At 36.9% G+C, this 72089-nt stretch overlaps 1 protein-coding gene across 5 annotated transcripts; it reads right to left on the bottom strand.

Moving 5' to 3' along the window:
- Nucleotides 1–23686: 23686 nt before the first annotated feature.
- On the bottom strand, nucleotides 23687–56681 carry LOC103973845 (uncharacterized protein C630.12). Of its 5 annotated transcripts, none has more exons than XM_065079343.1 (13): nucleotides 56432–56680; nucleotides 55365–55409; nucleotides 54229–54407; nucleotides 52091–52226; nucleotides 42647–42743; nucleotides 25653–25712; nucleotides 25473–25573; nucleotides 25303–25337; nucleotides 25076–25133; nucleotides 24919–24993; nucleotides 24707–24852; nucleotides 24342–24593; nucleotides 23687–24171 (listed from the first exon to the last, which is right to left on the bottom strand). In XM_065079343.1, the coding sequence occupies exons 1-13, from the start codon at nucleotides 56567–56569 to the stop codon at nucleotides 23931–23933; spliced, it is 1563 nt and encodes a 520-aa protein (XP_064935415.1). In that variant the 5' UTR covers nucleotides 56570–56680; the 3' UTR covers nucleotides 23687–23930. The 5 variants fall into 5 exon arrangements, with proteins under 5 accessions (XP_064935415.1, XP_064935417.1, XP_064935418.1 ...); XM_065079345.1 differs by having other exon boundaries at nucleotides 54229–54396; nucleotides 56432–56648; XM_065079346.1 differs by lacking the exon at nucleotides 56432–56680 and adding an exon at nucleotides 56144–56357 and having other exon boundaries at nucleotides 54229–54396.
- Nucleotides 56682–72089: the final 15408 nt, after the last annotated feature.

Consider the following 72089-nt stretch of genomic DNA (forward strand, 5'->3'; position numbering starts at 1 on the left):
ATTCTATGCAACATGATAAACAATGTAGATCTATTTTTGAGGCACCCAAAAGCAAATGGGTACCTAAAGATCATCCTTTCTTGTAAAGACATAAAACATCTTAAGCTGGGAGCAAGAAATAATATCCTGCTCTTTGGATTCTCGATATTCATGACCTGAGATCCAAAAAGAACTCGCGATGCTCTCTAGCCTAAATAACAGAAGAGGATTAGAAAATTAAAATTACAAATGCGATATAGATACAATCCTATTTGATATCTCAGAATTGGAAACCCATGATTCTCACTTCACATATCCTCTAGATTTTCGAACCCATTGATTTCATCCGTTCGTTACTTTTGAATCCAACTATATCATGAACTTACTAAGTTTGTCATGAACTTGCAAGGCTTACCAACCTGAACAATCTGTCATAAACATGTGCACGGCATTTAGAGTATGCACGTCACAAGATCTATCTTGATCATGCAAAATTTCTTATCTTATAGTGAAAATTCTTACGTAATTACGTAAGTAAAGTTGATTGCTCTGAATGAAAATTCTTCTCAAGTCAAAAACATTCAAATCAGATCACACTACAGTCAGAACAAGTGCTCACCGCCTGCAGGCGGTGGCACCACCCCAGCTGGAGGTAGCACCTCCGGCTGTCACGTGTTGCAAGCGGTTGCACCGCCCCAGCCAGCGGTGCAACCACCCGTAATTCTGCCTCTTTTTAACCCGAGCTAGGGCCGGCGGTGGAACTGACCCCAACTCACTCCCTTCCCCTCTTTACTCTTCCAAAGCTTCACCACCTCCATTTCACCCCTCATAGCATCCCAAATACTCCTCATTTTAAAGCAAAAGATCAACAATCTCTCCTTCTATTGAAGATCTCACTAAGGTATTAAAGATCTCACTAAGGTATTTTAAAGCAAAATATCAACAATCTTTTTTCGATCTTCTATTGAGGAATTCAAGATTATATCCTCAATATAAATGATAAAATTGTAAGCTCAAGACTCATAATATTTGAAGTATTACTCCAAGAGTATGCAATACTAAAATAAGGATGAAACGTAACTCACTTGAATTTATAATTACTATATAAACTCATAAAAGAATATATTCACAATAAAATGTTACTTTGTAGGAAAGAAAATTTGATTTGAAATGAAAAGGTATAAATATAACCTTTATATGGTTGAAATCAAATATTACAGAAATTATATTTATAATACTTGATGGATTAATTTGATGCTTCAACATATGTTATCAATAATAGATATTCATTAAAAATAAATGAATGGGGGATAAAACCAAAAGAGAATGAGATATTCATCATTATAAGGAATCATCTTAATGTGAAAGCGATATTAGTTTGTATTTATTGTCTACATCTAAAGATGATTCATTTGATAGATCTTGAGGATCCATATTGTGTTCTTATAATTATGGGAATTTGGGTTCTTTACCTAGAATTGTTAGAATATTATTTCCCTTTTTTGTGGTTGTAAACTTACTATGATTCAATAAAATTAATCTTTGAATTCTGTATAATAGTCTATACATAATTAATATAAATCTTAAGTTTACAATGGTCCTATAAATAAATATTGAAATGAAATATAGTTTTATAAGCTCCTTGAGATTATACTTATATTTGTAGGTCACTCTATACTTTTATCTCATTAAAGAGAAATATTTTATCACCATATAAATAACTTGTTGAGATATGATTATATATATCTAATTCATGAAAAGTCTATGACTGTTCACACTCTTGAAGTGTACATAAATGAAGTCGATCGACAATTTGATAGAAAAAAAAAATCAAGATCATTATATTTGACAAGGGTAATGAATTTTATGATAATTATGATAAACCCAATTATAATTAAAATTCGTTTGCTAGATTCTTGTAAAAATAAGATATATGTGTTTAATATGATTTACTAGATGTTTTACAGCAGAATATGATTACTGAAAGATATAATCGTACTTTTATAGATATGGTTAGGAGCATGATAGGTTATTCTTTTGTACCCAAATCAATGTGAGAAGAAGCTCCAAGGATAACTATGTATATCTTGAATGGTGTTCGTAGTAAGTAAATTACATAACTTCTTTTACATTATGAAATGATAGGAAACCTAAATTAAGATATTTATATATTTGAGATTGTCTTATAAAGATAAATATATGTTGAATCTCGTATTTTGATGATTAAACCAATTGATAAGTGTTTATGATTTAATCTGTATTTTGAGTGATGCAAAATGTTTCGATCAGGATGAGACAATTAAAGTAGAAAGAATCATGTTGGACTGGAGGAGAACATGTTAGAAGATTGGATGTCGGGCTAGAGGATCGGTCGACGTATTGACAGAAGGCTTCGGGCCTTGGATTCGGGCATCGGGCCAAGAAGAGCAGATATTATGCTAAAGATATCGGAGTTGCGGAGTCAACTGGCTGATTAGGCAATAGGCCGCAAGAGAGGATGATGCGCCGAAGAATCAGATGAAGTATCGAGGGACCAATGACATGCCAGACAACATGATTAATAATTAGTATTAATTATCTAGATCGAAGTATGTTTAACAAGTACATGATTAATTACGATAGCAAGGCATGAAGCAAAATGAAGTCCCGGAGTCATGGACACGATTTCGTCGGGAGTTCGAGAGTTCGTCGGAAGTCCAAACGTTCATCGGAAGTTCTGTCTGAACTAGCCGAGAAGTCTCGGAGCTTGCCAGAGAAGCTCATCGGAACTCACCAAGAAGATCGTCTTGAAGTCTAGGAGCTTGCCGGGAGTCTGTTAGAACCTGTCGAGAGATCGTCAGAAGTTCGCTGGAAGATCGTCGGAAGCTCAATAGAAGAAACCAAGACTTACGGACTTATTTAGCTTAAGTATGTCTTAGATTTTATAATTAGCACGTAATTCGGTTTGGAATTGGGCTAACCCAATTATGGGCCAGTTATGCCTATGTAAGAACTATGTTGGGCCCAATGAAAAGGCCTAAATAGTGCCCCAAGAGGTGACACTGTCATGGCATAGTCTTCGAGACTATGTCAGGTAGGTGGTACCGCCGGTCTGGGTGGTGGTACTGCCTAGTGCAGTGTCAGTGTCAGACTGACACTGGTGGTGGTATCGCTCGGACCTAGGAAACCCGAGATGAGATATTTTTAGGCTCCAAGTTTGAATCAACTTGAAGCCTATAAATACCCCTCTCATCCCTGGATAATAAACACTAGCACAAAGAATTTTAAAAGGGAAAAACGCTGTAGAAATCTCTTATGAGAATCCTTCTCTAGTCTAAGTGTTAGAATAGTTTGAGAGAGGAGTAAGTACTTGTAAGAGTTGTCTCCTAAACCCAGTAAAAGGAGAAGAGGGGGTAAGAAGGAGGTTGTTCTTCACCTATTAAATGAAGATCGATAGTAGATGCCGGTGGCCTCGACGCAAGAGGAATCAGTGGAGTGGATGTAGGCCATGATGACCGAATCACTATAAAATTAATGTGTTCTCTGGTTTGCATCTACTTCCTGCAATTTACATTAACTACAAACTACCTTCAATACACTCTTACTTCGCTTTCAAAGTTAAGCATTTCTAAGTTCGGTTTTATCGTACGAAAGAATTTTTTGAAATCGATGTTTTTATCCACTACACTAATTCACCTCTCCTCTTAATTCCGACCCCTGTTCTTAACAATTGGTATCAGAGCCTCGTTTTTCTCATTTGGTTTAATACCTAAAGAGAAATGACTCTTTTCAGCTTTCAAGATGGTCACTCTCTCATTCGTCCACCTTTTTTTAATGGGACGGACTACACTTATTGGAAAACTCGAATGAGAGTTTTCTTGCTTTCTATTGATTTAAATTTATGGAATATGGTCGAAAACAGATTTCAAAGGTCTTCTCTTCCAATAAACCATTGGAATGATTTATAGAAGAAGACTTTTCTTTAAATACTAGAGCTATGAATGCTCTATTTTACACCGTAGATAAAACTGGGTTTAATCGAGTTTCTTTATGCAAAACGATTTTCAATATTTTGCACATTCTTGAAACTACACACGAAGGCACAAGTAGTGTTAAGGATTCTAAAGTTAATTTTTTGATGCACGATTTTGAACTATTTCATATGAAACCAAGCGAAACCATTAAAGACATATACACCCATTTTACGGATATCGTCAATGGTTTAAAAGCACTTGGTAGAAGTTTTTTGGATTTAGAACTTGTGAACAAAATTTTACGTTCTCTTAATAAGAATTAGGATTCAAAAGTAATGGAAATTCAAGAATAAAAAAATTTGAATACCTTTCCGATTGAAGAACTAATAGGATATTTAATGACCTATGAAATGACGTGCAATGCATGTAAAGAACTTGAGAACCACCTTCCAAAGGACAGGAAGGATTTTGGACTAAGAATAATTGAAGACCACTCGAGCATAAGCTCAAGTGATGGTGAACTTGAATTCCTCACTATGAAATTTAAAAAGTTCATTAAACAAAAATTAAAGAACAAAAAGAATGCAACTATTTACTATGAATGCAAGAAGAAGAATATAAATTAGGATGAATCGAGCTCATCTGAAGACGACGAGAAAATCAACAAAGGCGAGGTGGTAAACTATGCCTTAACGACTTTCGACGATGAGGTAATCAAAATACCTTTAATTTATTTCGAAATTACATGATGCTTTTCATGAGTTATTTTTAATTTAGATTAGAATAATTATTTTTCATGAAAATTATATGTTTAATAATGAAATGAAAATATAAAAAATTAGGAATCATCCTTATCATGCTAGTAATTTTAAAAATGATAATGACAAATGCATGTTTCATGATAAACAAACAAAATGATTTTGAATGCCTTATGAAATCATGCTTGAAGTTTTAATGATGAAAATACAACTAAATGTTAGATTTAAATATAATGATTAATCATATGTTTAATGTGTTATTTTTTTTGTCATGATGATTTTGATTAAAGATGATTTGAAATCATGTTTAATGAGTTTATCTTTCTAAATTATGCATGATTATTCTAGCAATTTATGGATTATTGATTTTTACCCTAATGAAAGTAACTTTTTCAGTTTTAAAAATAATGTATGTTTTTGATTTGACATAAATGAAAAAAGCATGGTAATATGAAATCAATCACTTAAAATGAAACACATAAAAAAAGAAAATATATTATCATTGGAATTAAAATAATGAATCAATTTATGAATTTTGTGAACTATGAAATTGATTTTGATGAATCTATTTGTATCATTTTTATGAATCTCTTAAAAGTGACTGTTGATTTAACAAGTTGAATGATTTAAAGATAAATGATGATTTTTCTCTTGATTATAACTTGTGATTTTTTTTATGAATCATAATCTTAATTTTGAACTCCTATCTTTCTTCTTACCATTTATCTAAAAAGGAGAGATTGATGAATCTATCTTTTTTTTTTGAATCTCTTGAAAATAATTTTTATTTGATGATTTGAATATGAATGAGTTTTATCTTGATTTTTTGATATTTACAACTTGAGATTTCTTATGGTTAAATCAAGATTTTATATGCATTAATTGAAATCTTTTTTTCCTAAGTTTCTTTTACGATTTACTAAAGATAATATCTTTTTCGAAATTCATGACTTAAAATTTCTTTTGAATTTCTTTTATTTTATGATCTCCTAAGAATTCTTTTCGTCATTTTATTTAAGAGGTGATTTGTTAAAATGAATCATAGTTTCTTTTGATTTCTTGGAATTATAACTTAAAATTTTTTTTATAAATCAAAATTGTTTACTATGATTCGTTCTTTTTGCTATTTGAGTTATCTAAAAAGAATCATAATATATCTCTTGTTATTCACAATTTGTCTTCATGATTTGTATATCTTATCACCAATTTTTATTGTTAATTTTCATGTGATAATATGAAATCATGCAATACTCATGATATTATACAGATGAGAAGTTATGATCATGCATGATATGATATAATGACATTTAGATATCACCATGATTTGAAATACTATGGTTTGTTGCTAAAATGATGTATTATGAATGTCTTAGTATCATGTATGATATGCTCAAAATAATGATGAATATTTTGAAAATAAATATTTGTATCATGTTTGTTGATTTTATATTTTAATAATTTGCATGATGAGTTGTAATAATGATTGATTTATTTTTGGTATCATGCATGAAAAATAAAATGTAAGATTTTAAAATTATGCATATTTCAAGTTGAAACCATAATGATACACAAACATATTGAAATAAGGTTGATACTTTACCTTTGTCATGCTTTGAAAATTGAAGAGATACAAAATTGTATTCTTCCCTTCTTTTTTACAATGACAAATGGGGAGATAGCTAGCTTGCTAGCTAGTTTGCACAAGTTAAGAAAAAGCAAGAAATGCTATCTTGTAATCTCAAAAGAAGCAAAAGTGCTATCTTGCCTATCGTAAGAAACAAAAACACAAACTTATAAAATTTACAATCTTGCACATCTTCAAAATTAAATGATGATTTGGTGATTATGCATATTGTAAGGAGATGAACAAATATGCTAGCTGTATGTTGCAAAACTTATATATCGTAAAAATTGCTAGCTTGTAATATAAAGAGAAGCAAAAAGTTACTATCTCAAGAAAAGCAAACATGCTAAACTTGCACATCTTTAATTATTGTTACCTTGCATAATGATAAAACTAGAAATTATGTTAATTATGTAATAATTTAAACTTCTATGTCCAAACACATGAAAGGTGTACTTCTCATTTTTATTGATGACAAAGGGGGAGAAGTATGATCATGTTATGCATGATGACGTACTGTAAATATTCATTATGAAATTTGTAATGACTTGAATTCAGCTTGAATTCAAGGTTCTATCAATATGGCATATTGATAGGGGGAGTTAAGGTTAACTCCGTCATCAGTTGGTTGTCATCATCAAAAAGGGGGAGATTATTGAATATCGTATTTTGATAATAAAACCAATTGATAAGTGTTTATAATTTGATCTATGTTTTGAGTGATGCAGGATGCTTCGATCAGGATGAGACAATTAAAGTAGAAAGAATCATGTTGGGCCGGAGGAGAACATGTCAGAAGATTGGACGTCGGGTTGGAGGATCGGTCGACGTATCGATAGAAGGCTTTGGGCCATGAATTTGGACATCGGGCCAAGAAGAGCGAATATTGCCAAGGAAATCGGAGTTGTAGAGTCAACTGGCCGATTGGGCAATAGGCCATAAGAGAGGACGATGCATCGAAGAATCAGACGAAGCGTCGAGGGACCAATGACATGCTAGACAACATGATTAATGCTTAGTATTAATTGTCTAGATGAAGTATGTTTTACATGGGTATGATTAACTACGATAGCAAGGCATGAAGCAAAATGAAGTCTCAGAGTCAAGGATGCGATTTCATTGGGAGTTCGAGAGTTCATCAGAAGTTCTGTCGGAACCAGCCGAGAAGTCTTGGATCTTGCCAGAGAAGCTCATCGGAACTCGCCAAGAAGATCATCGTGAAGTCCAAGAGCTTGCCGGAAGTCTATTAGAACATTTTCGAGAGATCGTCGGAAGTTCGCCGGAAGATTATCGGAAGCTTGCCGAAAGAAACCAAGACTTATGGACTTGTTTAGCTTAAGTATATCTTAGATTTCGTAGTTAGCACGTAATTGGGTTTGAAATTAGGCCAACCCAATTATGGGCCAATTAGGCCCATGTAAAAAATGTGTTGGGCCCAATGAAAATGCCCTAACAGTGCCCCAAGAGGTGACACCGTTGTGGCACAATCTCCGAGACTATGTCAAGCAATGGTACTATCGGTCTGGGCGGTCGTACCACCCAGACACAACCTCCGAGAGGTTGCAGGCGGTGGTACCGCTAGTCTGGGTGGTGGTACTGCCCAGTGTCAAGTGGTGGTATCGCCAGACTGGGCAGTGGTACTGCCTAGCACAGTGTCAGTGTCAGACTAACACTAGTAGTGGTACCACCCGAACCTAGGAAACTCAGGATAAGATATTTTTAGGTTCTAAGTTTGAATCAACTTGAAGCCTATAAATACCCTTCTTATCCCTGGTTAACTAACATAAGTACAGAGAATTTAAAAAGGGAAAAACGCTATAGAAATCTCTTGTGAGAATCCTCCTCTAGTCTAAGTGTTAGAATAGTTTGAGAGAGAGGAGTGAGTGCTTGTAAGGGTTGTCTCCTAAACCCATTAAAAGGAGAAGAGGGGTGTAAAAAGGAGGTTGATCTTCGTCTATTAAAGGAAGATCGATAGTGGATGCCGGTGGCCTCGACGGAAGAAAAATCGACGAAGTAGATGTAGGTCACAACGACCGAACCACTATAAAATTGGCATGTTCTCTGGTTTACATTTACTTCCTATAATTTATATTAACTGCAAACTGCCTTCAATATGCTCTTACTTCACTTTCAAAGTTATGCATTTCCAAGTTCGATTTTATTATATGAAAGAATTTTTTGAAACCGATATTTTTATCTACTACACTAATTCACCCCCCTCTTAGTGTCAACCCCTGTTCTTAACAAGATCTTCAACTCACATAAAATAAAATTAGATTTAATAACTATTCTGAATATTTTATTATCTATTCAGAAAAGTTTAAAGGGAGACATATCTTATTGCTCTAATCATAATATAAGAATAATTAAATATGATAATATAAGATTCCTATAAAATAGCAAATTAGTGGGAGTGAAAATCTCAAATTCAATTTTGATATAAAGGAGATATAAGTTGATACTCCAAGCGATTGTTGTTACTTAAATCATTAAATGATTTGATAAAAGTGAATAATAAAATAATGTTACTAAACTCCCACATTATATTGATATCACTATTAATGGTCTTGTAGAACAATCATAATTGACAACATTGAGAATATTTCAAAGGGAAAGTAATCATGTCATTTATGGTTATTATATGACATATCTAGAAGAATTATATTATGATGTAAGAATCAGAATGGATCCCTTATTGTTTTTAAAAAGTAATGATTCTGAAAAGTAATATGATGTAATAAAAGAAGAGTTAAAATCAATAACCAGAATGGTGTTTGATAAATTTATCGAATTGTCTAATAATTGTAAAAGAGTCTATTATATAAATGAGACTCAAAGGATAATGTCAAACAATATAATGGTCAAACTTGTGGTTAAAAGTTTTACTCATAATGAATGTATCGAGTATAATGAGACATTAAGTTTTTTAATGAACTCGTTAAGAATTATTACGATATTAGTGACTCATTATGAGTTTGAGTTATATCATAATGATATGAAAATAATTTTTTTTAAAGATCTAGCTTTATATGGGTTACTTTAAATGATTTACAAAGAAAATAAAAGAAATATAAAGTTTGGTATGTAAATTCAGGAATCCATTTATGACCTTAAACAAGCTTCAAGATAATGATATATAAAGATTCTTGATATCATTATTTTCAGATTTGAGGAAAATACTATTGATCAGTATTTATATCATGAGAGCAAGTTTATTATATTAGTCTTGTATATGGATAATATTTTATCTTACCAATAGTGATCTTGGTTTATTATACTAAATCAAGAAATTTATCACAAATAGTTTTAAGATGGTTGATATGAATAAGATATCTTATATTATTAACATTGAGTAATTCAAGGATAGACCTCAATGATTATGAAGATTGTCTTAGAAATGATATATCAACCAAGTCTTGAAAAGATTTAATATATAGCTTTATTTAGTAAATCATAAACATAAAATTTTAGTCAATAGTAAATACTTTAAATTGACTTAAAAAGAATCAGATAAATAAGATATTTTTTATATATGCATAATTGGAAGTCTATGCTCAAGCTTGTGTTGGAAAATATATCAGTTTTACAGTAAAAATGCTAGGTATATATTGGAGTTACCTAGAAGTAAAAATACTAAAGGACTACAAAGAAAATAATAAGATATCCCGAAGGAACAAATAATTATATGCTCACATATATAAAATTATATCAGCATGAAATGATGCTATTTTTTGGATACTGATTATATAAATTACCTTGATAATAGGAAGTCCACCTTATGATTAATATCTATATCAATTAGAGGGGTAATTTATTATTATTAATAATATAAGTTGATTTTGTGGCATGCTTTGAGGCCACTGATCAAACTTTTAGATTATGAAATTTTATCTCAAGACTTGGTGTAGTCAGACTCAATTGTCAAGTCGTTGAAGATATTTTGTGACATAGCAGTAATTTTCTTCTCTAAGAATGACAAGTACTATTGCATCTCTATGCATTATGGTATAAAGTACTTGATAGTTAGAGAATAAGAGTTCAGAAACATCAAATGTCAATTAATTACATGAGTTTTACTATATTGATTGCTGATTCATTCACTTAGGACTTACAGCCTAAAGTATTTTGAAAGAACATGTTTTTATTATTGGGTTTGTGAGCAACCCATAAAGGATATGGTGATACATGTTTGAATGCATACTATAATTGACATTCTTGCTTACGTACTTAAAGTTATTTATTTCTGCTATCTTGTTCACAATTATGTATGTAGATATCATGGTTGAATGTGATGACAGGATTATCTTGATAAGATAAATTATAGAGGTTATTTTGGACTGTATTAGGAAAGACTAATAGTATTATGGTATATAGAATGAAGTGTGATACTAATGACATACAACCGCTATGACTCATATTATTAGTCAGACTCAATATAATATTATTATATTTATTAGATTTATTGGCTTATTTTTAAAATTCACGTGCTTATATATAGTTTTTTTAAAATTTCAGAGTCTAATTGGGTCAAATTATTATTTAAATAAATTTTATTTATTTATTTTTGATTTTAAGTCTTTTTGTATCTTACCAATTATTCAGCCAAGTGAGAGAATGTTAGATTATGTGACCCTATTTAATTAGGTAAAATATATTATAGATATGATTGGATTCTAATTATGACTATTGGCCAATAGAAAAGAAGTTAAAGTAGGATTCCTTAGGAGATAACCTTAATGAGAGGGAAAAGAAGTTCATGTTAAAGTATGATTCCTTAGGAGATAACCTTGATGGGGCTAAAGAAGAGGCATCTCGAAAAACACATCTTAATGTAGTTGAGAGATTATAATTTTTCTCTCAATTTTTCTAATCCATCAATCTAGGTGGTCTGTGTTTGTACATCAGATAAGATTTATTCTTCTGAACAATAATGAAAATATACAGATCGTAATATTATTAGATCTAATTTTATTTAATTTTAATTTTGACATAAAAATTTTTCTACATTACAGATAGCATGATTATAAATTTTATAGTGTAACAAACTTATGAGTAAAAAAGCATGTTCCTCCAGATGTATCAACTCGAACTAAGAATTCTTTTCGATACTACAAAGAAACTCGCAGCAACTATGAGGCAGCACCATATAAAAACAATTAGTCCTTTCAAATAATTTACAGTTCCTTCCCGGGATAAGTCAGACAATAGGTAACAGAAGTTATAAGTGATAATATGAAATCATCAAAGCAATCTTTTGAATTTTCAACGGTTTACAGAATTTACACAGCCATTCGTTGGGATCTACTGGATTCCGTTATGAAATCATCAGAAGCAATCTTTTAAATTTTCAACAATTTATTAACTTCACACCGAGGCAATCATTGAGGTCTCGGGATTCCCTTCTCTAGATTTCAGTATCTATTCATGACTCTTGAGTTATTGGACATTTTTAACACTATTTTTCACCCCCAAGATAAAATCGGAGGACGCCTAGTCTTGAATTCTATTATGATACAAATATATAATTATCTCTCATATTTTGTATTTATTCGACCTCCAAATGAAAGGATAACATCTAATGTGGTTCACGTGGAACTATTCTTATTAATCTTTTATTCAAATAAATTTAATTAGTTTAGAAGTTATTTTGCATATCATAAGTTTTCACATGGTAATATAGTGAATAATTCTAATCTAATTTCCTAGTTTACTAAAAAAAATAAGAAAATAATTTGAGAAAAATTAAATTATGATTATAGTTGAAGATTTCAAATCTTGATAGAAGATTTTGTGAAGATTGATCTCTATGAGGATGAAAGATTAAATCATATATTTGATTTGAGTCAATTATAATTTTTTTTCTTTTATAATTTTTTTGTACTTAGCCTATAAAAAAGGGGTAAGAACATTGTAATATAAATCAATCAGAAATGGATTAATAAAATGAGTTCTTTTCCCATCTTGCATACGAGTGGTGTGAGGTCTTTGTTATCAATCCATACACTAATAAGAAATAATCAAATAAGTACCTCTAGACCATTGTAATTAATTCATATAGATTTGTTTGGACCAATTGATACATCAAGCCTACGAGGTAGCAAATACGCCTTTGTTATTATGGACGATTATAGTAGATACACTTAGACATACTTCTTGGCACAGAAAATTGATTGCTTTAGGTATTTTTCTAAGTTTTGTAAACTTGTTCAAAATTAAAAAGGCTTTATGATTTCATTAATTTGAAGTGATTACGGTGGCGAATTTCAAAACCGTAATTTTTAAAATTTTTATAAATCTAATGGATACAACCATAATTTTTCTACTCTGAAAAATCCTCAACAAAATAGAGTAGTAGAAAAAAAAATAAAAATTTATAAGAAATGACAAGAACCATGTTGAACGAACATAGCCTACCAAAATATTTTTAGGCCGAAGTTGTTAATACGACATGCTATGTCATGAATAGGGTTCTAGTAAGATCATTACTTTCTAAAACTCCATATGAATTGTGAAATAATAAAAAACCTAACATTTCATATTTTAAAGTTTTTGGTTATAAATGTTTTATCTTAAATGAAAAAGATACCATAGGAAACTTTGATACAAAATCTGATAAAGAGATTTTTCTTAGCTATTCTTCTATTTCTAAAGCCTTTCGTATCTTTAACAAAAGAACTTTATGTTGAATCTTAGATTTTTATGATGAAATCAATTGGTAAATTGTTTGACCTAATCTATGTGTTGAGATATGTGTGTAGGATTAACTACGATAGCGGTAAGGCATAAAGCAGATGAAAGGGTCGGAGTCGAAGATTCGAACGATGTACCAGAAGTGTGTTAGGAGCTCGCTGAGAGTTCGTCGAGAGTTCGTCAGAAGCTCGTCAGAAGATCATCGAGAGCTCATCGAAAGATCGCCGAGAGTTCATAGGAAGATCACCGAGAGTTCATCGGGAGTTCGCCGAAAGCTCGCTGGAAGACTCGCTGAGAAGTTCGTCAGAGGTTTGCCAAAAGAAAAATCGATATACAGGACTAATTGCTTGCCTTAATCGTAGTTAGAACATTAGTTGAGTTAGGATCAAGAGGTAATCCCACAAACTCAATCAAGGGCCAACTAGGCCCTTAACAGGGCTAGTCTCTCAAGTGGTCTGGGTGGTGATACTGCCAGCAGTTAATGCTGCTAGTAGTGGTACCGCCCTTGTCAAGTGGTGGTACCGTCAGAGCTCAGTCTCCAAGCTCTGTTAGGCGATGGTATTGCCTGGTGTCATACTACAAGCGGTAGTACCACCCAATAATGGCGATGGTATCGCTAGTACCCCGAAATTCGAGGATGTTACACTTTTTTGCTCTAATTCTGAAGCCATTGGAGCCTATAAATATCTCACCCTTTTCTTCATGAAAGGGCACGAAAGTGTTAACATAAATCTTGAATTCTTGGGGTATTAAAGTGTTGTATAAGTGAGAAGAGTCCTCCCCTATCTCTCTTAGCTTTGTAACCATCCAAGAAAGAGGAGTGAGGCTTGTAAGGGTTATCTTCTAAACCCGGTAAAATGAGAAAGATCTATAAAAGGTGCTTGGTCTTCGCCTATTGAAGGAGAACTATTAGTGGACACTGGTAACCTTGACGGAGGAGGAATCGAAAGTGGACGTAGGTCACAACGATCAAACCACTATAAATTTCGATGTGTTCTTTTCTTACTGCAAATTCTGTTTATTGTATTCAACTTTATTACATTGCAAACTACCTAACCTTTTCTTCTCTACTTATTCAAAGTGAAACAAATGATTTGAGTCGAAATCGATTTTTATAGTATGAAGTTTTTTGAATTGACGTAATTTTTTCACTACAATAATTCACCCCCCCCCCCCCTCTTAGTGCTGCTCTTGATCCTAACAATTGGTATTAGAGCGAGGTCACTCTCATTTGGTTTGAAACCCAAGAGAGATGACATTTGCTGGCAACCAAGAGGATTATTCAATCACACGTCCACTCATATTCAATGAGACGAATTACACATATTGGAAGACTAGAATGAGGATTTTTCTAATTTTAATGGATTTTGAGTTATGGATCTTGTAGAAAATGACTTTCAAAGGTCTTCTCTTCCAATGAGCGATTGAAATGAGTTGGAGAAGAAGACTTTCGCTTTAAATGTCAAGGCTATGAATGCCTTATTTTGCGCTTTAGATAAAAACGAGTTCAATCGAGTGTCCATTTGTGAAACGACTTTTGATATTTGACACACACTCGAAATCACTCATGAAGGCACTAGTAAAGTAAAGGAGTCGAAGATAAATCTTTTAGTTTATACTTATGAATTGTTTTGGATTAAGCCAAGCGAGACTATTGTCGACATATACACTTGATTTACGGATGTCATTAATAGTTTAAATGCTCTTGGCAAATGTTTTTTAAGCTTTGAACTTGTTAATAAAATCTTGAGATCCCTTCCAAAGAGTTGAGACCCTAAAGTAACGGTCATTCAAGAGGTCAATGATTTAAACAACTTTAATCTCGAAGAACTTATCGGTTCACTAATGACCTATGAGATGACTTGCAATGCTCATGAAGAGCTTGAGAATAACCTTCCAAAGAATAGGAAGGATATGACACTAAGAACTCAAGAAGACCTCTTGAAAGAAAATTCATGTGATGAGGACTATGTTGATGACTTGTCACTCTTGACAAGAAAGTTCAAAAAATTCATATAAAGGAACAATCCCAAACCTTCCTTAGGTGATCACATTAAACCACTATGGTAATCCCTAAACCAAATTATTTCCTTCTTTGCATTAACTATTCTTGCCTCTTATTTATTCTTCATAAATGTAGTCTCCATGACTTTTAGAAGATCCTTAAGAGACAAAGGGAAGAGGAGAATAGATGAAAACTATGATTCCCTACTTTTTGTTTTTTCTCAACATGCCCTTAGATTTCCTACTATAGAGTCTAGAAATGTTCATAAGGGTAAATATATAGACTTAGAGGAATTGAGTGATTTGGAACCTATTCAATGGTTTGCTAACCTAGATATCCTCACAATCCTTCAAATATGTGAACCTATTTATCCTAGACTTGTTAGGCTATTTTACAACAATTTATATGTGGCTGAAAATAATAGAGTGTCAACTTATCTCTTAGAGCATCACATACCCATTACGGATAGCGTAATTTACAACCTCATAGGAATTGCTGAGAAAAATAGAAGTTGTTATTTTAGAGGACAATGGGATGAAGAATCAGTTGGGACCACTTACTCTAAAGCCTTAGGAACTATTTTTGGTAATCCAAACTTGTCTATCCTTCCAAAAAGCTGTGAACATCTACTATCCTTCGATACTAAATTGCTTCATCACATCTTGATAAGCATTATAATTCCAAAACAATATTATCATGATGAAGTTAGCCAAATGAAATTAGATACAATGTATTGGATTATGAAAGGATATAACAATTGCTTTGGCTACCTAATATAACAAAACATGATTAAACTATCAAAAAAGAATATGATACTTCCATATGGTGGGCTTGATCACAAGACTAATTCATGCATATGACATAGTCATTCCATCTGACGAAGAAGTCATGAAACTAGATAGATTTAATGTCATAAATAAAAACCTACTAAGAAGATTACGTTGTACATTCAGAAATGAGACATGGATTAGATTACCTAGAAGGACTGACCCCCTCCCACCTGATCTAGAACCTGAAACATCAATATTTAGAGGCAATCAAACTCCTTTTACTGGTCCCTTTGAGGCAACATCTCCAGCAGAGCAAGCACCCCCTTCATCTATCGACGACATATGGACTCGAATAGATCAATTTGAACATCAAGATTAAATTTTAACTGAGTTGCAGTAGATTGATCGACAAGTTAATACTTTATTTAGATATTTTGACTTACCTCCACCTGAATAACTAATATATGTCTTTTTGCTTATGACAAAGGGGGAGAAGTTGATGTGAATGTTGTAATGTTCACTTTGATAGTGTGTTCACTTTGATATTGTGATATTGTGTTCATTTGGATGATGTTGTGATCTCTTTAAATGATTATGATCCCTTAAATATTAAGAACTTTTGATGCTATAAAATTTTAATGTTACTATACAATATCATATTCTTAATATTGTAAACTTTTGAATGTTACCATCCAATATAATGATGATATTTCATGCATTGTAAGGCTACTTTATCATGCATGAAGTGATAAAATCGTTTATTTAATATCTTAATGTATCATGGCATGATTACTTGTAAATGTTTTATCATACTTGATTTCGTATCAAAATGTTATGATGAGGTATCATGAGCTTAACTTGCTATTTATAATTGATACCATGATAAATTATCATTCGTATCATCTTTCAAAATTTGAAAATGGATACGTGGTATCATATTTTGAATTGATGAATCATGATAAGTATCATGTTGTGCATGATTGAATATAACTTATCAGTTTGATGTTTGAATTCAAAAGCCTTGAATTCAAGAATGTTTTTTCTCAAAGTATGACATATAGATAGGGGGAGTTAAGATTAACTCATTCACTAATTGGTTATCATCATAAAAAAGGGAGAGATTGTTGAATCTCAGATTTTGATGATGAAATCAATTGGTAAATTATTTGACTTAATCTATGTGTTGAGATAAGTGTGCAGGATTAACTACGATAGCGGTAAGGCATAAAGCAGATTATGGTCCGAAGTCGAAGATTCGGATGATGTACCAAAAGTGTGTTAGGAGCTCGTCGAGAGTTCGTCGGAAGCTCGTTGGAAGATCGTCAAGAGCTCGTTGGAAGATTGCCGAGAGCTCATTGGAAGATCGCGAGAGTTTGCGGGAGTTCGCCGGAAGCACGTTGGAAGACTCGTTGAGAGTTTGCGAGAGTTCGTCGAAAGCTCGTTGGAAGACTCGCCGAGAAGTTCGCCGAAAGAAAAATTGACATACCGGACTAATTGCTTGCCTTAATCATAGTTAGAATATTAGTTGAGCTAGGATCGGGAGATAATCCCACTAACTCAGTCAGGGGCCAATTGGGCCCTTAACAGGGCTGAATTGGGTCAGATTGAATAGCTCATTCAGCACCTGAAACCATAGCCAGCGGTGGCACCACCAGGTGACCCAGTCTCCCAAGTGGTTTGGGTGGTGGTATCGCCTAGACTGGGTGGTGGTACTACCGATAGTTAATACTGCCAGCGGTGGTACTGCCCTTGTTACGTGGTGGTACCGCCAGAGCTCGATCTCGGAACTCTGTCAGGTAGTGGGACTGCCCAGAGTGGGTAGTGGTATCGCCCAGACTACAGGCAGTAGTACCACCCAATAATGGCAATGGTATTGCTAGTTCCTCGAAATCCGAGGATTTGATATTTTTTGACTCCAATTCTAAAGCCATTGGGGCCTATAAATACCCTATCCTTTTCTGCATGAAAGGGCACGAAAGTGTTAACATAAATCTTAAATTCTTGGGGTGTTAAAGTATTATATAAGTGAGAAGAGTCCTCCCCTCCCTCTCTTAGCTTTGTAACCATCCAAGAAAGAGGAGTGAGGCTTGTAAGGGTTATCTCCTAAACCTGGTAAAAGGAGAAAGAGCTGTAAAAGGTGGTTGGTCTTCGCCTATTGAAGGAGGACCATTAGTGGACACCGATAACCTCGACGGAGGAAGAATCAAAAGTGGATATAGGTTATGTTGAATCTCAGATTTTGATGATGAAGTTAATTATCATTTGTTTATCTAATCTATATGTTGAGAAAGGTGTACCGGATTAACTACAATGGCAGTAAGCATGTAGCAGGTGTTATGCCGGAGTCAAGATTAAGATCACGTTGGGAGTTCGAGAGTTCATCGGAAGTTCGGACATTCATCGAAAATTCTGTGTGGACCAGCCGAGAAGTCCAGGAGCTTGTCATAAAAGCTCATCGGAACTCGCCAAGAAGATCATCGCAAAATCCAAGAGCTTGCCAGGAGTCCGTCGGAGCATCGTCGAGAGTTCGTCGGATGTTCGTTGGAAGTTCACCGGAAGCTCGTCGGAAGAAGCGATTGACGCATCAGAACAAGAATTACAGTAATAATGTCTTAATTGTCACAGTTAGAGTGTAGATTAAGTTAGGATTGAGAGATGATCCCACTAACTTAATTAGGGGCCAATTAGGCCCTTAACAAACACAAATTGGGCCGAATGGAACAGTCAATTCAGCCCCTAAATTCCTGGCCGACGGTGGCATCGCTTGGGAGACTCTGTCTCCCAGGATTTTTGGGCTGTGGTACCGCTGATAGTTATTACTGTCAACGGTGGTACCGCCGGAGCTCGGTCTTTGAGTGTTGTCAAGCGGTAGTATCGCCCAGCCTGAGCGATAGTACCGCCCAATGCCCGATGACAGGCGATAGTATCGCCCAGTAATGGCAGTGGTACTGCCAGGACCTCGAAAATCCAGGATTGAACACTTTTAGGCTCCATTTTTTAATGTCCTATTGAGTCTTGAGGCATTCTATAAAGAAAGAGATATTTTGAACATTGGTCACCAAACCAGGATCATTCGCAAACTAAAATAAAATGTTTTAGATGAAAATGGTAAAAGACAAATTTGCATAAGAGAAAATGAAGAGACCATATTTGAACATAAGATGAGTAACAAGAGTCTATGACAATACTAGTGTGGTTGAAAGCTTCCTTGACCAATAGTTTAATCTAAATGATGTGAAAGGTTCTGACATGATAATTAGAAAAAAGGTAAGGGGCTATATGGCAACCTTATCTTAGATCCTCCCCCGTTTGAAGAACCTCACACTTTCTCTATTTAGATTGAAGTAAAAGTTAGATTTATAATGCAATCCCGAATCCACTCTGTAAACTATGCGAGGAAGTTTTGAAACTCTAAAAGATGTAGTAGAAAATCCCAATGTATTAAGTCATAGGCCCTATCGAGTCCAATCATTAAATTTATTCTTAGAGGGCCTTTGTTAAGATGATAATTGTGCATGATCTCATGATATGATGTAATATTTTCATGAATTAATCATACTTTCAAGAAAGTATATAGGTTTGCATCAATAAATAATCTCATGAATCACTACCAGCGTATTGGTGATAATATTGGATACAAAAGATTAATGATTTTTATTTTCTTAGGGATAGGAATAAGAGAGTGATGCTTACCTCTCCAAGTAGCTTCCCTCATGAGAAAAAATTGATAATCATAGCAATAACATCACGCCCTATAACGTGTCAATAAGAGATATTACTGTGAGAATTAAAGCCATCAACTCCTAGGACCTTTTCTAGATTATATTTTAGAACGATCTCCTTAATCTCCATAACAAAAATGGGTTGCATAAGGGTTAATTTAGAGTCATTATAGAATGATCCCTTGTAAAATATTACTATTGGAATTCACTAAGAAAAAAATAGAGTTGCAATCCTACGAGCACAAAGAGATCAAAAGAAAGGGAATTGCATCACCTAATTTCAGCCAAAGATTCTTATAATTTTGTTGGAGAATAGATTCTTCAACTTCAAGGAGTGAGTTTATGTAGCTTCGAGTCAAGGGGCTCCTCGTCTACAAAGACTTTCATCCATAAAGGAAGAATATATATCATTTTCGATTTGGTGCAATTGATCTAGAATGGATTGCAAAGAGTTCATGTATTATTAGTAGAAGAATTTTAACCCTTCTTCACAGCCTTGAAAATCCCAAATGACAAGTCCAATAATTGAAGAACCACAAGCTCCAACTTTTTTTTATTTTTATTTGCAACTATGAACAACAGGCCATATGCCACCATGATTAAAAAATTGGGAGGAAGAAACCATGCTTCTTTCAATGTCAACAAAACTAGAAATTCAATCTTAATTAACTGAACATAATTAATTTGTTGTGCACTAACTATTTTGTTTGACCATATAAGTTATTGTCCTTTCATTTTCAGGTTGAATAAGCCTACTCATTTTATCTCGAGGATAGAAAACCATGCAAGTCATCATCCATTATAACTAGTGGGTCCTGAATAGTTCCAGAAGATTACAGTAGAGTCCTAAAGTCCTCTATGATCAGCTTCAATATAGAGACCTTACACTATAGAAAAAAGTGAGATTTCTAAGAGTGGATCGAAAACCTATCATGACTTGAGTGGAAGAATTCAGCATATCAATATATATATATAAATGGTAGGTTCCAGATGCACCAGAATGATAATTTGTATAACATCTCCAATCTTGAAACAAGTTTTTAAGAATAGAATTTATTATACTTTCCTAAACTTAAGGCTTCAAAGTGAAAAATTATTCAATATGGTTCTTAACAATAGCATCCCTAACAATGTTTTATTTATGAGGGGCATTAAGATCCCTAATATTTCTATATTCAAAAATTTATCAGAATAAAAAATTAAATTTAGAAGATATAGTAACCCTCCGCCCTTTTACACATATAATAACATTAAAAAATATCATCCTCGTTCTCATCTTCCATCCATCGTAGATAAGGGAGAAAACATATTAGTAGTCTTCCTTACACTAATCATCTCTTATCACTTCAGGGACTCTAACAAGGGAGTGTTTTTAGAAATTGAGCTGAAGGAAAATATATTAGATATTCCCAATAATTTTCTCATGCTTTTTCTATAAATGTTCTTTCTAGTATTAAGATTTATCGACAGAATAAATCTTTCTTGCTCAGCCGAAGATCCCTCACGGCTTTAGTGCTAGGCAATTTTACAAGTATTAAGAAGGGACAAAGCTTCCAGGATGGAGTACCTTCAGATATGCTCTGATGCTAAGCAAGTCATTAACGTCCTCAACAGCAAGACTCTGTGCAATAGGCAATGACATCACACACTTAGGTCACAGTCTCAATGTAACCAGTTTTGAGCATATTGATAAAACTGTAAATGAGCTTGCACATAGTCTTGCTAATTTTGGTCACTCCCAAATATGAAATATGTGTGCTCTTAGGGAAGCTGCGTTTTCATATGTTTGGGTTGATTTTACTTTGTTTAACCATAGTTAACCAATATATTACAGTTCTCGTTTTTTTTTTTTTTTAAATGTTGTTTCTATCATATTTATAACCATGGTTTTAAAAAACTGTATTTAAAAATTTAATCTAAAAGGGGGACTTATCAAACCTGTAATAACACACTATTGTTGTATATAGTTATATAAAACTGCAGCGGACAATCTACAACGTAAACTATGTTTTGTTATAGTGGACAACTTGCAAATGAGGGCTACTAAGTCCCCTAATATTTGTAACTTTATATAATTAAACATAATATATTTTTTGATATTATTATTTATAATTAAGTATAAATTTATAATCTTTATTAAAAATATATAATTAAGTATAAATATATAATTTTTATGTAAACTTTTTTATATTTTTATGTATAAATTTACGATCGAGTGATCGAATCTACTTAGAAATTCCACGCCAAACTTATAGCAGTTAGCTCTCAAAATTATGAGCATGATAATTCTCAAAATTAGAGTGTTTTTGAGAATATAAGTGTATAAGTACATGTTAGTTTCAACCAGTCTATTTTTAAAATATAAATATAATTAATTACTTATTTAATTCGTATAACACAATAAATTCATATAAAGAAAAGAAACTGGTTGAAACATCAATGACTTGATAATCTTATCTACATAATAGCGTTGATCTTATTTTATTAGATGATATTTATGATTTAATTGAATGACTAGTGAGAGAAATATATGCTAATTTATAAAATATAAAAAATAATTTTATTTGTTATGATGATAATTTGACATGGAAAGGTTTAGTGATAGCTTAACAAGTTAGAGAAATGAGAATATACACAAGATTACTTGTGAGAACAAAACTGAATTAGAAAGCCTCAAATTCATCGATTGCAATTACGAAAGAGGAAGAAACTTATTCCCATAAAGTTAAACAAGAAATTAAAGAAAAAAAGAGTAATGTTCAAGTGGATTTTGATTATCACTAATGTTAATCTTATATTGTTTTATCATTTTTGTTATTATAGTTTGACAATGTCATTTGGCATTTTAAACCAATGCAATTTGATGTCAATTTTATTTTATTGGCCATATATATACATGTATATGTATATATATATATATATATATATATATATATATATATACATGTATACATATATTTATATGTATACATTTATACATATATATGTATACATATAAATATTTATATATATATACATAAATATGTATATATATATTTGTGTACATGTATACATTTACATATGTACATGTATACATGTATATGTATATATATATATATATATACATATATATATATGTATATATATATATGTATATACATATATATATATATGTATATATATATATATATATATGTATATACATATATATATATACATATATATATACATATATATATATACATATATATATACATATATATATATATATATATATATATATATATATATATTCATTCATTCTTAAAAACTAAGTGGAGGAAGGAAAGAGGAGAAAAGTATATTGACGTTCAAGAATCTTGACTTGACTGAATTTGTTGATCCGATTTGATTCGAGGAATCAAACAAATTAATTAGAATAAGAGTGTATAACTAAAGTTTTCCCTAATTATTTCTCGATAGAGGGATGCCATTCAATAAAACAAATTAGTAGGGTCTTTAATGGATAAATTTCATAAAAAAAGATTAAAAAGCCAATGCACGGGTAATAAATAATAGGTCATTGCCATATACAACAAGTATCACAAGCAACACAAAGCGCAAAGAATCTCATAGATTGGTTGGATGATCGCACATTAAAGAAAAAGGTCCCCACAAGCAGGTGAAAACATAATAATCACCAAACACTTTGGTCTAACACAAAACGGACTCACTAAAAACTTTACACCAAACATCAAACCTTTAAGCGAGCCACATCAATGCCCAATAAGGCTTTTAGGGTGCTAGGATGGTTCTTGTTTCATACCACAAGGTCGACAACCAAAGCAGGACTATGACACGAAAAAGGAACTATTATGATCATTTTCCCTCTATGCAACTGCCATCTGAAAATGAAGTTTGAAAATAAAATTTCACAAAAAAAAACAAGACCATTTTTTATAAAGTCTTAAATGGATATGATTCAATGAGTTTGGAATTTAAGGAAAAGGACAAAACTGATAAAATAGTTATTACAGATACACTTGATATTTAAAAAAAATAAATTTTTTTATAAGAAAAAAACAATTATTAGGATGCTACAGAAAAAATAAATAAATAAATAAATAACTTTCTATAGAGGTCACCCAAACAAAAATTACTGCTTAAACAAGAAATAGTGCTCTTATTCAGCCCGAGTCATGTTCTGTTATTCAGAATAGATTTAACTTCCTATACTGAATCCTGGGATGTAACTTTGTGGATTTCATGTCATATCACCATCAAGCTTCTTCGCGTGTCACAGAAGAAAGAAAATCAACCTCGTGGCAAAACTACATGCAAATGATTAGAAACAAGACAGAATGAGAAAGGCTTTCTATTACATCCTGTTCTACACATAAGCCACCATAAAATCATCCCCACCTCAAGAACATGCATGCAAGAGTGACCCTTTCAACTTCCACTTGTTGGGTCACCGGTCGATCCAATCCTTGAAAAGCAGCATCATATAAAGCGGGACATTCACCGCAGCAACAATCACAAGCAGCCGTAGCCGAAACAGCCGCTGGACCACTGTTCTGACCTTTGATTTGCTTGGGCGTTGCATTTTTGCAGTGTCTTCTGGCTTTGACTCCCAGCTCAAGTCCACCGAGACAGATGCCTCTGCCTCTTGCAAATGCTTCTTTGCTGTTGGCCTCGAGACAACCTTTCTCCTGTCATGAGATCAGTCAGAATTTACAGAAATTAGGAAATTGCATCACCATGTATTAACACCAGGGAAAAAGCAGGCATTAGCACCAAAAATTTCCTCAAAACTGTCAAAAGCAAGATTCTATAGCCTGTATCATGTATTATAATATTTCTAATCAAAGTTTGTACACACCTCCCTGTAAACCCTGTATCGGACTTTGGGGCTGGGACCCTTGTTCTGGCCTTCTTGACAAGATGCATTGACCCATCTGCATCCCAGACCATTTCATATTCGCAATTCTCCTCTTCATCTTTTTCTTTAGATGTGGACATTAGATTATTTTTCATTGCTGTAATGTAGCTCATACATTTGTCAGAAAGTCCCAAGCCATTTGTTGGCCACATGATGATCAAAATGAGAGTTATGACAAACTGAGTCAGATACCTGACAGTATTAACCAAGGAGATACATTAGTGCAAACAGGTGGCAAAAGTAATCTCCTAAACAACCACAATAAACTAATAATAACAGAGTGAAATTTATAACAAAGGTAGTACCAGATGTAGATATGAGTTTGCATTGGAAGAAAACATAAATTAGTAGAAACAGCATCCTCTGAGTTGGTTGAATTTGATCTTGCAGACAGCAGCATGAATGATGGATACAGGTTTCCCTGCTGCCAGCTGACGGTTCCAACAGTGTGCTGCACAATTCATAAGATTAGACTCTAGCAATAAGCCACAACCAAAATATACTAGTAAAATCCTACCTCAGTTACAGTTCCAGCAGGTGTAGTGTGTACCACTGTACATTGATCATGATCATGACCTGACAACACAAGTGTCTGCAACAAGCAAAATGATGTAGAAAGGAGCTTGTGCACTTATGAAATCAATCATAAACTGTCAAAAAATAACAAAGCTTACAGGTCTGATGAGGTCCAGTAAATGGTTTGAAGTTTCCTCACTTAGATAGTTCTGATACCTAAACTGATTATATATTAGTTATACAGTACAATCACATGAGAAACCAATATGTTATGCTCCTACCAAATACTTATCACAAAGGTGAATCATGGATTTATGAGATTCCATGATCAGTTCCAGTATATAAAATTCTCTGAAAGAAAGATCAGACAGAAACCAAGACTTACGAGATTCCATGATCAGTACCAGCATATGAAATCCTCTGAAAGATAAAGATAAAATATCATTAGTTACCAATGTTAACATGTTTGTTGATTACTTCAGAGCAACCTGGATGAGTGGCCTAATTCATAATATGCATGATGGAGGTTATAAAGAAGCAAAATAATGAAGATACCTGATTGATAACAGAGGAAGAACGATGTGAACCACAAGGGGTGTCATCAGGACGATAAAGAGGGATGTGTGTCAACAAAACCTTTGGATTTGATGTGGCATCTAGAAAGTATACATAAGTGAGATAAGATTAGCATAATCCAAATTAAATGCAGGTCATCAGTCAAAATAACTCACAAACCATTAGATATGTGTTTGATAAAATCCCAGGATAAAGATGTTTCTTTTTCTTGTTTAGGCCCTGCATAATCAAAATTATCTTGAGAAAAATCCATACATTGAACTCATAAAATTACTTGTGGCCATATTAAAGCAACTACTAAATCATCAAACCTAAGCATCAAATTTATACTCCTCTAGATAAAGTAAACCAACTAATACAATGTCCCAAGAAAATTTATATATAGATAGTCATGCAAGGACTGAGAAGAGTATTGGCGAAAGCCTTAAGCACTAGACCATCCTTTTTCTACAAGAACTAAATTGTAGTAAGATAAATATCAAACACAAGTACAAATTTTCATTGTTTTCTCCTCCTTGTGGACTTGCTTATTTTCTTGTCAGCTTCCAAGTCTATGCCAAAATAGATCTCCCAGAAAAAAAAAACCTTCCAGATGTGCCACTTTAATGGAATGGGTGGTGAAGTGAGTTCATGGAATTTACCCATTTTAGAAGGCATAGCTCATCATGTATGCCTCTTAAAGCAACATAAACCATCACTTAATTGTGTGGAACAATAGAAAACAAAATAAACCAATCATAGAAAGTCTCATGATTAAGGGATTTTGAATCCCATAATTAAGGGAGTTTACAATCTCATAATTAAGAGAATCTATCCCCTATTTCAGGCCACTCAATCAGTATCAAATCAGCTCATATTATTAAAATTAATTAGAATAAAATATTATACAAAATCAATTTCCTTAGTTGTAAGGTTCTAATCAACCTATATATGTCTTCCTTTGCATATAAAAAAGATTAATAAATGAGAAAAATTATATTCTCTTGTGTTCATGGTATCATAGCCTACTTTGGGCCACTCAATCAAGTATCAAATCATCCCATATTATAGGAAATGAATTAGAATGAAATATTGTATAGAATCACTTTCCTTAGTTGTACAGATTATACTCAACCTATATATGTCATCCTTTGTATCCAGAAAAAATTAATGAATTAGAAAAATTATATTCTCTTGTATACATGGTATCGAAGTCTGGTTCCTATAGTAATCATTTTTTTTTTCTTTCAGCCTTAATTGTTGAAAGCCTTTTCCTCTATTCTACCACTTTCCGAATCAGCCCCAACTATTTCTTCTTTGTTTTCTCATGAAGAACCTACGCTACTATATCTAGAGAAGAGAATATGACACGGGAGTACCTAATTTGCTACAATCTACTTATATGGACCTTGCTAATGCTACGGTATATTTTTCAGCCCACAATGTTGCTTCATAGTTTTCAACTCAGCCCACTCAAATATGACAGCTCATGAGCATATTCTTTTAATAAAGTTACAGTTGTTTTAAGGTGCTTTTCTTCATGACCAAGGAATGCATTAAAAAAGTTAATTACCAGCTGTAAAACATTTAATTTCGAAATTTCCTATGCATGAAGGGTTGTTTCATGCACTAGTACTTATTTTAGTATTTAGGGGTTAGAAAGAACTTTAGAAACTGATGATATTGGCAGAAACTATCTTGGAGTGCTATCTTAAACTCTGTATCTCTTGGATGCGTCCTTGAGTGGTGAGTCTTTGTTTTTAGTTCTGCATCCTTGTTTATTATCCTTGGGGTAGTGATCTTTCTGTATCCCTTTGTGATTTTAAACTTGGTGGTGAGCCATTTTTTTTATCTTATTAAAGTTTTATCATGAGTTCGTTCCTTTCCTACTATCAACTTTCTTCCGAAATCCATTCTGTATTACCCCCGGTATCAGAAGATGAGACCAATGCTTCCATCTCCAACAAACAGCTTAGGTGACAATCCATCTTCTTACAATGCATAAACTCAACGGACAAAGCTTTCTTCATTGGTCTCAGCCCGTAATGTTATATATTCGAGGAAGAGGAAAGATCGGTCATTTAACCAGATCAACAACGACACTTGCAAAGAATGAACCCAAGTTCGAAGTATGGGATTCTAAAAATTCCATGATCATATGATGGTTGATAAACTCTAAGGAACCAGAAATTGGCCAAATATTTTCACCAATAGCAAGGGAGTTATAGGATGCTGTGGTTGAGACATTTAGATATAGGGAATTCAACCAAGTATTTGAGATTACAAACAAGATTAGAGAGCTTAAACAAGGTAATACTAATGTTACAAAATACTTTAATTCCTTGACGACACTCTGGCAAGAGCTTGATATTTTTTATAATTTTGAGTGGTCATGTGCTGTAAATAGTGCTCGATACATAAAAATGCTTGAGAGGGCCTTTCAAGTTTTGGTATGTTTAAACAAAGAACTAGATGAAGATCGTGGATGAATATTTATTTGGGAAGGATACATTGCTATCTCTCCAAGTTATATTCTCTGAAGTTAGGAGGGAGGATAGTAAAAGACAAGTCATGATGGGATCTTCCACTCCATCTATGGTTGTAAAAGATTCTACACTTATTATGAGAACTGAAATTATTTCTTTTGCTAACGTTGTGCAACGTAATCAAAGGAAGGGAGATGATAAAGGCAAGTATGATGTTTCTTTTGCAATAACCCAAGACACACAAGAGAAACCTGTTGGATGATACATCAAAAACCAACAAACTGGAAGAACAATCAAATTCCAAAAAAGGCTAATAGCAAAGGATTTCAAGTAGACAATCAATCTGCCACCACTTCTAAAGGAGCCGAAATGTCTCTATTCAGTAAGGAACAAATTGAGCAACTATTTAAGTTTCTAAACCAGTCCCAAAATCCTAATCCTTCTCCATCATCATCTTACTCTTTGGCCAAAGAAGGTAACTGTTTCACAGCCACGTCTGCTTCTTTTGGTCTCAAGGCTCCTTGGATCATGGATTCAAGTGCAACAAACTATATGACTAGCCTTGCACAATTATTTTCCTCCTACACACCTTAAACTGGAAACTCTAAAATAAAAGTTACTGATAGATCACTTTTTTCTATAGCAGGAAAAGGCACAATTGAAATTTCAGATTCCTTTGTATTAAATTCTACGCTTTATGTTCCCAACTTGTCTTGTAATTTGTTGTCTATTACCAAATTTGCATTGTGTTGCTAAATTCTTTCCTTCTTACTGTGAACTTCAGGACCTGTACTCGAGAAAGATGATTGGCAGTGCTAAAGAGAGTGAATGACTCTAATATCTTGAAGAAGATGCTACTTAGAATAGACAAGCTCAGTTGACAATAAATAATAACACTCCTACTAGTAGTGAAAAAATGTTGTGGCACTATAGACTAGGCCACCCAAGCTTTCCTTATTTGCAAAAGTTCTTACCTTCATTGTTCAGAAACAATAATAGTTCTCGATTTCAATGTAAAATTTGTCAGTTTGCTAAACATCATCACACTGTTTTTTCTTCTCGGCATATATAGTGACATTTGAGGTCCTTCTAATGTGACAAATCTGCTTGGAACCAAGTAATTTATAACATTTATTGATAACCATACAAGAGTATGTTGGGTTTTTACCTCTTAAAAGAAAAATCTGATGCTGAAAAAACTTTCAAGAACTTTTATACCATGATCCAAAATCAATTCCAAGCAAAAATACAAGTTTTGAGAACTGACAATGGTAAAGAATACTTTAATACCATTCTCGATTCCTACTAGTTAAAGCATTGAATAATCCACCAATCTTCATGTGTTGATAGCCCCTAACAAAATAGTATTGTAGAACAAAAAAATAGACACCTACTTGAAGTAGCATGCCCTCTTTTATTTACCACTTATGTTCCTAATATCTTTAGGGAGATATCATCCTTACTGCTTCGTATTTGATTAATTGAATGCTTACCAAAATATTTAATTTTCAAACACCTCTTAATCATTTATCTTCCATTAATCCACATATGAAACTATTTAACTCTCTTCCACCAAAGGTATTTGGGTGCATTTCTTTTGTCCATATTCATAACCATCATCGAAGTAAACTTGAACCTCGTGCATTAAAGTGTGTGTTCATTAGCTACTCTCCAACTCAAAAGGATTACAAATGTTACGATCCTATATCGAAAAAACACTAGTCACTATGAATGTCACATTCTTTGAGAACCAAACATATTTTCAAAAAATTCATCTTCAAAGAGAGAATTCTGACCAAAAAGATTGTTTTTGGAAACTGTCTCTACCAGTCCCTAATTCCTTGTCGAATTCATCTCCTACTTTCACTCTACCAAACCTACCTAGCCAACAACTAACTAGCCCTATTAATACTCCTAAATCCAAATCTCCAACACCACAACCCAAATCCCCAATACCATAACATGCTATTGGGCAGTCTAGCTCAAGGCGAGATATCATTATGATTGCACTTGAGCTTCGTGTGTATTCAAGACAGCGAAATCTAGAAAATATTGTTGTTCACCCTCCTGAGTACTGCTAAGAGTCTGAACCGATAGCAGATCCATACATAGACACAAGTAACTCCATTCCTTCCTCAGATCTTAATGTTCCTATTACCATTATAAAAGGAATTAGATCTTGTACAATGCATCCTATATCTAAATATGTGTCCTATCATAGATTGTCTCCAGCCTTTAAGGCTTTTACAACTCACCTGTCTGGTTTAGAAATTCCAAAAAATATATAGGATACTCTACTAATTCCAAAATAGAGAGGCAATTATGGAGGAGATGAGAGCTCTTCAAAAGAATGATACTTGGAGTGTGGTGCATCTGCTAAAGAGGAAGAATCCAGTGGGATGCAAATGGGTGTTTACTATTAAATATAAGATAAATGGTTCTGTTGAAATATACAAAGCCAGATTGGTTACAAAAGGATTTAATCAAACATATGGTACTGACAACCAAGAAACATTTGCTCCGGTTGCAAAACTAAATACTATTCAATTATTATCTCTTGTAGCTAATTTTGAATGGCTTTTACATCAATTAGATGTGAAAAATGTCTTTCTCAATGAAGAACTAGGGGAAGAAGTATACATGGATCTATCACCCGGCTTTGAAAATTTGTATGGCTCAAATAAGGTGTGCAAGCTAAGAAGATCTCTTTATCGTCTCAAGCAATCACCACGTGCATGGTTTGAGATGTTCACAAGGTCAGTTTGTGGCCATGATTACACTCAAATTTACTCGGACCATATAATGTTCAATAAACACTCAAATAAGAGAGATATTATCCTAACAAGCAATAATGTCTTAGAATTGGAGAAATTGAAGCATATACTAGCCAAAGAGTTTGAAATTAAAGATCTTGGATAGCTAAGATTTTTCTTGGGCATGGAAATACGAGATCAAAGAATGAGATATTTGTTTCACAAAGGAAATAAACCCTAGACCTTCTAAAAGAAACAAAAATGCTTGGTTGTAAACCTGTGGACACTCTAATAGATCTCAATCATAAATTAGGATGTCCTTCTCAAAAAGCCACGGTAGATGCAAACAAATATCAGAGATTGGTACTTAAGTTGATTTACCTATCTCATACTAGCCCAGACTTGGCATTTGCAGTGAATATAGTGAGTCAATTTATGCATTCACCACATAAAGAACATTTAGAGACAATATATAGGATCCTTAGATATCTAAAATGGATTCCAAACAAGGGATTATTATTCAAAAAGGACAATCATATGGAATTGAGGCCTTTATTGATGTTGATTGGGAAGGATTAGTAAGTGATAGGAGATCAACTTCAGAATATTGTACATTTATCGAAGATCATTTGGTGACTTAGAGGAGCAAAAAGCAGACAATTGTTGCTAGAAGCAGTGCTGAAGCAGAGTTCAGAGTAGTAGCACAAGGTATTTGTGAACTCTTATGGCTAAAATGCTTCTAAAAGAATTACAAATACCCACTGAAACTCCTATGAGACTATACTGTGACAACAAGGTTGCTATCAATATTGCTCATAATCCAATGCACCATGATAAAACAAAGCATGCGGAAGTAGATCAAAATTTCATAAAGGAGAAAATTAAAGAAGGAATTGTCTGCATACCAATGATTTAAAAAGCGCTAGGCGCCAAAAGGCGCCAAGGTCCAAAAACGCCCGAGACACTAGGCGCTCGCCCAAGCGCTCGCCCGAGCTAAGCGAGGTGCTAAAATATAAAAATATATAATATAATTAATAAATATAATTATTTAAAATTTTAAATAAAAATATGCTATTAAATTAAGAAAATCTAAGATACAAAATCACAATGTCACATTAACAAAAAGTTTCAAATAAATAAAAATTAATAATATTAAAATTAAAATAATATATTATTAATCTATTAACAATATTAAAAATTAATCATTTCAAATAAACTTAATAATATTAACAGTATACAGTATATATATACTGTTAAAAGGAAGTGTAAAGGGGTGCTGAGCTTGCTGACTGAGAAAAGAGGAAGCGGCAGCGGCGAGCGGCGACAGCGGCGAGCGGCGACAGCGGCGAGCAGCGGGAGCGGGAGTGGCGAGAGGCGCGAGCGGCGACAGCGTTTGCGAGCAGCGACAGTGGCGAGCAACGGCGGCGGGAGCAGGAGCGGCAAGCAGCAGGAGGCGCGAGCGGCGACAGCGGCAGTGTTTGCGAGCAGCGACAACGGCGAGCAGCGAGATCGGGATCGGGATCGGGAGCGAGGGTTAGGGTTCAATTGTCACTTATATCAGTTTTAGTTGGTTCAATTGAATCAACTAACCATCATAGACCGAACCAGGACCGAACCAGACCCAAAATTCTGGTTCGGTTGCCTTGGTTAACCCAGGCGCTGGGCGCTTCGGGCGAGCGCCTGGGCTCAGGCGAGTGCCCAGGCAGCGCTTGTTTGAAGCGCGCCGCCTGGGAGATTAGCGAGGCGCTCGGGCCTTGCCTCACCTCGCCCGAGCGCCTTTCAAAATCGCTGCTGCATACCTTATATTCCTACAGAGAAACAACTAACAAATGTTCGTACCAACGGAATTCAAAGGTCTTTATATGAGCATCTAACTAACAAGCTATGAATGACTGACATATCCGAGTAGAAAATCCCATAATTAAGAGATTCTGAATCCCATAATTAAGGGAATCTATCACCTATTTTGGGTCACTCAATCAGTCTTAAATCAGCCCATATTATAGGAAATGAATTAGAATGAAATATTGTACAGAATCAATTTCCTTAGTTGTACAAGTTGTAATCAGCCTATATAAATCATCCTTTATATATAGAAAAAATTAATGAATGAGAAAAATTATATTCTCTTGTATTCACCAATGAACATGACTTTTTTTAGGTATTTGAGTATAAAAGCCCCTGCAAGCTTGGTTGCAAACATATAAAAAAATGAGAAAGAAGAAAGGAGAAAAAGATAAAAACATTGATTGCCCTTATCTCAGTCGTTGTTGAATCAACTAAATTGAGAAGCCTAAGATTTCTGTGGTTGTTGAACAAAATCAAACAATCTAGTTCTCCAGGAGCTTTTTTATTAGAAAAGAAGACAAATTTCCTTATTAGGCAACATAAGTAGTTTCAATGATGTACCTCAATATTGCAACTTCTTATAAGCTCAATTGACAAGCCTCAACTTCTTCCATGACATACATAGGTATATTACTACTGAGAGCAATATCTTCAAAATCATACTGATCAAAAGCATTATAAAGCACGTCCTGACAATATCTGCATACCTCAAATCTACAGCAAACTTTGACAACCATATTCAACTCCAAGGTTTCAAATATTGCAATTTACTGATCATAATGCACCAATTCAATCGTGTAAAGGTAATACTGGTGTACCAAATATATTGGTTACACTAACATATCAATAAATTTGTAAAAATATTTTTTATTGGTGTACCAAGGAATTCTATATCATACCATAGGTAGATATTAATCTAATAAAATATCAAACCTCAGATTGTGTGAGAGGCTTGTTCTCAGAAAATAAGGAGGATAATATTTTTACAGAAGATTCAAGTTTCTTAATCCTCTTGTCCAAAATAGAAAGACAGATCTTTGGATGAATCACATATCCTCTAGGAACACAGAATCCTACAAAGAAGCTCTTAAGGCTACTGAGTCCATTGACCCCCCATCACTTGGATTCCTCAAAACAAGTGACTTTCCGGGAACTCTTAGCCACCAAGTTGCCGTAGTAAGACCTTTGACGCAAGCTTCCAAGGTTGAGGGAGTAAGAAGATTTAAAACTATGTAGTTTTAGCATATGTCTAAACTTTGGGAAGAAGCTATTCAAAAGTGGTATACAGATTCTCACACCTCTCATCTTGACTATTTGAATCTAGCCGAAACCACAAAACCCACTAGGAAAGAACTAGCCCACAATATCTCTGTCATTTATGACAGAACTTGTTTATCAAGCCGAGTAAATCTGAGAAATTTTAAACTCTTGCTTGAAGAAAACCATAACCTTGAAAGGTTATCCTGCACGAACCTCAAGTATATTATTCAATTCTTAAACGATTACATGAGGCTTGCATCCAAGACAGGAAGGCTGTTCATAGGCCCAGAACTCTCCGAAAAGCTATGGTCCAAAATGCTTGGAGAGTTAGGAAAAAGAATCAAGGAGGCGTTTGAAGCAAAATACAGGGGAAACATGTTGAATCTCGTATTTTGATGATGAAACTACTTGATATATGTTTATGATTTAATCTGCGTTTTGAGTGACGCAGGATGCTTTGATCAGGATGAGACAATTAAAGCAGGAAAATCATGTTGTGCCGGAGGAACATGTCAGAAGATTGGACGTCGGGCCGGTGGATCGGTCGACGTATCGACAGAAGGCTTCGGGCCGTGGACTCGGGCATCGGGCCAAGTAGAGCGGGTATTGTGCCAAGGATATCGGAGTTGCGGAGTCAACTGGCCGATTGGGCAATAGGCCGCAGGAGAGGACGATGCGCCGAAGAATCAGACGAAGCGTCGAGGGACCAATGACATGCCGGACAACTTGGTTAATTGCTTAGGATTAATTGTCTCGATCGAAGTTTTGTTTTAAGTGTGCAGGATTAACTACGATGAAAGATAGACAAGCAGCAGGAGTTGCGCCGGAGTCAAGTTCATGATCACGTTGGGAGTTCGAGAGTTCGACGGAAGTACGGACGATCGTCGGAGGTTCTGCGAGAACAGATCCGAGAAGTCCAGAAGCTTGCCAAGCGAAGCTCGTCGGAACTCGCCAAGTGGATCGTTGCAAAGTCCAGGAGTTTGCCGGAAGTCCGCAGAAGCATCACCGAGGGTTCATCGGATGATCGACGGAAGTTCGCCGGAAACTCGCCGGAAGAAGCGATTGACGTACCGAAGCAAAGCTGCAGAAATTGTCTTAGATTTAATCGTAGTTAGCACGGTGATTAAGTTAGAAATGGGAGGTGATCCCATTAGCTTAATCCTGGGGCAATTGGGCCCCTGAAGAACTCAAGTTGGGTCGAATGGTTCAACCCATTCGAACCCAAGTAGCTGTGGGAGGTGCAACCGCCCAGGCAGGGAGGTGCCACCGCCCAGGCTAAGTCTCCCAGCGAGACTGGGCGGTACAACCGCCCCAGCCAAGAGGTGCAACCGCCCAGGGCTCAGTCTCCAAGCGAGACTGGGCGGTGCAACCTCCTCTGTCAAGCGGTAGCACCGCCTGAGCTCAAGTTTCGAGCTCTGCCTGGTGATGCAATCACCGAGCTCAGTCTTCGAGCTCTGGAAGAGAAGTACGACCTCTCTGGCCAGGAGATGCACAGCCTAAGCTCAGTCTTCGAGCTCTGGCAGAGAGGTGCAACCACCTCTGGCAGAAAGGGGCGATCACCTCTGGCAGAGAAGAGAAACTTCTCTAGTCAGGAGATGCACCGCCTGAGCTCGGTCTTCGAGCTCTGGCAGGAAGGTGCAACCACCCCTGACAGAGAAGGTGCAACCGTCTGAGCTCAGTCTTCGAGCTCTGCCAGGCGGTGCCACCTCTCCAGTCGAGAGGTGCAACCGCCTGAGCTCAGACTTCGAGCTCTGCCAGGCGGTGCCACCTCTCCAGTCAAGAGGTGCAACCACCTGATCCCGGAATTTCGAGATTTGATCGTTTTGAGCTCGAAATTTGAATTGGGTTGGGGCCTATAAATACCCCACCCATTCAGCACTGAAAAGAAACAGACCTACACCGAAATCTTGATCTTTTCTGTGATTCTAAGAGCTCAAAAGTGTTGTAAAGCCTTTAAGTCTCCTCCTTCTGTTCTTCAAGTTTTCAGTTGTAAAGTGAGGAGAGAAAGGTCTGTAAAGGTTGTCTCCTGAGCCTGTCAAAAGGAGAGAAACTGTAAAAGGGAAGTTTGGCCTTCGCCTATTGAAGGAAGGCCCCTAGTTGACGTCGGCAACCTCGTCGGTGGAGGAAGCCAAAAGTGGAGTAGGTCAAGGCTGACCGAACCACTCTAAATCTCTGGTTTGCGTTTATTTTTGAGCACTTTATCATTACTGCAAACCTCCTCCATTACTACTGCTCTCTGCGCTCTCACGAACAAGTTCTAAGTGCTGTTCTTCCGAATCTGCATTCAAACGTAAATTCGTATTTTCGTACATTACAGTTTACGTTTACGTTTGATTCTGCAGAACTGTCTTCCGTGCTTTTACGAAAGAGTTTCTTTGCAGTTTACACTTACATTTTGATCCTATTGATAACTGCAAACTGTCCTCTACAATTTTACGAACGAGTTTCAACATTTAGACGTAAAACTGCATTTAGACGTAAATCGGCTTTCCTCTCACAATCATCAGTTCTCAGTTCACGTTTACGTCTTGATTTCAACTGCATACTGCCTTCTGCGAGTATACAAACGAGTTTCAAAGTTTAGACGTAAATCTGCGTTTAGACGTAAATCTGCGTTTAGACGTAAAACTGCGTTTAGACGTAAATCTGAGTTTAGACGTAAACTGCGCTTAGACGCAAAACTGCGCTTAGACGCAAACTGTGTTTAGACGCAAACTGCGCTTAGACGCAAACTGTGTTTAGACGCAAACTGCGCTTAGACGCAATCTGCGCTTAGACGCAAACTGCACTTAGATACAAACTGAGAATTAGCTTTTGCATCATAATAGCTTTTATTGAACGAACGCAGCTTTTGGTTTTTAATCGCTGTAAGATTTCCGCTGCACTAATTCACCCCCCCCCCCTCTTAGTGCTCTCGATCCTAACAAAACACTATAGGAGTAATCCCAAGGATACTCTTCTCCTACAAATACCTGGAAGCGGAATGCAAGGATGCTGCATTCAGAAGAGCATTAAAGGATTTATCATTCTGCAGTGAAATCCCTATCCCAGGATACTACAATAAGCCCGAGAGGAAGTATGGGGTAAGGAGGTCGACAACCTATAAGGGTAAACCCCACTCATCCCACGCCAGAATTGAGAAAAGAAAACACTTGATAAGGAACAAGAAATGCAAGTGCTACCTATGCGGAGAGGAAGGGCACTTTGCAAGAGAATGCCCTAATGACCGCAAAAATATCAAGAGAGTCGCTATGTTCGAGCAACTGGACATCCCAGATGACTACGAGATACTATCAGTACAAGAGGGGGAAAACCAGAGCGACGCAATCTATTCAATTTCCGAAGGAGATGACATAGAAGACCTACAGCATGGTATTCACTCCTTCACTCAAAAAATTTTTGCATTAATAGAAGATAGTAGAACTTAGTGGATAGGACCCGAGTTAGGGTACCGGGCAAGGATACAAGTTTCCCAAGCACAGGCCGAATGCAGACACATATGAGAAATCAACACCGAGCTACCACCCAGTCTGGAAAGGTGTAAATGCTGCAAAAGAGCATCACAGAAGAGGCACAGGAGGCATTGTCCCTTGTGCAAGATCACTTCATGCGGGATGTGTAGTATGTATTATTTTGACAAAAGAACCCCCGTCATGATGGAAGAACTCACAAGGTATGAGCCCAAAAACTTGCTTTAGCAACAACAAGATTTCATTAATCACTGTGAAGCAGAGATAAGGAGGCTCAAGATGGCTATAGAATCCGAACAACAAAAGACCAGAGAACTTGAAGAAATGCACGTCCAGTCCATAGCCATAGCCCAAGAAAACCTCCGTCTGAAAAACGAGGTACTAGAGCTAAAGGAAAAATATGACAAACTGGAAAGGGAAGTAATGGAAGTAGACAGACTGAGACTGGAAAAGGCTGATCTCTTAAAGGAAATACAAAGGTTAGGAAAAGGGGAAATGGAAGAAAGCGAGAAAGCCTTCGTCCTACTGGAAGAAGAAACTCAGAAAATCCTGTCCATGGAAACAAAGGAAACAAGTGGATCAAAAAGATCCAAGAATATGCTCTTTAACTTAAAGGTACAAATTGAAATCCTGAAAATTCCTCCTTTTGAAGTTAATGCCATACTAGATACAGGTGCCACTACCTGCTGCATAGACGAAAAAGCTGTACCAGATGCCGCGATGGAAGAAAACCTCTACATAGTACATTTCAGCGCGATTACCTCCAAAACTACAGCAAATAAAAAACTGAAAGGAGGCAAGATGACTATTGGGGATAACACCTTCAGAATCCCTTACACTTATGCGTTTACAATGAGGCTTGGGGATGACATCCAGATGATAATCGGATGCAATTTCATAAGGGCAATGCAAGGAGGAGTAAGGATAGAAGGTAACATAGTCACTTTTTATAAGAACCTTACTACGGTTAACACACTACCCTACATCCCAACCGCAGCAGCCATAGAGGAATTGGATCTCGAAGAAGATGACTACATCCAGATCCAAGAAGCAGTGTCCTTCTCAGCAGAAGCCCAACAGAGCGACAGTACTATCAGGACAAAATTTGGAGGCCTACTAAATCAACTAAAAGCCCAAGGATACATCGGAGAGGACCCCCTTAAGCACTGGGGAAAGAACAAGATTCAGTGCAAACTAGAGATCAAAAACCCCGATTTCACAGTAGAAGACAAGCCCCTGAAACACCTTACACCGAAGGCCAAGGAAGCATTTTCAAAGCACATAAGGGCCCTACTGGAAATAGGAGTGATAAGGCCCAACAAGAGCAGGCACCGGACGACGGCCATAATTGTCAACTCAGGGACAACTGTTGATCCGACTACTGGAATAGAGAAAAAGGGCAAAGAAAGGATGGTTTTCAATTACAAAAGGCTAAATGACATTACAGAAAAAGACCAATATAGCCTTCCCGGAATTAACACCATCCTAAAAAAGGTCAGCAATAGCAAAGTATATTCGAAATTTGACCTAAAGTCTGGTTTCCATCAGGTTGCTATGCACCCGGATTCAATTGAATGGACTGCCTTTTGGGTTCCTGATGGACTATATGAATGGCTTGCTATGCCATTTGGGCTGAAGAATGCACCAGCAATATTCCAGAGAAAGATGGATAAATGCTTCAAAGGCACAGAAGAATATATAGCAGTATACATTGATGATATCCTGGTCTTCTCTGAAAATGAAAGTGACCATGCCCGACACTTGGCCCAAATGCTAAAAATCTGCCAGGAAAATGGCCTGGTATTAAGCCCATTAAAGATGAAGATAGCAGTCAAGGAAATAGAATTCCTCGGAGCAATATTAGGGAATTCAAAAATCAAACTACAACCCCATATCATTAAGAAAATCACGGAGTATCAAGAGGAAGATCTCACTACCAAAAAGGGGCTCAGGTCATGGTTAGGGATACTCAACTACGCCCGAAACTATATACCTAACTTGGGCAAACTGCTCGGCCCACTCTACGCTAAGACCAGCCCAACTGGAGAAAGGAGGCTTAATGAGCAAGATTGGAAGCTCATCAGAAACATCAAAAATCTTGTTAAAAACCTCCCAAATCTGGAGGTACCGCCTGAAGGAAGTTTTATCATCCTCGAAACTGACGGATGTATGGAAGGATGGGGCGGGGTATGCAAATGGAAAAAACATAAAAATGACCCTCGAAACACTAAGAAGGTATGTGCATATGCCAGCGGAAAATTCAATCCCATCAAGTCCACTATTGATGCAGAGATGCATGCGGTCAGGAAGACTCTGGAATCCTTAAAAATATATTTTCTGGATAAAAGGGAAATCATTATCAGGACAGACTATCAAGCAATTATCAGCTTCTTCAACAAGTCTGCCCAGAACAAACCCTCCAGGGTACGGTGGATGGCTTTCGTAGACTATATAACAGGAAGCGGCGTAGAGATAAAATTCGAGCACATCGAAGGAACAAGTAATATCCTCGCCGATTCTTTATCCAGACTAATAAATATTTTAGTTTCAGGATGGCCAAACGAGCAAGCGTTTTTACTACTGGAAGCCACTCAGGAAGTTCAAATAAACCCGAACCCGAAGGCAACGGCATGTCTCAACCGACTATTGAAGACCCTGTCCAATAGTACCAACAGAAACTGGATGAGCTCAGATCAGGGATGCAGAGAGGAACCCCTTTCAGCCAGATCCAAGCCACCGAAGGAGAGCTCAGAGCCATTCAGAAGGAGGCCGCCTGACAAGCCTGTAAAGCACTACGTTGCTTCCACGACATCCACTCAGCAAAAGCAAGAGAGTACCAAAGGAGGAGTGGGGGAAGGGATAATTGGTACAAAGACTGGTTGCCAACTATCCTCCAACAATAACAACAGCTGGAAAGGGCGCTAGCACTCACCGAATATTCCACCCAAAGGATAAATAGTTTCTGCCTTTGAGAAAAGGCGAGTACCTCTCTTTGCACTGAGCCTCGGGGAGTCGTGCATAGATTGGAACCTAGTGTCAGCGCCTTTTTGCACCCCTGGTTTTAATAAAAACCACCGGCGCCTGCAGTTTTGCGCCCCTGGTTTTATGTAGAGGCAAAATAGAAAACTAGGAAAAGGATGTCGATGGGGGCCAATGACCACCCGATCCTCTTTCTGTTTCTCTATATAAGCCTTAGATCAGCTCATTGCAGAACACACGGAAGACATCCGAAGTTCTACTTTGAGTTCTACTTTGAGTCCCAAGTGCAAGATCAGAGTCTGTAAGTTTCTTTCTAGTTCTTATTACCTATCTCTGAAATTGTGTTTGGAAGCACGCTTCTTGTTATATATAGTGGTATGTAGAGGTGTTCAAATTTTTAAAATATTTAGAACTAGCTCTGACTCCTTAATAATTTTCCATGGGAAATAACTCATATTTTAGGGCATCACTCAGGCCAATTTGCGTTTAGGGCTTCAATTAGCATGATTTTGGATGAAATTTTCCTTTTGAATGATATCCTAAACAAGCAAGTTAATCATTATTTCTATTTAAGGTAAGGATTAACAATTTCAATATATTCTCAACCTAACATCAATTAGTTAAAATGACAAGTTTGATATGGGACCATGTTTTTTTTTCCTCCTCTGTATGTCGCAAACTTGTCCTACATGGAATTCCCAAGCAAAAGTATTATTATGGCAAGGCAAAGGCTTGAGCCTTGAAAGTCGTGAATTAGATCATTAAGAAAACAGCCCACCTCAATTTGACAACACTGTATAAGCTCCTAATCTTGTGTTTAGTTCCACAAAAGTACTCCTAATATGAGTTGGACCGGACCATCCAAAACGAGGTGGTGTGTGGCATGCACCCCCAGACCGCCATGTACCATCTGTTATATACCACTTTAGGTGGTACGACGATCATTGGCTTAATTCATATTGCCTCTCAAGATGAGAGATTTTCATTTATCTAAATCCTATTTTCAAAAAAATATTTAACTGATTGTACATAATCAAAAAAGGGAAGAAATTAGAACAAAATAGGGTCCTTTATAGATTTTTTAGAATGTTTAATTGATTATAATAAAATTCGGTACATACTAATGACCTGTCTAATTTGATTGTATATAACAAGTAAAGGAAATAAATTAGAATAAAATAGGATCACGATGGAAATCAGGCTACATTTCAAAGATGTGGAAAGAAAAAGGTCCGACCCTTTGGACTGATGATGAACTCAGGTTCAGGTTCAATTGACATTTTAGGGTAGCCATGTGTTAACATCCTGCACATTTAATATCAATTAATATCTTCTTTTTTAGATTGACAATAAAGTAGAATAAGGAAAGAAATAAGAGAGAATATTGCAAGAATCAACATCTTGCAATAAAGGAAGAGCATCATGCACAAAGAAGGAAGACAATTCTACAGAATCATCTTGCAAGAAAGGAAGAACATCATGCATAAAGAAGGAGAATAGTTTACAAGAATATTTTTGGAATCTTATCTTCTCAAAAGATGACCAAATACACTGTATTGAATCATCTTGATGTATTTTATTCCTTATTTGTTAATTTTTTTTCTTCTTGTATTTGTGGCTTATATAAAGAGGCCAAGCATTATAATGGGATCATCAGTCTTTTAGTGAAGAATAGTTTTATTCACTAATTGTGTGAGTAGTGCAAGACCACAGTTTTCTCCCCGATGTGAGCCGAAGGACTTGGAGTGAGCCCAAGATTATCCCCTACATTTCTCTCCTCTCCTAGTCTCAGCTAGCCTACAACGAAGACCCAAAAACTTATTTCTCAACATCAGAAGTCAATCAGAAGGGTGTCAAAGGGCTCCTCAATAATCTAGGTATGTGATTAAACTCCAACTTTGTTCTTTATTACTTATATTAATATTTCTACAATTCAGATTTCTTTTGCCTCCTCTCTCTCTCTCTGTTTTAACCCATTTTTTCATTTATATCCCACCCAACCATCTCTCTCTTCATATTAAGCATCCCCTTTAGGGTTGTCCTACATCAGATTATTAAAAAAATTTTGATAATATTTTATTTATTTTCCAAATTTTGGTGTATGATGGTGTCCTGACACTCAGTACACCAGTGTCATGTCCACTCAGGATTAGTACAATGACAGTAACTGAGATGACAAACCTTGGATGAGTCTATATTTTTTATTTCAGATTAGCAAAAGTGCATCATCATAGAAGCATAATCTACTATGATTTGCATTATAGTAAAATAACAAAAATCTGACCAAAGAATAGATGTAGCACTTAACTTCAACATGTTACTAATATTTTATAGATTAGAAGGAAACATGATGGGCAATTGAAAGAACAATAATCTACCATCGAGTGTTTGAGCATCAACAACGATAAAGTTGATCTTTCCAACAGAAATTTGGTAGTTTCTTGCTCCAAATTCCTTCTCATAATGACTGATCACCTGTTAGCAGGAAAACCTCACAATATTTAACAGTCTAGTCAAGTGAATCATTAGATGTAGCATATAACATTTAAAGAAAGAGAAAAAATGCTGTTGATTATGATTCAAGGGTTACTTCAGAATTAAATTGTGTTATTGACTACAAATTAGTTAAACAGACAGAGCTGTTTTTATCAAATCACAAATCAAGCACCCAAATCTTAATATATAGTCAATGTACAAAAACTATGTCATAATGTTTCAAATTAAAAGACAAAATCTGCACATCTAAAGTGCACATCAGACACACGGCCAAGAAACATAAAGATGACAAAAACAAGGACAAAGCATTTATCTTGTCATTCTTATTGAGGTTTTGAAAAGTACAGGAGATCAAGAAATAGTCTGGCTTGCTAGTTTATTTAATAAAATTTTAAGATTTAGGAGAATGTCTGATAAATGAAGAGAGATATGTAGAACTATTACAAATGAAGAGCTTTTTATAAAAATAAGAGAGAGATGTAGAACTATTCTAATTACATAGGGATTAATATTATAGATCACAGTATAAAATTTTGTAAAAGAGTACTTAAAAGTCGAATAAGATATAAAACAAATATCGCTGAAAATCAATTTGATTTTATGATTTGAAGATCTACAATAGAAGCCTTTTTATTAAGACAATTAATACAAAAATAAAGAGAGAAGAATAAAGATATGCACGTCTTTTATTGGTTTTGACAAGACATGTAAAGTTCCTATAGGTTTGTTATGATGAGTTTTAGAAAATAAAAGTATATTCACTAAATGTATTGATGTTATAAAATATATATATGATATTATACTAATGCTAGAACTATAAAAGGTATTAATATTGAGTTTTATGTTAGTATAGGACTGCTTCGGGATCCGCATTAAATCGTTAACATCCTATATTGGTGATGGACAAACTTATTTATCATATATTGGACAGATCTGCATTAAATCACTACCATCTGATATTAATTTAGTTGACAATAGTTTAAATAAAATTAAGTGTATACTTGAGTTATAGGGATAGATGTTGGAAACTAAAGGTTTTAAATTAATAGGACTAACACTAAATATATGAGATAATCTTAGCAATACTAGGAGTAAACAGAAGGATATACTTAAGCTGGATAGAAAAGAAGTCATAATAAGTAAAAAATTTTAGGTATCTCAGATTCATTACTCAATGAGACGAAGAGATTGATCTAAACTAACAACTAATTAGTTATAGTGAAGGAGGATGTTATTGATCTATCATGAACCTTTCAAGACCTCTGCTTCAGTCAAGAATTAAGTTGGATGTTCAAGTGAAGTTTAGCCACATCAGGATCGATACCCAACATGTTCTTCAAAGACCATATAAAGACCTAGGTGTTGGTCCTCAAAAAATTGATGAGTTCCAAGTTCCAACCTCTTTGCATCAAGTAATGCTGCTCTAATTTTGATGGTGTGGTCTGATCGGTTTCTACTAAGGGGGACTTCAATGAGTGTATTAATCGCCTTGGGATGTGGAGATGGCTTTGAGGCTTCAAAGCCTTCCTAAAGATCCATTGGGGATGGCATCTTCCTATGGAGAGAGATCACAGTTAGGTAATATTGGCGAGACTTCCCTCAAATTGCTCCTAAGCTTCCCAACTGCTGATCAGGAATTTTGAGTCAATATCACTACTCGAAGCCTATTCAATAATGGCATCATAAGCTGATAGGATATTGACCACCATGAATTTTGTTGCCATTGTTTTCGACCAAGGACTCAATCTAAACATCACGTCCAAGTTGATGATCCCAAGAGGTGAGATTGAGTCACCACGAACCCTGTTAGTGATGAGGACATTGGGATGAGTGGTCGAACTAATCTTCTGAAAGGCATCAAGATAGAGTATGTCAGCAAAGTACTTGTATCAAGCATAGCACTCTTCACAAAGGCATTTATCATTCTGATAGAGATGATGAGGGCGTTGTTGTGGTTGAGGTTGAGGTGCTCTGCCTCTTTTTCCTTGAAGGTGATTTCTTGATCTCCCTCAAGCCACTGACGCTTCTCAGTAGTGGCTCTGATGTAGGATTTGCCAAGGCACTATCTCCCTCGATGTCAAACAATCAATGATGACATCCATCTATCTTTTAACCAAGGTTCGCCATACCGATGTGTACCGCCCGGTACGGGCGGTACGTACCGGTCCGAGAGGCGATCGGTACGCGGACCGCCCTCTACCGGGCGGTACACCAAAAAAAGCCTGTATCGGGCGGTAACGGTCGAAATTTCGACCGTTACCATTCGGTAACGGTCGATTTCGACCGTTACCGCCCGATACCACTCGGTAACGGTCGATTTCGACCGTTACCGCCCGATACCACTCGGTAACGGTCGATTTCGACCGTTACCGCCCGATACCACTCGGTAACGGTCGAAATCGACCGTTACCACACTGTAGTAGTGCTACAGTGCTCCAACGGTCAAATTGACCGTTGGAGCCATTTCTCCTCCTATTTAAACTAATCTTCTCTCCCCTATTTCATTATACACTCTTAAACTCTCTCTCAAACATTTCTTTTCTCTCATAAACTCTATAAAACAACGATTTATGAATTCAATCGAGGTAAATTTGGGAAGATTAAGAGGAAGAACTTTCTAATCAAGAGGTATGAGTCAAACTGCTCGAGGAACTACCGATACCCAACGGTCACACTCGTCCGCCCAACGTGCAAAGGCAAAGGGGAAGGCAATAGCATCAGTTGCATCGTTGGAAAGAATCGAGTCGGGCGACGAGACACCTTCACAATCACATTCTCTTTCTCGTTCGGTCCAGAGACATGACAGCAACACGGATAGCAGTGCCTCAACAGATGATGGCGGTGATACCGGGCAGTCGTTGGTCTCGTCTGCACAACTTGAGGGTGGTGAATGGACTGAGGAGCAATATTTTACACATGCCACTCAAGATTCAGATCATGAAACTCGACAAGGTACTGGTTAAGTTTATGCGCGGAAGGGAAAGGAGAAGGGGAAGGCAGTGGATGAATATGAACAAATGCGACAGAGAATACATGATATAGACACAGAAAGAGACTCATCGTATTCACAGCCATCGTATTATGAAGAATCATATGGGCAACAACAGTATGGTGATAGTTGGTCATCCTTCTCTGAGCAACAGCATGATACAGAACAACACCAATATATGCCTCAAGAGCTGCCTCGGACAAATATGATTTATGACGATCAATCTACGATCAGTATCACATTGATGCATCAATGGCATACGGTGTATCAATACACTATGTCATGGGATCAATTTCATGATTGGGTCCAACAAAAGTATCATATTGATATGTATCGGATCGAGGACCCCGATCCACCACCCGTGGAGGCCCGTCGTTCGTTTTGGTAGTAGAATTAACAATCAGGTATATCTAGATATATGATTATTTAATTCATTTGAATTTTAGAGTTTATATTGTAACAAAATAGTCTAACAATTCAACTGATTTTTCTATAGATATTTCAATCTATAACGAGCTGAAATACGAACCTCGAACAAGACTACCTCAAAGCCCGAAAAAGATATGTGATGCTATTTTTACCAAATTTACATTGATTTTGCTAAACTTATACTATTACTATATTTATTTGTAACTTGAAAACTCTATCCTAACTTTTTTTTTAATTTTCAGGTATTTTCGGAGGGATAAATCGGTGAAATCAGGTGTACCGAGCGGTACACCTCGGTATACCGCTCGGTACGCCGTACCGTACCGCTCGGTACACCTGATTTCACCGATTTATCCCTCCGAAAATACCTGAAAATTAAAAAAAAAGTTAGGATAGAGTTTTCAAGTTACAAATAAATATAGTAATAGTATAAGTTTAGCAAAATCAATGTAAATTTGGTAAAAATAGCATCACATATCTTTTTCGGGCTTTGAGGTAGTCTTGTTCGAGGTTCGTATTTCAGCTCGTTATATATTGAAATATCTATAGAAAAATCAGTTGAATTGTTAGACTATTTTGTTACAATATAAACTCTAAAATTCAAATGAATTAAATAATCATATATCTAGATATACCTGATTGTTAATTCTACCACCAAAACGAACGACGGGCCTCCACGGGTGGTGGATCGGGGTCCTCGATCCGATACATATCAATATGATACTTTTGTTGGACCCAATCATGAAATTGATCCCATGACATAGTGTATTGATACACCGTATGCCATTGATGCATCAATGTGATACTGATCGTAGATTGATCGTCATAAATCATATTTGTCCGAGGCAGCTCTTGAGGCATATATTGGTGTTGTTCTGTATCATGCTGTTGCTCAGAGAAGGATGACCAACTATCACCATACTGTTGTTGCCCATATGATTCTTCATAATACGATGGCTGTGAATACGATGAGTCTCTTTCTGTGTCTATATCATGTATTCTCTGTCGCATTTGTTCATATTCATCCACTGCCTTCCCCTTCTCCTTTCCCTTCCGCGCATAAACTTAACCAGTACCTTGTCGAGTTTCATGATCTGAATCTTGAGTGGCATGTGTAAAATATTGCTCCTCAGTCCATTCACCACCCTCAAGTTGTGCAGACGAGACCAACGACTGCCCGGTATCACCGCCATCATCTGTTGAGGCACTGCTATCCGTGTTGCTGTCATTCTCTGGACCGAACGAGAAAGAGAATGTGATTGTGAAGGTGTCTCGTCGCCCGACTCGATTCTTTCCAACGATGCAACTGATGCTATTGCCTTCCCCTTTGCCTTTGCACGTTGGGCGGACGAGTGTGACCGTTGGGTATCGGTAGTTCCTCGAGCAGTTTGACTCATACCTCTTGATTAGAAAGTTCTTCCTCTTAATCTTCCTAAATTTACCTCGATTGAATTCACAAATCGTTGTTTTATAGAGTTTATGAGAGAAAAGAAATGTTTGAGAGAGAGTTTAAGAGTGTATAATGAAATAGGGGAGAGAAGATTAGTTTAAATAGGAGGAGAAATGGCTCCAACGGTCAATTTGACCGTTGGAGCACTGTAGCACTGCTACAGTGTGGTAACAGTCGATTTCGACCGTTACCGAGTGGTATCGGGCGGTAACGGTCGAAATCGATCGTTACCGAGTGGTATCGGGCGGTAACGGTCGAAATCGACCGTTACCGAATGGTACCGGGTGGTAACGGTCGAAATTTCGACCGTTACCGCCCGATACAGGCTTTTTTTGGTGTACCGCCCGGTAGAGGGCGGTCCGCGTACCGGTCGCCTCTCGGACTGGTACGTACCGCCCGTACCGGGCGGTACACATCGGTATGGCGAACCTTGGTCCCAATGCTAAAAACAAAAAGAAAAAACAATACAAGGCTTATTAGCTAGCGGGGACAGCTAACTCTGGTTCTAACTTGGAATTATCGACCACCACCACAATTACGAGGTCTTATTCAACACCCAAGATCAGCTCGATAGGAGCCTCGCCGACTTGTCCCATCTAGGCCGCTATGCTAAACTCCCCTAGCTTAGCAAACTCTTTTGACAACCCTTTCTACCTTCTTGCCCTCCTCAACATTGCCGCCTTTGGGAGGTGCAATCATTGAAGCAACCACTCCACATTTTGATGAGGTCTTTGAAATGATCACTAGGGTGTTCAAGGCATTTGGATGAGCTCTCTGAGACATTAGTCATAGGGGTGTTCAGCGACTACAATCCTAGGGTGGTCGGCTAGGACTCGAGCAATTGCTAGACGTCAGACGATAGCCATACTAAAAAGAGTTATAACCATGTCAGATACTCCTTTCTGTAACCCAATCGACTCTCGATACTTGATAGCTCCCTTCAACTTATGTTGTAGTCAGAGGAACTCCTTTAGCCAACGTTGGTCAACTCTTCAACCCAAGGGGCAAGGTCGGCATTCTCAAGCTAGCATTAGTCAACTCTTTAATCAAATAGGCAAGGTCGACATTCGCAGACTAGTTATGAGGGCCTACTCAGTGACCCATCATATCTCTAATCACTTCCTCAAGCTACTACCTATTAGAGCCGAGCAATTGTTTTAGCTCCGAGAGCTCCACCTCCTCCACAATGTATGAGCCCTTTCTTCCTCTTCAAGCCAACTAAGACCAATGTCGACTGAGCTCTTTTAAGCTCTAGTCAGCATGGCTAGTTTATTCTTAAGGTCCTCCCTAGGCCTAACGATTCGATTGGCCTAAGGCATTTAGTGGCCCAAAAATTATTGCTCCTCTATCAAGGGCTCATTGCTTTTGCTTATTCTACATCAAGGTGACATATTAGTCATGTGCTTTTGTCGACCCTTGATTGGCCGCCTCTAGCATGGTTGGGGCCTCGATCATCAGGTCAAAAGAGGGCCTCAGGTGGGAAGGTTCGAGAGCCGTCCTTTTTAAGAGCCTTGCTCCTCTCATTGACAATCTTGACTCTTGAGGAAGGAATGATGCGACAAAGTTCATGTCTGCAAAAGGATGGGAGTTAGGAATATACAAAAAAGACAACATAAAAAAGAAGGGAATTGAAATCCCGATACAAACCTTGAGGAGCAGGACTTGACTTAACTTTTTCACAAGCTAATGTTCACTCATCTCGGTTGCGTCGTTCGAGCTAATTAAGGCTTAGGCGATTTTGGTGAATTGTCCATTCCCAATCAGCTTAGGGGGAGCATTGACGAACTTTCAGGCAAGGTTCGCAATACCGTACCGTACCGGTATTTCGACCTGGGCTCGGTACCGGTACGGTACGGTGTACCGAGCACTGTAGCACTGCTACAGTGCGGACCGGTACCGGGCGGTCCGCGTACCGCTGGCCTGTCGGACCGGTACGTACCGCCCGTACCGGGCGGTACGATTCGGTATGGCAGACACTGCTTTCAGGTGACCCGAGCTAAACAGAAAGACCACCCGCTCGTCAAAGAGGCATTGAAAAACCTTTCCTTTCGGCTCTTGTTAGAGCTTCAAGACCCTCAAACCTTACAACCACTTCGGGTTGAAAGGTAAAAGGTTGACAACCTGATGTAGACATTGTAATATGAATGCAATGGGTCAATATTGGGATAAAGTCAAGATTTATTTGAGACTACGACACTCTCAGAGAATGGTCGCAAGGTAACATCACGAGTTGAGTGCTACTTAAGCACTTCCATGCAAGAAAGACCTCAAAATATAAGGAATAAAGGGGTTACCTAAGCCTCAGCTCTAGTGAGTCAATGTACATGTAAAGATAGTGATTCGATGTATAGGACTAATAATAATCAACAAACCAAACTATAAGCGCAAACTTGATAGGAATGAAGAATCAAGACTTAAGGTGGTCAAGGTCTCAAGGATCAACTCTAGAGTCGAAGTCAAAGGAGTAAGTTATGGACTACAACACTCCTCTCGAACAAGCCATCCCAAAGAAGGAACATTCCCCAATATGGCGACTCTGACCTCTTCCCGAAAGGAAATGAAGTAGAAGGGGGCAAAGAGGGTGGATCGAACGATTGAACAACTTGCAGCCTGAGAGGTGTCTAATCCCAAAGATAAGGAAGAAGAGGTGGAAGACATCTTGGACCTTCAGATGAGGGGTTCGAACAATTCGGCTTAAGGTATAGAATTCTAGATGTCCATAGTTCTCAGAATACAAGAATATATGGGTCTAGCATCTTTTGGTCCCTAATGCCTGACCCTTTGTTGTTAATTGGTTCAAATGATAAGTAGTATAGAAGTCCTTAATTGGCCATATAATATTGGGCATCTGGGTAATAAGTTTAAATCACCAAAAATCAAATCAAGCGAATCACACACCGAAAGCCAAGAAAATGATAAAAGTGATTAACGTGGTTAAATCTACACCCTAGCTAACGTGATCAAATCTAGTCATAAAGCATCCCTTTTATAATGAAGTCAATTACGACCACGAAGTGTCCAATATCTTCTAACATGATTGAATATGGCCATAAAGCATCTCGTATCTCTGACATAGTGGAATCTAACCATGAAGCATCTCATACCTTCCAACGTAGATAGATGTCATGAAGCGTATCTTTTGACACGATCGAATCCAACCATGAAACATTCTTAACCTTTTAGGTGGCTAAATCCAACCACGAAGCATTAAATATCTTCTAAGTTCTAATAGTTGAATTCAATCATGAAGCTTCCCTCACTTCCAACGAGCCAAACTAGGCCAGGAAGCATCCACCATAAGTGACATGACATGATTAAATCATCCACCAAGGACAATGCCTCCCAACACCATCCATTAGATAATAAAAAGAATATGACACATGGACATCTGAACACCATGTGAATGTCACTAATAGCCCGACACCTACTCAAGCGCCTCATTAGTCCAACACATCAAGCAAGTACCTTATGTGGTCAACATATATGCGACAGTTACATGTCAATTCCATGTGAATTGGCATTATATGATCGGCATGATACGCAAGATACACTGCAATGGTACCCTTCACATTCAGGTAAGACTTGGCTATTCCATGTCAATGATTCCATGAGTTACCTCCCATTTACTCTTGGTGGTTACCAAAGCTTCCTTTAAAAGGCCCTAGGTATACTACTTTACCAAAGAGAGAAAACATTCAACTCTCCAAACTCTCATAATCACTATTAATGTATTACTTTCTTGACATTAACTTAAGTTTTAAAGGAGCTTTTGTTGGGCATACACTCGACCCAGTTTTTGCAAGGCCCTTATCTAATCTAGTCATCTCCAGAGATCATGTTGTGACAAGTTCTAACAAGAACTTGGCTCCATGTCCCAACAACTCGAACAAACAAAAAATAAAGAACACTAGTCCAATATCAATTCAATAATTTTAATTATCTACTAGACCAATAGAAAACTAGTTTATACGAGTGATATCGACTTATACCATTTGGAATAATGAAATAAAATAATGAAAATAAATGGCATTGTACTAGGTTTGGTTGTACTAGTAATTGCCCAAGAGAATTTGAAGTCGTAAGGAACAAGCTTATAACAAATTACAACCAGCATGTTTTCTTCAAAAAACACTAGCATGCCTGCTATCAATTCTCTATGATAGAAGTTTGGGATCTTAATAACTACATTTAAAAAAAAACATGGAAAGATGAAAACATCTAGTTGTTTGATGTTGCTCTTTATTCCTTCTTTATCCTTCATTTTATTTTCTTTATTTTGATACTTCTCTTTGGTTATTGATATTTTATACCACTCTCAAGGCACTTCCTTTCCAATTTGCTTTGTTTCTTAGATTTGCCGCCATTTATTTAGTTCTTTGAATAAACTAAATATAAAACTGGGAATGGCAATCCATCCATCGACAAATAAAACCAAACAAGTGTTAACAAGTTTGCTACCTTTGGATACTGTGAATGGAAACCTGCATAGCCAATATCATGATTTCCAGAGAGGTAATAAATAGGGATGGCCAAATCTCTGCCCTTTTCATTCAGACTGAAAATGTGTTTAAATCGGTTCAGTGACTCTTGCCACCTGTTACAATGAAGAATATTACCAAAATGGAAGTTGAGGATATAAGAACAATCAAATACTGAAAGCAACTCATATTAGCAGTTGTGGCATTCATTGACGAGATTATCATGTGAAACAGAATCTTCCACAGTAAGATGTGATGAAGCATCAATTTCCGTATAATATCAATTATTGCTTAAAATGATAAATACATTATCCTACAGTACATTTCAAAAAAAATTATTATGTTAACTTAATATTGATCATCATTCACCATGAGTTTTTAAGGGTCAAACAATGTTATGGCAAAATGGTTATTGCACAGACTCAAATCAACATGTCAGATTGTGTTTACAAAGTAGCCTAATCCACTTGAAATCCAGAAGCAAGTGTGTAACATATGAATTCCTTTAGTTTTCTGGTTTAGCTCATATTAGCAAATAACTAGCAAGAAACTAAGGTTTTATTAAGAAGCCAAAGGATTATCTACTAAATGGCCAACAAAATAGAATTTTCCATAAAAACCCAGCTTAATGAATAGCTTATGGCCCTATGAAACTCCATCTAACTTGCTTGACTAGGAACAGAACACATTGATTAGGAGCAGAAACTGTTCAGCAGTTTCAACAATTAACGCCTTTCCACAGTTCCTAAGGGATACAGTCAGTGGCATATTTGTTGGTTAGCCAAAGCTTTGTCATGGTATCTCAAAGTTAGCATCAACCCTCATTTACTGACGATAAATTTTCAGTAACAACAATGGAGACTTACCAAGAGCTCATTGCTAAATAGTGAATCCTCCTCAAACGGTTAAGCAACCAAGGGCCTGTATAAGATCATCTTTGAAAACTTATCAACTGTGCAGCATCAACACTTAAAATGCTTTTGCCATGTTCGTGTCAAACACTGAAAAGTGTTGATCACATAACACGAGATGGATATCAATTGATATTATGCAAATCATTACATTAATATGGTTTTATTTTAGGGCACTTGACATCTACAATGGGCTTCTTGACATTTTAATATCAAAATAAGTATGTATATTTCACTTTTTTTAGATACTATGTTTAATTCATTATTTTTGTGAATAATTATTCATATAGTTCTTATGAATTACGCATATGATTATAAAAATTACCTAAATTGAACAAAATATATCTTCATATATATACTTTAGATGAACACATTACCTAAATTGTATCCATGCCAAGTGTCCTACTTTCCAAAGATTAGTCGAGTTTGGCATGTACAAATAGCTTCACAGTCACTCAACCAATTTATTCCTCTACTGAGAGCAGCCAATAAGCTTCGAGAACAAGATTTTTGTGTGTACACAAATGCAACATTTCTTTGATGAGTTGAACAATAGAGAACATTCTCATTGACTGCTACCTATCTTTGATCCTCTGCCAACTCACTATCAATAAATCAGCCAACTCTGGTTGAGTCTAATTTGTTCTTCCCTATTTGGCCAATTTGACTGTCTTAGAAGTCTCTAAAATATTCTTAGCCTTGGATAATACCAATACGAATCGAACTATCATATTGAAATCAAACGATGTTTCAGATTTCTTCATGATGTCCATCACCAACATTCTCCTTAAAATACTGACTTAAGTGTTGTCCAATTCAATATTCTAGCTATGCTTCTTATAACAACAATATGGATTTGGTATTAATTGATCTAGAGTAGCAGTCTCAAAACAATATGACATGAAGAAGATATGAACAGTACAAGAGGTGGGTAAAGGAGGATGTGGAAGTAAGAAAAGATGAATAGAATAGATACCCAAAATAATTCCAAAGGCTTTAAATCAGTTGAACTGATTAAAAAGTTTATCACCATATTAGGCTTCTCTAGGAGTGGGTTAGATCTAATACTTGGCTTACAGAATTTTATTATGTAAAGAAAGCAAATGTCTTTCGCAAAAGTCAATAATACAAAAAATGCAATCAAAAGAATCTTGGAGTACAAAGATAAATTAAAAGCTAAAAGTGAGAATTAATATGAATGTCTTACTCCTCATCCGACAAGAAAGGCCCACCATCAAACTGATCACCAAGAAATACAATCAAATCAGGTTTGAATGGCAATATGGATGAACGGAAAGATCTCCTCATGTATAAATCTGTATAAAATTGGGCAGCCTCTAACAAAAGTGATTTTGGAGGAAGTCCATGTGAGGTCCTGTCCATAAGCTGTTATGAAGAATAAATTTAGAATAAAAAGAATTGCATGCAATATCATTACGTTTTCAATGGATGGCAACACGTAGGTGAAAAGATGTAATCTTGAGCACAGCATTAATTCAGTGAGTCTGCTTTTCATAAACTAGGTGATCTATTGTGCTGTTCTACAGGTAAATTAAGGTATATGCATTCACGGTAGAGGCACGGGCAAAAAGGAAAACTAGAATAATCATTAAAATTTTAGTTTGAAAGATGCTATTTCTTTTCAAAGCCTGATCTGGAATGCTGATTATATAATATCTCAATGTTTACATATGACTTAAAGAAGCAATTAATGTTTTGTTTCTCAACTTTCTCTGTTTCTAAAATGCCCATGCATCATCCATAGAGGAACTTTCATCCATGTGGAAAGAGATAGTTGTCAGATTCTTGTAGTTCCAGGGACAAATAATCTTTATTAGCTTTTTTCCTTTTTGGATCATAAGTATGTGGAAGGAGATAAATATTATGTTCTAGCAAGTCCAGGGACAGATGATCTTTATTAGTTTGTCGTTGCACCAGGCCACCAGCAGCTTCAACGTATAAATTGATTAGATCATATGAAGCTTACTTAGATAAATGGGCATACCTAATCTCTTTACTCATGTTACTTCAACAAATATTAATGCTTAGATGCATATGAAAGCATTATACACTCATCATTTGATCAAAACTTTTCCTTGCAACAAAAACGAGAAAAATAAATTGTTATCTAATTCCAAAACTCAAGAAAACTACTGAAATCATGAAAACTGCAAATTCAAATTTAGTATATTACTTTCAGATTAATTAACAGAAAACCCCCATTATCTCAACCTGGATTGATCCAATATGCAAAGAAATCCATTTTAGAGGAAGACGATAACAACAAAACAAAAAAACAACAAAGTTTAAAAAGTTACATGCAAACTGCAACAAAACAATTACCTGTGGGTCCGCCAACACAGCAACCTTAACATAATGGTCAGTCTTCTGCACAAGGAAATGAACAATAAATATGTGTATCATCATGACAAGAATACATAAACAAGATGGATGAATTAATCATGCAGGACATACAAAGGAACAAAACAAGATGGTGATGAGGAAAGATAAGCAAAACAAAATGGCAACCAGGAAAGATCACTGACTTATCAACTTATGGATAATATGATAACCACAAAGACTTAAAAAGTATTTCCATATTACTATGCTAGAGAAAGAACAAAGCACCATCCGGTCTATTAAGATCAACTTGTGGATAACATGGTGACCCAAAAGTACCATTATACAAGTCAAAGTACCTACGCTATCAAGTATCAAACCATCCATTCTAATGAAAAATTGTCATTTAGACCAGCAATATGCTCAGCATCTTGCTTGCCCATGATCCTTCCCATCACCAACTTGATTTACCAAATTATCTTTAAAGTAACGCCCTTTTTATTGTTTGTTAGTATCTGAGTGGTGCAGAGACCAATCTGTATAAAGAAAATTATCCAATTGAGTGTAGTAGACTAATTACTCATCTATATTCCTTTCAAATTTGACGATACATCCAAAAACAAATTTCAAGTTGATCGGAGCATGCAAGTAAACCACAAGATCAGCGTAGGCGACACCGTAAACGTAGAAAACCCATATATCCTTGGATGGGTGAAGCATGTCACTTGGGCGAATTTAGAAATTCAATAATGGTAACAGATCATGAAAACCCAAGAAATCACCTTTTGCAACCGGATGAACTCCAAAACCAAGAATACGTGTATTCATCATCTCGTCAAAGATGTTCTTTCGATCTGAATGGCTCTCGAGATTCAAAATTGATTTTTCCCACAAGAAAATATCAAAATTGAAAACAGATCCAATTGATCCAACAAAGAACTCTTGAAACCGAATGGATTTCAAGAACAACTAAACACGAATACATGTGGCCCGGCAAATAGTCCTGCTACAGAGCGAATCAACGACGAACTAAGAAAGAAAGATGGAGGAAAGAGTGAAGAAACACTAACGGAAAAGGAGGAAGAGAGGCGCGGCTGCGGCCAGGAACAGGTCCAGAAGGCGGCCCAGTAGGCGACCATCTCGCCATAGAGGAGGGTGACGGCCCAAAAGCCGCAGAGGAAGACGGTCAAAAGCGTGAAGCTTTGCATCGCGTCGCCTCAAGGAAGAAGAGAGGTGAACGCGCCTCCCGTACCAGACTTGTGCTCTGGGAGCTCCACCACGGGGGTAGGACTACTTGAACGGGGAATGCGTCCTGGTGCGATGTGCCCCGGGGCGCAGTGAAACAAGCAATTCTTTAGGCTGTTCTGGTCGTCCGATTCAGACCTGGTGCCGACTCACATTGTGGATCGCACGGTTAAACGGAACATTGATTATTTAAGATTTTTTTTCATATACAACACCTTGCTTAAATTAGATTAAAATAATATTACTTAAATTTTAATTTGACATCAGATTAATAATAATTAAAATTAAGATAAAATTGAATGATTAAAATGAAGAGAACCACCGATGCTTTTTAATCTTCATAAATCTCTATGTTGGATGATTAAAAATTATAGCTTTTCTTTTGTTAAGTTGATGTAGGACTTTTGATATGGATATGTGAAAATATAAAAAGGGTCAATTCTGGTTCCTTTTTCTTTTTCCGCAGATAATCCCTAGTTGTTTCTTCTCACAAAATGCTCCTTTTTTTGAACATATTAAAATTATATCCTTAAAAGTGGCACGACCCTTTTATAGAATTGGTTTGTCTTAGATGTGTTTAAAGAAACAAATTGTCTAATGTGAACTCACTGCTTTGAAGCCCTGACTTTCTCGCTCTTTTATTTATTTTTGCTTTGCGACCTTAGCAAGGACTTTTTCTCTTTTTTATTTTTCTTTGTGATATCCTCTTGACAAAGATCTCGAGTTTAAGGTGGCCTTATAATAAATACTTGAGAAAAGTAATACAGTATCTTCGATAATAAAAAGTTAAATCGATCAAAGTAGAAGAATCAGATATTAGACCAAAGTGGATCATGTTAGAGATTGGACATCGGATTGAAAGGATCGGGCATTACGGCAAGATCGGATGTTGTGAAAGGTCAATATGCCGATGGAGTGGACAATATACCAAAGGAAAGCACGACACGCCGAGAGTTCAAACGAAGTGCTGGATGAACCAATGATATGTTACACAATATAGAATTTATGTTTGTATTCGTTTGTATTTTGATTGAAGTAGTTTAAAAGTCTAATTGAGTTAGTTTTGGATGTAAATATGTTAACTTAATTAGGGGCTCATTGGGTCTGAATCAGGACTAAATTGAGCCTATTGGAATCTCAATTCAGTGACTTGAAGTTAGGTTAAATAATGGCACCACCAGACCAAGCGGCGGAACCACTTGTGAGCTAGAAAGTACATAGTGTATATTTTCATAAAACCCCATGATGGTATTGCTAGTGTTAGGTGGTGGTATCGCCCAGAGCGATAGTGGTACTACCATAACATAGTCTTTTAGATTGTGTGAAGTGATGATATAGCTAGTGCTAAGTGTGGCAAGCGGTGGTACTGTCTAGCATTAATGATAATACTGCTAGTATCCCAAAAACTCTTCCTCCTTAAGTTTATAATTTTTTCTAAGGGAGTTACGAGGATTATTTGTAAAAACGAGTTGTAAAGGTTCTCTCCTAAGCTTATAAAAAGGAGAAAAGAGTTGTAATAATGATAATTGATCTTTATCCATTGAAAAGAAGATCGTTAGTGAAAGTTGATGGCCTCAACGGATGAGGAATCGGGAGTGGACGTAGGTCACAACGACCGAACTACTATAAATTCGATGTGTATTTCCTTTTATGCTCTTCATTGCTATTGCTTACTAATTTAATTACTTACAACACTTACTCGGATTCTAAGTTAAATACATTTTTTATACCGATTTCATCGAATGAATTTTTAAATCGTTTCTTCATTTTAAAAGTACTAATTCACCCCCTCCCCCTCCCACCCTCCTCTTAGTGCCTTTACGATCATAACAGCTAGTATCAGAGTCAAGTTCTCTTAATTGGTTTAATACCCAAGAGAGATTATATGACTTTCTCTAGCAATCAAGAGGGATCACTCTATCACTCATCCTCCTTTGTTTAATGGGACGGACTACACGTATTAGAAGATTCATGAGGACTTTTTTTTTATTTCTATGGATTTTGATTTATAGAATGTCATTGAATGTGATTTTCAAGTCCTCTAGACCAATGAATGAATGGAATGATCTAGAGAAAAAAATATTTTCTTTAAATGCTAAAGCTACGAATGCTTTGTTACGTGCTTTAGACAAGAATAAGTTTAATCATATTTCTATATGTAAAACTACATATAATATTTGGCACACACTTGAAGTTACTCATGAAGGCACAAATAGAGTTAAAGAATCTAAAATTAATCTCTTGGTGCATAGTTATGAATTATTTAGAATAAAGCCAATCGAAACCATTGATGATATGTACACCTATTTTACGGATGTTGTCAATGGTTTAAAAGCTCTTGATAAATATATTATAATCTTGAACTTGTTAACAAAATTCTAAGATCTCTTCAAAAAAGTTCGAATCCAAAGGTAACTACAATTCAAGAAGCAAAGAACTTGAACAATTTTTCTCTTGAAGAACTCATAGGATCATTAATAACCTATGAAATAACTTGCAAGGCACATGACGAACATGAGAACAACCTTCCAAAGAATAGAAAGGATATTGCACTTGTTGAATCTTAGATTTTAATGATGAAATCAATTGATAAATTATTTGATCAAATCTATATGTTGATAAAAGTGTGTAGGATTACCTAGATTACGATCAGGATATAAAGCAAAACACGAAGTGTTAGAGTAAAGATCGAGATTTCGTTAGGAGTTCGAAAATTTGTCGGAAGTCCGAACGTTCGTCGGAAGTCCGAATGTTCATCAGAAGTTCTGCCAAAATTGACTGAAAAGTATAGGAGCTTGCCAAAGAAGCTCATCGGAACTTCCCAAGAAGATCATCGTGAAGTCCAGGAGCTTGTCAGGAGTTTGTTAGAACATTGCCGAGAGATCGTCGGAAGTTCGTCGGAAGATCGTTGGAAGCTCGCCGGAAGAAACTTAAACTAACCAGACTTGTTTTGCTTAGTGTAAGCCTTAAGAATCATAGTTAGCACATAACTAGGATTAGGTTTGGGAGATAATCTCACTAACTTAGTTAGGGGCCAACTAGGCCTGTAATTGGACTAGTTTGGGCCGGATTCAAGGCCCAACCAAGTTGCTGGACCCTATCTAGCGATAGCACTACCAGACTAGGGCGGTGGAACCACCCAAGGAATGGTCTCCCAAGTGGTTTGGGCGGTGGTACTGCCCAGGCTTAGCGATGGTACCGTCGGCAGTTATTACTTGCCAAACGGTGGTACCACCCTACCAGGCAATGGTACCACTAGAGCTTAGTATCCGAGACTCTGTCAGGTGATAGTACCGCTCAGTGTCAAAGTGTCAGGCAGTGGTACTACCCAGTACTAGCGGTGGTACCGCTAGTACCCCAGAAATCCTAGATAAGATATTTTTTTGCTTCAATTTTGAAGTCAGTGAAGCCTATAAATATCTCACCCTTTTTTATATGAAAAGGTAACAAAAGTGCAATCAAAGTATGAAAAAAAACTCTTAAGCATTGGGGTGTTAAAAGTATTGTAAAAGTGAGAAAAGTCCTCATCCTCCCTCTCTTTAGCTTTGTAATCATCCAAGAAGAGGTATGAGGCTTGTAAGGGTTATCCCCTAAACTCGTGAAAAGGAGAAAGTACTATAAAGAGGTGGTTGGTCTCCGCCTATTGGAGGAAGACCATTAGTGGACACCGGTGACTTCGACGAAGGAGGAATCGGAAGTGGATGTAGGTCACAACAACCGAACCACTATAAATTCTAGTGTGTTCATTCCTTACTACTTAATCTCTTTATTGTATTCAACTTTACTTCATTATAAACTATCTAATCCCCTCTTCTCTACTCATTCAAGAAAAACAAAATGGTTTTTATCGGAATCGAATTTTATCGTATGAAGTTTTTCGAATCGACATAATTTTTTTGATGTACTAATTCATCCCCCTCCCCCCCCCCCCCCCCTCCTCTTAGTGCCGCTCTTGATCCTAATAATTGGTATCAGAGCAAGATCACTCTTATTTTGGTTTGAAACCTAAGAGAGATGATATTTGCCAGCAACCAAGAGAGTCGCTCAATCACACTTCCACTCATGTTCAATGGGACGAATTACACTTATTGGAAGACTTGAATGAAGATTTTTCTAATTTCTATGGATTTTGAGTTATGGAACATTATGGAAAATGGCTTTCAAAAGTTTTCTCTTCTAATAAACAAATGGAATGAGTTTGAGAAGAAGACTTTCACTTTAAATGCCAAGGCTATAAATGTATTATTTTACGCTTTAGATAAAAATAAGTTCAATCGAGTGTCTATTTGTGAAACGACTTTCAATATTTGGCATACACTTGAAATCACTCACGAGGGTACTAGTAGAGTAAAAGAGTCCAAAATTAATCTTTTAGTCCATACTTATGAGTTGTTTCGGATGAAACTAAGTGAGACCATTAGAGACATGTACACCCGATTTACGGATGCCATCAATAGTCTAAAAGGACTTGGTAAAAGTTTTTTTAATTTCAAACTTCTTAACAAAATATTAAGATCCCTCCCAAAGAGTTGGGATCCTAAAGTAACGGTAATTCACGAAGCCAAGGACTTGAACAACTTTCCACTCAAAGAACTTTGTGGGTCTTTGATGACCTACGAAATGACTTGCAATGCTCATGAAGAGCTCGAGAATAATCTTCCAAAGAACATGAATGATATGACACTAAGAACACATGAAGACCACTTGAAAGAAAATTCAAGTGATGAAGACTATGATGATGACTTAGCACTCTTAACAAGAAAGTTCAAAAAATTTATAAAAAGAAATAAATCTAAAAATGACACTAAAAATAAAATTAAACCCAAGAAAGAATAAGTTATATGCTATGAATGCAAGAAGCCGAGACATTTCAAAAGTGAATGTCCCCAAGTAAAGAAGAAGCAACCAAAGAAGAAGAAAGCATTCAAAGCGACGTGGGATGACTCGAGCAATTCCGAAGGTGAAGAACAAAGCAACAAAGAGATTGCCAACTATGCACTAATGGCTATCGGAGATAAGGTAAGGTGTTCATTAGATGCAAATTTATCTTTCAATGAGCTTTTAAGTGCTTTTTATGAATTGTTTGATGAATGTAGAATGTTGAGTAAAAAATATAATTCTTTGAAGAAGGAGCATGCTCTTTTAAATATTAATTTTAAAAAATTTAAGCCTGATAATCCTTTTTTGCGTCCATGCACTAAGTGTGAATACTTAGAGGCACTTGAAAAGGAAAACTTGCTACTCAAAGAAACTTTAGAAAAGTTTGAGGTTGGTAGTAAGTCATTGAATATGATCCTTGCTAATAAGGGTCACGTTCATAGAAGATGTAGAATCAGATTTGTGAGTAGCTCTCACCAAAATCCAACCACCTTTGTTAAAGGCCCTACCTTACATTTATCACCCCATACCAAATGGAACTTTCGTTGCAAACATGGACATGTTGCCTATAAATATCCACTTAAGAGATATAGTCTACACAAATTGATTTGGGTTCCTAAAGGAACCATAAAGAACTCTATGCAAAACGATAAGTTGAGTAGATCGATTTTTGAGGTACCCAAGGTCAAATGACTACCTAAAAATCACCCTCTTTTGTAGAAATGTTTACTATCTTAAGCTAAGAGCAAGAGATGATACCTTGATAGTGGATGCTCAAGGCACATGACCGAAGATCCATCTAAATTTTCTAAGCTAACTAGCCTAGACGAAGGGTATATCACCTTCGGAGACAATAACAAGGATAAAATCATTGGCAAGAGAACCATAGGTAATAAATCTAACTTTTTGATTAAAGATGTATTGTTGGTTGATGAATTAAAGCATAATCTTTTGAGCATTAGTCAATTATGTGATAAAGGATATATCTTTAGATTTGAATCCAATGCTTGCATTATTGAACAACCACAAAAAAATAAATCTATGATTACCCTAAAACAAAATAATGTATACACTATTGATATTGATGATCTTTGTAATGAAATATGTTTTTCGGTTTTGAATGATGATTCTTGGCTTTGGCATAACAGATTAGGTCATGCTAGCATAAAACTAATCTCTCAAGTCTCATCCAAAGAACTAGTAAGAGGTATTCCTAACATTAAGTTTGTTAAAGATAATATGTGTAATGTATGTCAACTAGAAAAATAAATAAAAAATAGTTTTAAATCAAAGAATCAAATAGGCACCTCTAGACCATTGCAATTGATCCATATAGATTTATTTGGACCAATTAACACAACAAGCCTAGGAGGTACCAAATATGCCTATGTAATTGTAGACGATTATATTATATACACTTGGATATACTTGGCATACAAAAGTGATTGGTTTAGGTATTTTTCTAAGTTTTGTTAACTTGTTCAAAATGAAAAAGGCTTTATGATTTCATCAATTCGGAGTGATCACGGTGGCGAATTTCACAACCGTGATTTCTAAAACTTTTATGAATCTAATGGATATATCTACAATTTCTCTACTCTGAAAAATCCTCAACAAAATAGAGTACTAGAAAGAAAAAATAGAAATTTACAAGAAATGCCAAGAATCATGTTGAACGAACATAGCCTACTCAAATATTTTTGGGCTGAAGCCGTTAATACGACATGCTATGTCATGAATAGGATTCTAGTAAGACCATTACTTTCCAAAACTCTGTATGAATTATGGAATGACAAAAAACCCAATATTTTGTACTTTTAAGTTTTCGGTTGTAAATGTTTTATCTTGAATGAAAAAGATGCCTTAGGAAAGTTTAATGCAAAATCTGATGAAGATATTTTTCTTGGTTATTTTTCTATTTCAAAAGCCTTTCGTGTCTTTAATAAAAGAACCTTGGTCATACAAGAGTATATTCATATTATCTTTAATGAAGTTTTCGAATTTAAAAAAAATAAGTTTGATGATGATCTTAATTTTGATGCTTTGAATTTAAATGAACCCTCTCCTCCGACTAGCAACTTGGATATATCTTCTTCCAAAACATCCTTACCCAATGAATAGAAATATGTAGATGCTCATCCTAGGGAGCTAATCATAGGAGACATATCAAAAGGGGTTCAAACTCGTTATTCTCTTTAAAATTTTTGTGCCAACGCCACTTTTCTTTCTCAAATTGATCCTAAATGCATTGACGAGGCCTTGAAAGATGATTCATGGGTTATCGCAATGCAAGAAAAATTGAACTAATTTGAGAGAAATGAGGTGTGGGAGCTTGTTCCGAGACCTAGTGACCATTTAGTTATCGTCACTAAATGGGTCTTTAGAAACAAGCAAGATGAATTTGGTATCATAGTTAGAAATAAGGCTAGATTCGTGACCAAGGGTTTCAACCAAGAAGAAGGTATCGATTATGAAGAAACCTTCACTCTTGTGGCACGATTAGAAGCCATAAGGATGCTCCTTGCCTATGCTAGTAGTAATAATTTTAAGTTCTTTCAAATGAATATTAAAATTGCTTTTCTTAATGGCTTTATTTCAAAAGAAGTTTATGTTGAACAACCTCTCGGATTTGAGAATAATAATTTTTTGAATCATGTGTTTAAATTGACTAAAGCCTCAAGGGCTTGGTATAAGAGGCTTATCTCCTTTCTTATCCGAAATAATTTTTCTAAAGGCAAGGTCGATACTACATTGTTTATTAAAAATTTTAAAAATAATTTTCTTATTATTCAAATTTATGTTGATAATATTATTTTTAGTTCTACAAATGAATCCTTATGCGAATCGTTTGCTAAGAGTTTGAGCCAAGAGTTTGAAATGAGTTTAATGGGTGAGCTAACTTTCTTTTTAGGCTTACAAATCAAACAACTTAGTAATGATATTTTTCATAGTCAAACAAAATATACATTAGACTTGCTAAAATGGTTTAATATGGATAATTTAAAGACTATCAATACTCCTATGAGTATCTCCATTAAGTTAGACATTGACAAAAGCAAAGAAAGCTTTGATCAAAAAGCTTATAGGGGTATGATAGGTAGTTTACTATACCTCACTACAATTAGATCGGACATCATATTTAGCATAGGGCTTTGTGCTAGGTTTCAATATAATGCTAAGCTATCTTATCTTAAAGCAGTTAAAAAAATTCTTATATATCTTAAAAGAACCACTAATCTAGGATTATGATATCTAAAATCTGAAAACTTTGAATTAATTACTTATGCTGATGCAGATTTTGCTAGTTGTAGATTAAATAGAAAAAGCACATTCCGAACATATCAATTCTTAGGTCATGCACTTGTCTCTTGGTCTTCTAAGAAACAAAACTTGGTTGTACTATCTACAATTGAAACCGAATACATAGCGGCTAGTGCATGTTATGCACAAGTTATATGGATGAAAAATATATTAGAAGATTATAATATTTACCTTAAGAATATTCTCATAAAATGTGATAACACGAGTGTAATATGTTTAACAAAAAATCTTATTCAATAGTCTAGAACTAAATATATTGACATTAGGCATCATTTCATAAGAGATCATATTAATAACCATGACATATCTTTAGAGTTTATTGATACAAAACATCAATTAGCCAATATCTTTACAAAATCTTTAAATAAAGAATAATTTTATTTTATTAGAAGAGAGTTAGGTGCTAGTCATAAGTGCCCAGCAAGCCAATCACGTAAGTGATGGCACGTGTAACTTGATACAGAATCTTTTTGCTTATTATATTTTTGGCGTAGATCACTTTATAACTATTGCATAAATGCATATGTATTGTGATGTCCTTGGATTTGTGCAATGGGAATCGGATCGTGATGAGATCACGATAATGAGATCGATTCACCTTTAAACACATATCCTAAATAATCCCGGTCATAGGTTACTCGAGAGGGACATCGTGATAACCAGATAGACTGGTGTGCTGTATACCCGTCCATATGATGGATGCAGCTGGTCTCATAGCTGCTCGTGTAGGGACACTAGGGATACAGTACAGGTGCTCATTGGAGAATGAGTTCACTGATTGATCCGCTTACGGAATGCTGGATGGTTGATGATGCCTTATTGTCAGACAACGATTCCGTAGTCCTAGTGGTGTATCTGGTTCTTAGACTTGAGACACCAAGGATGTCCTGTATGAGTGCTCCACTCTTTGATACCAGACTTATAGGTTTGGCTGTTCCCAGATCTAGTACAGCTGGTCATTGGGAGTGGTAGTCGACCTTACGAGGGCTATTGAGTGTCGATAGAGGATCATCCACTCTCGGTATCATGAGAGGAATATCCCATGTGTTCTTGCTCAGACAAATCCCTGGCCAGGGTCATTCGGGTTGAGAGAGAAAGAGTTCTCCGGGAGAATCCGATTAGAGCGAGACTCAAGTAGAAACCGTATGGGTCTGACAGCACCATGCTCGATATACGGTCTCTGGGATATTAGATGGATGAGGGACTATAGGTACATGGTAACTGAGGACAGACAGGTCCAATGGATTGGATTCCCCTGTATCGTCTGGGGACTACGGCGTAGTGGCCTAGTACTTCCGTAGTCGATGAGTCGAGTGAATTATTACAGAGATAATAATTCACTTAGTTAGAAGGAGTTCTGACAGGTATGACTCACGGCCAGCTCGATATTGGGCCTAGAGGGTCACACACATATGGTAGGCATTGCGATGAGTAGAGGTTCGGATATGAGATATCCGACGGAGCCCTTGTCTTATTGGATGCAGATCCAATACCCACTAGGGAAAGGACCCATTAGGGTTTTGACACGGGATCTCTATAAATAGGAGGGATTCACAGCCTCATAGGCTAGAGTCTTTGCTTGCCCTTCCTATTCTCCTCTCCCTCTCCACCTCAGAGTAGGCCTGGAGTTTTGAGGAGCGTCGTCGCAACCCTGCTGTGTGGATCACCGCTAGAGAGGAGGACGCTTGACCTCCTTCACCCTCTCCTGAGGATCTGCAAGGAAACAGGGATATACGATCTCCCTAGGTAACACAATCTCTATACGCAGTTTTGTGTTTTGCGGATTTTGCGCACCAATCTTCGCACGACGACGAACATCTTTTTGGGAATCGGGGATTTTTGTTTTCTTGTTCTTTCGCTGCGCATATGATGTCGCCCCCCATGATTTCCCAATAGTGGTATCAGAGCCAGGTTGTTCGTGCGAATGATTGGTTTTTGAACTGCGTGTGTTGTGTTTAGGAAGAATTTTGACGTCAAAATCGTTGACGCAAAAGTGAGGAAGGGCAGCAACAGTTGCTGCCCTCGATCTGCATGCCTGCAGCCAGCCGCAGCCGCAGCCAGGCAGCACAGCGCCGGCGCATGCGCAAGCGCTGTGCCTGCAGTAGCCGGCCGGCGATCTGCTTGCAGCAGGCTTGCGGCCGGCGGGGCTGGGAGCCCGCTCGGTAGAAGCGCCTGCGGCCACTGAGCCCGCGGGCAGAGGCGCCGCGGGGCAGCAGTGCGGGCTGAGGCACCGCAGGGCAGCGGCGCCTGTGGCCGCTGCTCCCACGGGCAAAAACCCCGCAGGGGCGGCCGCCAGCGAGACAGCACCACCTGCGGGCGCTGACTCGCGGGCAGAACCGCCCGCGAAGGCGGCGGCGCCTGCGGGGGCGCCCACCTGCAGCGGCAGCGACCCCAGCGGGCGTGCCATCTGCAGGCGAGGGCAGTGCCCTCGCCCTCGCCGCACAGGCCGCCGCCAGCAGGGTGGCGGCGGCGGCGGCGCAACAGCGAAAAGGGGAAAGGGTATTAGGGTTTTCTGCGCAAAAGACAGTTTTGCCCCTCGGAATTTGAGAAATTCTAGTTTCTGTCTTTTGTCCAAATTACGAAAATACCCTTAGGAATTGAGAAATTCCCTATATATCCCTGATTTCAGAAAATATTAATTAATTAAAAGGTTTAGTTGATTATTATTTTTATTATCTAGTAGTCCTACATAATGACGATTATTTATACATGTGATGTATGATGAGTGGACAGATGATCATGGACCGTGTGATGTGTGTACTTGTGATTATTATTATTGAGGTCTGCGAACCTCCATTATATTTCTCGTTTATTGTCGAGCCTGCGTGCCTATGATTAAGTTGTAATCACATGAGGAGGCGCAGCGGGAGCGTGGAAGCCATAGCGGGACCCACGAGACGGACGATCGTGATGCATGAAGATGCATCAAGATGTCGACGGAACCAACGAGGACGAGATGGACGATCACAAGGCATGGAGATGCACCGTTGCACACATAGATCTTGATGTGAGTGATTAGGCCTACTGGCTCGGGCCTAATCATATTAGGTTGTGGTCCATGATCATCTGGTGTGATTGCTTATACACATACTAGATATGTATATATATTTGCATGCGATGTAGATATATATTAAATATGTACATATGTGACATGTCATAATAGGAGACCAAATCATAGAAACATCTCTCGATAATATTAAGTCGGTAAACGTGAGGCAATTAGATTGACCCACGTGGCCTTCCATCGTTATGAGTAGGAACCGAATCCCGGTGTAGGTTGAGTTGGTCGAGTCCCTCGAGACTCACCTATATCGCGATTCGCTATCTTGCTTACGACATAGAGATGTCACCGGTGACCTGAGGGCATGATATGCTTGGTCGAGTCCCTCGAGGGTATATCATCAAATCAGACTCATCTTGTAACGAAGGTGTTGACTTAACCGAGCATCATGGTTGGTCGAGTCCCTCGAGGCCATGGTGATTCGGAGGCCGAACAGGACGGGAATCACAAGGAGTTGTGATCGGCAAGAGTTGTCTACCTTTTAGGCTTAGTGTGATTGGTCGAGTCCCTCGAGGTTACACTAAGACGCTGATTGGATCCTGATCCCCACTAGAAGTCTGCTGGAGACTTCCGTTTCACGTGCTGAGGGTGTCGCGTGACTCGTTAGTAAAATAGTGGGAGCATATTAAGATAGAAGTCCATATCTTGATTGTTTATTTCTTGCAAAATCTGCATGTTATTCATTTTTGCTACATCTTTATTTTCAGAAAATGTCGCTTTCAAATCCCTTACGTGGCATACTTGATGTCAACCGCCTCACTGGTCCAAATTATACGGACTGGCTCCGTAACTTGAGAATTGTTCTCACAGCGGAGAAAATCGTGTACGTCCTTGATACAGTGATGCCTACGCCCGAAGAAGGGGCAAGCGAGGATGAGATCGCTCGCTACGTGAAGTACATTGATGACTCCACTCTTGCTCAGTGCTATATGTTGGGCTCTATGACTCCAGAGTTACAGAGACAACATGAAAAGATGGATGCCAGATCCATTCTCCTACATGTCCATAAATTGTTTGAGGAACAGGGAAGGACTCAACGATATGAGATATCCAAGAGCCTTTTCCGCGCTAGGATGACTGAGGGGACACCGGTTCAGAACCATGTCCTAAAGATGATTGAGTGGATAGAGAAACTCACAGGTCTAGGAATGGTCCTAGAGGATAACTTGTGTGTGGACATTGTGCTTCAGTCCCTACCAGATTCCTTTTCATAGTTCATAATGAACTTTAATATGAACAAGCTTGAGGTGACTCTCTCAGAGCTCCTCAATATGTTGAGGGAGGCAGAGAGTACTATTAAGAAAGAGAAGCCAGTTCTCTACACTGGTGAGACCAGAAAGAAAAGGAAAGCAGAAAGGTCCCTTAAGAAGGGAAAGGGCAAGGGCAAACAAGGTAAAGCAAAGGTTGCTAAGAAAGACCCAACAAAGGACAAAGGCCAGTGCTTCCACTGTGGTAAAGATGGGCACTGGAAGAGAAACTGCAAAGAGTACCTTGCAGAAAGGGCGAAACAAAAGCTTGATGAAGCTTCAGGTACATTCATGATCGGTCTCCATTTGTCAGACTCTTATGATAACACATGGGTATTAGATACCGGTAGTGCTTATCATATATGTAATTCGTTGCAGGTTCTGGCAAGGCCTAGGAGACTAGAGAGAGGCGAGATGGACCTCAAGATGGGTAATGGAGCAAAAGTTGATGTTTTAGCTGTTGGCGAGGTCGCCCTACATCTGCCTAGTGGAGCTTTTATTGCATTAGATGCATGTTATTTTGTTCCTTCTATTATCAAAAACATTATCTCCATTTCATGTTTAACAGTTAGTGGATATAAATTTGTTTTTGAGAACAATGGTTGTTCGATATTATTAGATGATAAGATCATCACGAAAGGAACATTGCATAATGGTTTATTTATGTTAGACACCACTCCATATATCATGAATATAAATATGTCCAAAAGGAAACGAGATGAGTTGAACAGTGCATACCTGTGGCATTGTAGGCTAGGTCACATCCATGAAAGAAGGATTCAAAAGTTGCTAAATGATGGATATCTAGATCCATTCGACTATGTGTCATATGCAACTTGTGAGCCTTGCATTCGTGGAAAACTGACCAACTCTCCATTTAGTGGAACTGGAGAGAGAGCCACTGAGTTGTTGGAACTCATACATAGTGATGTATGTGGACCCATGTCAACTCATGCCATTGGAGGTTACTCCTACTTCATTACATTTACTGATGATTTCTCAAGGTATGGATATGTGTACTTAATGAAGTACAAGTCCGAGGCCTTTGAGAAATTCAGAGAGTATAAGAATGAGGTGGAGAACCAGACTGGAAAGAGTATCAAAACTCTTCGATCAGATCGAGGAGGTGAGTACTTAAGTACAGAGTTTACTCACTTCCTCAAGGACCATGGGATATTATCCCAATGGACACCTCCTTATACACCTCAGCTCAATGGTGTCTCTGAAAGGAGAAATCGTACATTATTAGATATGGTACGGTCCATGATGAGTTTCGCTGACCTACCCATCTCATTCTGGGGATATGCCCTAGAAACCGCAGCTTACCTTCTGAACAGAGTTCCAACTAAGTCGGTGGTGTCTACACCATATGAGATATGGAAAGGGAAGAAGCCTGATCTTAAAGTAGTTAAGATTTGGGGCTGCTCTGCCCATGTTAAAAGACACAACCCCGATAAGTTAGAATCAAGGACAGGGCGATGTAAATTTGTGGGATACCCCAAGGAAACTTGTGGGTATTACTTCTATCATCTCGAGGACCAAAAGGTCTTTGTAGCTAAGAGAGCAGTGTTCCTTGAGAAGGAACACATTCTTGATGGAGACAGTGGGAGAATGATAGAATTGAGCGAGGTTGGAGAACCAAGCTCAAGCACCACTCTACAGCCCGAGTCTGTTCAGGTATCTAATACACAAGTTTCAACTTTACGCAGGTCTGATAGAGTATCCCATCCTCCTGAGAGATATGTGGGACATATTAGAGCAGAGGATGTAGAGGATATTGATCCTCAGACCTACGAGGAGGCTATTATGAGTATAGACTTCGGGAAGTGGAAAGAAGCCATGAATTCTGAGATGGATTCTATGTACTCCAATAAGGTTTGGAACCTAGTTGATGCACCCGAAGGTATTGTACCCATCGGTTGCAAGTGGATCTTTAAGAAAAAGATCGGAGTAGATGGAAAGGTAGAGACCTATAAAGCAAGGCTAGTGGCTAAGGGGTATCGTCAAAGGCAAGGTGTTGACTACGACGAAACTTTCTCACCCGTAGCAATGCTAAAATCCATCAGAATTCTATTGGCTATTGCAGCACACTATGATTATGAGATCTGGCAGATGGTTGTGAAAACCGCATTCCTCAACGGGAACCTGGAGGAGGAGGTGTATATGATGCAACCTGAGGGATTCGTGTCCAAGAACTGCCCAGATAAGGTGTGTAGGTTGCTTAGATCCATTTATGGACTAAAGCAAGCTTCCCGAAGTTGGAACATAAGATTTGATGAGGCAATCAGATCTTATGACTTCGTTAAGAACGAAGATGAGCCTTGTGTATACAGAAAGGTAAGTGGGAGCGCTATTAGCTTTTTGGTGTTATATGTGGATGACATCCTCATCATTGGGAATGACATAGGAATGCTATCCACAATAAAGGCTTGGTTATCTAGACACTTCTCCATGAAGGACTTAGGAGAAGCATCTTATATCTTGGGGATTAGAATCTATAGAGATAGATCCAAAAGGATGCTTGGCTTATCCCAGTCCAGGTACATAGAAACTATTGTCAAAAGGTTTGGCATGGAAAATTCCAAAAGAGGTCTCATACCGATGAGACATGGGATATCGCTTTCTACGAGTATGTCCCCAAAGACTCCAGAAGAAAGGGCGAACATGGATATGATACCTTATGCCTCAGCAATAGGGTCTATCATGTATGCCATGCTATGTACTAGGCCTGATATAGTGCATGCTCTGAGTGTCACGAGCAGGTATCAGGCGGATCCAGGCTTGGAGCACTGGAAAGCAGTAAAGTGTATCCTTAAGTACTTGAGAAGGACTAAGGATCTTTTACTAGTATATGGAGGTAATAGCCTTAAGGTTGAAGGCTACACTGACTCAAGTTTTTCAGTCTGATGTCGATGATAGCAAGTCTAATTCAGGGTATGTGTACACCTTGAATGGAGGAGCAGTGTGCTGGAAGAG

This window comes from Musa acuminata, chromosome BXJ1-8 (genome assembly GCF_036884655.1).
Source record: "Musa acuminata AAA Group cultivar baxijiao chromosome BXJ1-8, Cavendish_Baxijiao_AAA, whole genome shotgun sequence".
Lineage (NCBI taxonomy): Eukaryota > Viridiplantae > Streptophyta > Magnoliopsida > Zingiberales > Musaceae > Musa > Musa acuminata.

Bases quoted from the DNA above. Each gene is read 5' to 3' on its own strand.
- LOC103973845 (XM_065079343.1), bottom strand. From the start codon at position 56,569: ATGCAAAGCTTCACGCTTTTGACCGTCTTCCTCTGCGGCTTTTGGGCC. The intron at 55,410-56,431 runs GTTAGTGTTTCT...TTCCTTGTGCAG, and splicing joins GCCTCTCTTCCTCCTTTTCC to AAGACTGACCATTATGTTAA. The intron at 52,227-54,228 runs GTAAGACATTCA...TCATTGTAACAG, and splicing joins CCTTTCTTGTCGGATGAGGA to GTGGCAAGAGTCACTGAACC.